Source organism: Phoenix dactylifera, chromosome 8 (genome assembly GCF_051530095.1).
Source record: "Phoenix dactylifera cultivar Ajwa chromosome 8, Ajwa_hap1_PhDact_Kaust_v1.1, whole genome shotgun sequence".
Taxonomy (NCBI): Eukaryota; Viridiplantae; Streptophyta; class Magnoliopsida; order Arecales; family Arecaceae; genus Phoenix; species Phoenix dactylifera.
The window spans coordinates 29,684,263-29,749,548 of record NC_143197.1 but is presented as its reverse complement, the minus strand read 5'-3'; the positions used below and the strand labels follow the sequence as shown (position 1 = coordinate 29,749,548).

General features: G+C 42.2%; 6 protein-coding genes and 1 long non-coding RNA gene across 8 annotated transcripts in view; 3 read left to right on the top strand and 4 right to left on the bottom strand.

Annotated features, from left to right (window-relative positions):
- The window catches only part of POP4 (ribonuclease P family protein), a 9,905-nt gene extending 7,795 nt beyond the window's left edge, over positions 1-2,110 (bottom strand). The window contains exons 1-4 of one of the 2 annotated variants that reach the window (XM_008812938.6): positions 1,011-2,110; positions 855-893; positions 696-769; positions 311-573 (exon numbers count right to left, since the gene is read on the bottom strand). In XM_008812938.6, coding sequence (XP_008811160.3) covers positions 311-573; positions 696-769; positions 855-893; positions 1,011-1,251 — 617 coding nt within the window. In that variant the 5' untranslated portion in view covers positions 1,252-2,110. The remainder of the gene's footprint in view (positions 1-310; positions 574-695; positions 770-854; positions 894-1,010) is intronic. The other variant, XM_088703477.2, reaches the window with a different exon arrangement.
- Positions 2,111-5,161: 3,051 nt separating this feature from the next.
- Positions 5,162-21,128, top strand: LOC103722407 (transcription initiation factor TFIID subunit 15b-like). Its single transcript, XM_088703466.2, has 6 exons — positions 5,162-5,537; positions 5,658-5,784; positions 5,876-6,644; positions 10,748-10,898; positions 10,980-11,061; positions 20,764-21,128. The coding sequence occupies exons 1-6, from the start codon at positions 5,426-5,428 to the stop codon at positions 20,879-20,881; spliced, it is 1,359 nt and encodes a 452-aa protein (XP_088559592.1). The 5' UTR covers positions 5,162-5,425; the 3' UTR covers positions 20,882-21,128.
- LOC149753076 (uncharacterized) lies at positions 20,885-21,834 on the top strand. Its single transcript, XM_089925086.1, has 3 exons — positions 20,885-20,967; positions 21,086-21,134; positions 21,445-21,834. Exons 1-3 carry the CDS (start codon positions 20,904-20,906, stop codon positions 21,632-21,634), a joined length of 303 nt encoding a protein of 100 aa, XP_089781212.1. The 5' UTR covers positions 20,885-20,903; the 3' UTR covers positions 21,635-21,834.
- A 158-nt stretch (positions 21,835-21,992) lies between these two features.
- On the bottom strand, positions 21,993-28,172 carry LOC149753075 (uncharacterized). The gene is made up of 2 exons (XR_016396293.1): positions 28,036-28,172; positions 21,993-22,404 (listed from the first exon to the last, which is right to left on the bottom strand). It is a non-coding gene; the product is annotated as an uncharacterized LOC149753075 (long non-coding RNA).
- An 8,529-nt stretch (positions 28,173-36,701) lies between these two features.
- Positions 36,702-40,585, bottom strand: LOC103714360 (protein FLC EXPRESSOR-like). The gene is made up of 4 exons (XM_008801571.6): positions 39,930-40,585; positions 37,644-37,816; positions 37,385-37,467; positions 36,702-37,049 (listed from the first exon to the last, which is right to left on the bottom strand). Exons 1-4 carry the CDS (start codon positions 40,535-40,537, stop codon positions 36,957-36,959), a joined length of 957 nt encoding a protein of 318 aa, XP_008799793.3. The 5' UTR covers positions 40,538-40,585; the 3' UTR covers positions 36,702-36,956.
- Positions 40,586-42,710: 2,125 nt separating this feature from the next.
- On the bottom strand, positions 42,711-55,677 carry LOC149753074 (uncharacterized). Its single transcript, XM_089924974.1, has 3 exons — positions 53,705-55,677; positions 53,120-53,623; positions 42,711-42,782 (listed from the first exon to the last, which is right to left on the bottom strand). Exons 1-3 carry the CDS (start codon positions 54,296-54,298, stop codon positions 42,711-42,713), a joined length of 1,170 nt encoding a protein of 389 aa, XP_089781100.1. The 5' UTR covers positions 54,299-55,677.
- Positions 55,678-63,746: 8,069 nt separating this feature from the next.
- Positions 63,747-64,957, top strand: LOC103714361 (LOB domain-containing protein 12-like). The gene is made up of 2 exons (XM_008801572.5): positions 63,747-64,035; positions 64,508-64,957. The coding sequence occupies exons 1-2, from the start codon at positions 63,880-63,882 to the stop codon at positions 64,865-64,867; spliced, it is 516 nt and encodes a 171-aa protein (XP_008799794.3). The 5' UTR covers positions 63,747-63,879; the 3' UTR covers positions 64,868-64,957.
- Positions 64,958-65,286: the final 329 nt, after the last annotated feature.

Below are 65,286 nucleotides of genomic sequence, written 5' to 3'. Positions count from 1 at the left end.
GCCCTTTTTAACACTATTTTCATATTGCATGAATTTCAGATCATCTTGGCCATATTTCAAATTTTGAAATCAAGATTTTTTTTTTTTTACAATTTCTATGTTTTGCTTGCAATGTCAATACAAGTATGTAAAATTAAACATGGTATTATGATCCTTTAAATATGCAAGATGTGATGCACCAAAAAAAGTGAGTAGTATTTGATAGAACAGGTTACATCCATATGTATATGCAAAACTCGTATTTCTCGGCAGCCAAAACAAAACTAGGGCAAAAGAGTGCCTCAGCAATATCCTTACAACCAGGACTTACTTATGGAACTCCTTGGGCAGATCGAATGTTCCACACTTTCTATGTTGCCTCATGGACATGTGCTTCCTTGACCGTTTCGAGTGGCTCTGTAAAGCTTTTGCCCGCGCTTCCACTCTTTCATTACTCTTTGACACAAGGTTATCAAGAAGAATCCAATTGTCAAATTTTAGGCTTCTGATTCCTTTTGCAAACTTACTGCCCTCGTCACCTTTCCGAATAATATCATTGACGACTTTATTGAAAGTGTCCCCTCCACTCGTAGTCTTCAATAAGAGAGAAAAATGAACTAAATATCAAAATCTGAATAAAAAAGACTATGACAATGATAAACTTTAATAAATAACAAAAAAATCCAATCTTTATACACCAAAACAACTGCAGGCACCTTGGAAACACCTTGTAGCAAACTCTCGTGAACCATCTCAGAAAGCTCCGAGTACACAGGGTGTACTTCTTCATCTAAACAGCATTAAAAAGTTTTACCTTTTGTTCCGTAGATTGCAAAGAAAATTTAGGAAGGAAAAAGGATTCCAGACTTATCTACCAGTCTCCCGCCGAGGAGTTCGACCAGTGACGAGATTCCCTGAGAATAACTCAAAACTAATACCTTAAGGTTTATATCCAAACACGCGAAGGGACAATCTTGAACTCAAAATCGAAATCACTGATTAGAATATCGAAAAAAGAAACCTAATCGGACCTTGCTTGGAGGAGGAGGGATCTGGGGCCGCGGCGGAGACGAGGGAGGCATTGTCTTTTCCTTTCCGCTGCTCGGATTCCCTTTCTCCCTCGGGGGCTCGCTTCCTCTTCTTACTCTCGTGACGCTGTTCTCGTTCTTGGACAAGCTCGGCTTCGATGCTAAACCTTCGATCCAGTGCCGCAAGCGCGCGCTTCTTCCCCTCCGACATGGGAGCCGGGGACGTCGTCGTTCGGGAGGCCATCGGAGCCGTGGGAGAGGTCTCCGGTGTTCCGCGGGAGATATACACTGATACAGTGATTAACCTATGGCACGGACGCGTAGGGAGAAATTCTTCCCTAGACCCGTCAGCTCAGCTGTACACCGAGCCTACAGCATCCCGCCACGTGGACAAGGCCTTCCACCTCAGCTTTAAAACTAATTAAACGGAGACCCGGCCTGCGCGGGTACGGAAGGACCGGCGGCCTCCTGGAGGCAGTCGAACGTGTAGCCGGGGACGACGTCGGAAGCGAGGAAGAGGGAGCACCGGGCGAGTCCGGCGAGGAAGGAGGAGGAGCCGTAGGTGAGGTTGAAGCCGCAGGTGGCAGTTCCGGCAGGGTAGGTGGGGTCGGGACCTGCGAGCACGTCGGAGCGCCGCCCGGGACGGAGCGGTAGGTAGTGGAGCGAGAGGTATCAAAGGGCGGGGCGGAGGAGGAGGAGGGGCAGCCAGAGCAACCGGAGCAGGTGAGCCACGCGATGGGGATGAAGGAGCGGCGGGCGGTGGCGAGGGAGGCCAGGTAGAGGAGGCGGGAGTCGTCGCGGGAGAGGCCCGGATGGACGGGGACAGCGGAGGCCTTGAGGTGGAAGATGACGGCCTCGACGAGCAGGGAGAAGGAGAGGAAGCGGTTGCGGACGGCCGAGGTAGAGGGGGTGGTAGCGGCGAGGGTGGAGAGGCGGCAGAGGTGGAGGGAGTGGTGGCGGCACGGGTGGAGAGGCGGCGGAGGCCGGCGGCGTTGGCGGGGTTGAGGGGCGGGGAGAAGGAGCGGAGGCTGCGCTCGGGATGCTTAGAAGAGGACGCGGTCTAGGGTTTCTTTGTTTTTTTTTTTTTGGTTTTTTTATTTAGTAACCGTATCTAGGGAATAACCGGAATAATTATCCATCGTATGGGTGTAAACGAGCCGATGTCAAGCGTAGCCTGTTCTAGCTCGACTTGCCTTATAATTGAATCGAGTTCGAGCTAGCTTATTTAAATTATATACTGAACTAGGGTTAATTTACGTATTAAAAAACTTGAAATTTTTATAGAAAAACATTTATTTGAATTTATAATTATATTTTAATTTGAGGCCAAGTTTGGCGTGAGAAAGAGGCTAATATGCCCCCCATCTTACTCTTAAAATACTTTTTGATTATTGCATGATCATCATGTGGCAGAATTTCTTACCAACAGCTTGATAGAAAGAATCATCACATTGCAGAGAAATGTAACTTTTGGAATGTAGTTAAAATGGAACACAAGCAAAGTCAAGATAGCTACAAGATAATTTTCACTAATTTATAATGAATAACTATAAAAATATTTTATCTTAATAATAATTATATACAATATAATATAAATTTTATGGTCACATTTCATGCTAAAATTAACCAAACTTAAGTGGCCTAGCTCCATTTTCTTAGTAAATGAGCAAGTTAAACTTAACCAATTTTTGAGTTGGATGTGACATGACTACAAAACGGCTTGCTCTGCCGACTTTAGTCCATTGAGATTGGCTGCAAATCGGTCACTAACAACTTGATCTAGCACCAGAACCATATAGAGTGTCTTGCTCGCTAGATAAAATTGGTCCGACAAGACTAAAAGATCCAACTAGTTAGAAGTGGTTCCTTTGGCAGCTAATTGCAACTACATTGCACTCAATTGTTTTTTTTTTCTTTTTTTTTCTCGAGGGAGTGCATAGGGTAAGAGGAAGAAAGGAGACTAGTCTGGTTTGTACAGTCTGAAGCTGGGCTGTGCCAAGATTACAAGCTCCATTAGCGAATAGGTCAACAACTTGTTTACGCTTCCTAAAACATTAGTAGTCTTGTTGAAGGAAACAACAGTTGAAGCAAACAATAATTGAAGCAGCTCTATCGTTGCAAAGAAGATAAGGATGCCAAATCCTTGATTCACTCGCAATACAAAAGAGAAAAATATATGAGTCACCCTGCAGCCAAATGGAACTACCTTCCAAACTGTGGATAGCATGCATGATACCAGCCCATACCCCAACTAGCTCAACAAATAAAATATAATTCGTGGAAGGAATAATGATGATAGTTGTGAGTAATTCGTCCTAAATGATCACAAAATGTAAATCTAGCCTTGGAGGAGGAAGCTTGGATAGGCCCATCAAAATTCATTTTCAATTGCTCTGGACAAGGAGATCCACATTAAAAAAATAAAATAAAATAAAATAACTAGGGGAAGAAGAGGTATCTTGGGTTACTTGCAAGAGATCCCACATACTGCAACAAATCATACACAAATTTGGTGGTTAGAAAATGGTTTCATGGAACTTCTTTGTCTCTGCCATGGTTTGTAATAGAGGATAGAGACTTGAGCATCTCGCTATTTCGATACTTCTGAACTAGCCTAAAATACAGCGCATCTCAATTTTGGTTCTAATAATAGTTTTGATGGTTCATGTAGCCGAAAGAATTTTCATAGCTCTCTGCCAACTAAAATTTTGATTTGGCCAACCTTGGTGTTTGCATATGGTCCAAATGCCTATGGGCATCCTTGAGTGCTTCTTTAGCAAGCTATTAGAATTGATTCTCACCAAAACTATTATTATCCATTATAGTTACAATCATAATTATACAGTAGTAAATCTTTGGTGCGTCCCGTGCGACTTAATATTATTCAATAATTATATTCATAATTACCTAGCCTTTTCCTAACAAGTACTATTTAATAATATCAAAATAATAACTACACTACCAAATATCAAGATGCTATGATAGCATTATAATAAAAAAACATATATGATAACAATGAAAAAACGACAATGCTATTTTGCAATATGATGTATCTGAATAAAAATTGAGATTGTACAAATTTTTATTGAAGATAAAACTTTAAAATTTATATTTTAAAAATTTAAGAAAATAATTTGATATTAAAACACCTAAAGGCAAAGATAGCAAAACATCACTTCTCACAGAGGAAGAGTGAATCTGACTCAATCCATCGATAAACCTAGGAACATTTTCTTTTGTCAAACAAGTAACTTAAGCAAATTATTTAAAATTTACCTTAGATCATCCAAGCAAAAACTGAAAAATTGATTGTATGAAAAAGGAAATGAAGAATAATGATCTTTACTTAACTTGAAGGATGATGGATAGGATACGATACTAAAAATTCAAAGATTGCAGTTAATTTTTCTCTTGAATAGCTATTCATTATTAGATTTTACTAAGTGTTGCCTCCTAATTTATTCATTTCTCAGCTCGCATAACCAATCTCTTGCGATAATCCAAGGCATGTAGGTATACGAGGGTCATGTGGGTGATAGCCAGGCTTTGTGTACCAATTCATTAATATTATAGTTTGAGGGAGGATGTTAGCTGTGTATAAGCTATATTGTTAGCTATATATGAGTTATATATATATATATATATATATGAGCTGTATATAGTCAGAAAAGATGAGCTATGACATTTTTGACTTCTGATATTGAGGTGTATATATATATATATATTGCTGAAAAAAAGAAAAGAGGGGATAAGGAGAACCTCACCCGCGTAGCAACCTTCACTGAGCTCCTTTTTCATTGGAGAATGTTCGATACGAGTAGACAAATTTTACTCATACCCTCTCCATCCGTGGAAATCCTATGTGTGAGTACGTCACACTAGCACCACCTAAGCAACTGGCAGACCAGATAGCGACTCCATCGGATAAATTAGACGGGAGGCATCCGGTCTCCACATTTAATCAACGCGCGCGTTTCAAATCTGGATCACTATGGTGAAATCAAAGTCTCCTTCCTACAGTGCTACCACCTCAGTGGTTGGGGTATATTTTTATCTCCATGCAAAATAACTGATTATAACAACTGCCACGCTTTTACATGTTGCTGTCCTCACAAAAATGAATGCAATTATGTCTGGTACTTTGAATGATGGTCAGCAGCGATCGCTAATATCCGCAATGTCTCGCGGAATCGCGCTCCCTTATGGTAACATGACGCCAGGGTGCTGACGTAGACACGGCCGAGCGCAGGAGCAATATATATTCTCCACCGAGGCGAGGGCATTCGCACCCAACTCTCTCGGGCCGAAGGAGCGTGCCCTAAAAGCCGAGACACCTCGTCTCGTCGTCCTTCTCTCGAGCTCTCTCTCTCCCCCTTCCCTTCCTTGATCTCGCTTCTCAAGAAAAGGGCGGCCAAACCATGTCGGGATCGTACGGCTCCGGTGGAGTGAACGACTCTGGCCCGCCGGCCCGCGGCGGCGGATACAGCAGAGGAGGCGGTGGGGGATACGGTGGAAATCCGTCGAATCGAGGTTCGTGGCTCCTCTTTTCTGCCCTTTCCTTGTTAATCTTGTTTCTTGGAGCGTTAATTTCGGTTTGGGTGAATCTAGGGTTAATTTGGCTTTACCGGGTTTTTTTTTTTAATAATTTAGGCGGAGGCGGTGGTGGCGGCGGATATCAAGGCGGCGACCGCGGCAACCGGGGAGGCGGCGGGTACCGTGGTGGGGGTCGTGGCGGCGGCAGTGGCCGAGAAGGGGATTGGCTTTGCCCGGCCCCTAGGTATGCCTGTTCCCCTTTCTATTCTTGCTTTCCCTCTCCAGGATTTCCTTTTTGGGAATTGTTCCTTACTAACGCTGAGATCTTGATCCAGTTGTGGGAATCTGAACTTTGCGCGAAGATCCGAGTGCAATAAATGTGGTGCTACAAGACCTGGCGGCGGCGGCACTGGTGGCGGCAGTAGAGCTGGTGGTTATAACAGGGGAGGAGGGGGAGGAGGTGGTCGTGGCGGTTATAATCGAAGTGGTGCAGATTACAGCAGAGGAGGTGGTGGTGGCGGTGGTCGTGGTGGTTATAGCGGAGGTGGCGGAGGTTATGATGGGAGCCGTGGTGGTAGGAGTGATAATTATGGTGGAAGAGGTGGTTCTTACAGTAGTAGTCAAAGTAGAGATGGAGATGATTCTGCTTATGCTCATGTTTCCCAACCAGCTCCGGCTTCGTATGGTGGTGGCCCTATGGGAAGTTACCCACTTCCTACAAACTCCTACGGAGGGAATGATGCTTATGATGCGGAGCCTGTTCCACCACCCATGAGCTATGGTGGGCCCCCTTCTTACCCCCCTTCATATGGTGCACCACCTCCCAATCCCTATGGAGGTGATGCTCCCTTTGCTCGCGGGGTTCCACCAGTTGATTATGATGGCGGGCATGCTGATCGTCCAATCCCTGGTCGTGATGGTGGCGCTCCTCCACGCTATGGGGATGGTGGTTATGGTGCTGCTGCTGTTGAGCCCCCTCTTCCGCTCAAGCAGTGTGATGAAAATTGTGGCGAATTTTGTGACAATTCAAGGATTTACATCTCAAATTTACCTCCTGATGTGACTACAGAGGAGCTTAGGGAGCTTTTTGGAGGAATTGGGCAGGTACGTATATGTTTGCTTTTCTTTTAATACTGATCTTCTTGTTCACTTATGCAATCCTTTTACACCATAATTGGTAGCATCTAAGCTAAAGCATGTGTGAGGATGAAATGTATGCGATAAATTAATATGAATTATGATAAGTTAAAGCTGAAAAGATGTAACAAGGGCTTCCTTGAGATGGGTGGTCGTTATTGTTGATAATGTCTACAGAGCTTGGTTGAGGCAGATGCTTTTTCCTCATGGCATCTTATAGTAAACAACAAACAGTAGTTACCAGGCCTTGCTTTTTTATGCAAGAACATGCACGGACCATTTTGGTCAGGTATCTGCTTTGCTGTCAATAGGTCCAACTTTTGCACTTTTCTAATGGTTCTGCTGTACTCATTAATTGTATGATCAGCATCTTTATTACTGTATTATGTGATTTGCCCTTTGTATCACCAAGAATTATGAGCCTTGAAACATTTTCAGCTTTATCGTTGAGTCACTGCCCTCTTATTGTAGGGATTGCGTAACAACCTAGAAGTACCAGCTCACTTAATAAAGAAGGCAATTGAAAGTAAAGAATCTCAAATCATCTCCTGTTAAATATACTCAAGATATGCAAGTATCAAAGAGTTGAATCTTATAGCCTTTCATATATGGTCTTCATATTTTGCCCCTTTTTGGATATTATAAGTCTTGCTAGATGCGTCCAAAGTGAGGATAACAAGATACTGGTAAAAGATGATGAATTAAAGAAAGATGGAGATTTTTTTTTTTTTGAAATTTGTTAGATGAACATTTTATTAGAGAAACTTTAATGGAAGAGATAGAAGTAGGGAGTTGTGAAGGTTCTCTTTTCTACAACTTATAGAATCGAGGTGGAAGTAGCTTTGAGAAGGACATGAAAGGGTAAGGCATTGGAAAGTCATGAAGGATATCGGGCTGATTTCGTGTACTAATTTATTTAATGGTATTTTGAAGATCAAACAAATCACACTATTGAAGGAGAAGTATTATGGTACCTATTTATAAGAATAAAGGTGATGTACAACAATTTCATATAATCAATTTAGATTTATGCTTGCGATCTTCTTAGTTGGCAATTGATAGGACATTATAAAGAGAGGGTAAAAATTCTAGATTTTTTTAATTTAATCCATCAGAAATTTATATAACGCTAAGAACGGTAATTTGGTGAACTTTAAGAAGAAAAATGCTAATGTATGTTAGACAAAAGTATTAAAAAATATATGTTAGAGCAAGTTTTACTGTCTTGATATCGAACTCCATACCGGTGCCATACTAGCACTGTGTCGGTATGGTACGATATGAAATTTTTTTGATGCACCGAGTGTCGGTACGCCACCCATACTGGATGCCGGTACTGAATCGGTGCGGTACGGTACGTCCCGTACCGTCCAGTTTAGGCTGGTACGGCGAATCATGTGCTAGAGCTTTGCAAGCGTATCAAGGATTTGCACCAAATCTATGTCTTTTTACACTAATTGTAGATTAATTTACAACTAATATTGAGGAAGATAGAGTGTGGTGCATGCTATTTGCAAACGATATAGTGTTGCTTGATAAGAATAGAAGAAGATTAGCTACTAAATATAATTTATGGAAAAAAGCTTTAGGGGGTAAAGGCTTAAAGATCAACAAAATAAAGATTGTATATTGAAGATCTTTTTTGTGAAAATAGAATGAATACGAAGTCCCAAATGAGATTTGACCGACAAGAGATACCACCAAGTGATGGGTTTCGTTATTTGGGATCTATTATACAAAATAATGGAAAGGTAGATGAATATATGTGTAATATGATTATAGTTAGTTGGATGAATTGAAGAGGTGCTTAGTAGTATTATTTGATGAATTCATACCTTTGTGATTTAAAGGAAAATTTTACATAATAGTAGTAAGGCTTGTAGTATTGTATGACTTAGAATGTTGGGCAATTAAAAGTAGTTAGGAGACAAATTGAGTGTGGCAGAAATGAGAATAAATCTAATAAAGCTGAAAAGGATATGTTGAAAAATGAGTAAATTAGAGGAGTTGCTGGAGTTACACAGGGATAAAGTGATGGGTAATTGATTTAGATGATATGGGCATATACAATGAATATTTGAGAAGGCTCTGGTAAGATGAGGTACTTTGATTTGTCTTACATTTGTAGGATGGAAAGACATAAAGCACCATGGATGAAAGCTGCGAAGAAAAAGATATGGAAAAGCTTGAAATAACACCAAGCTTGAAATAACACCATAGGTGGCCCTAAGTAGAAATTTTTGCTGAATTAGGATCCACGAAGCCAACCTTAGATGGCTATGATAGGCTTGATGGTTGTTATGTATATGTATATATGTATATATGTACTATTTATATATAACATAAACTCAATTCTTGTTACTATCTTGTAGGTCCTTTTGGAGCACCACCAATTTTTATGAAAACACGATCAAATGTTTACTCCTTTTATCTCATTCTTATTCTAATGTTTTTCATCATTAAACATTTTAATGATTGTTGAAGGAGAATACATGGGTACTTCTGATTGTTGTTTTGGACTTGGTACTTCACTAGCTGTTTATGAATGATGATGATCATCACTAAGTTAGCCCTTGACATAGTTCTGCTGCTAGGAAATTTATTTAAACAAGCCCAGTCATGCCTAGACCATCCATTAGTAATTGTAGATCTGTCTTCCTTTCAGGGAGTCTTCTTTTGAGCATAAGATTGAGTGCTACAAATCTAACCTTAGTTTTATATTTTAAGTAACATTGCCACTATCTGGTCCTTACAAGAGACTAGCTAGCGTGGGGTGAACTAGCTTTAATTTGAAGTATAGTTGGTACTGCATGTTCACTTCATCTATATCTATTTAAGGTTAGGAGTATAAATTTCTTGAGGACCGCTTGCTCGGTGAAATATAAATTTTCTGAAGAAGCTGAGACATAGAATCTAATTTTTGATGGTTGAAGCAGAGCTTTCATCCATGAGCAAGGAATTGTAGGACCTTAGAAAAAATTGCATTGTTATAATTTTACATCTAAACTCGTGTCATTCATTTCAAGACATACAAAAAAAAAAAAGCTAGTCATCACACAAAAGTTAGCTTCCCACTTCAAAAGTTCAAATGTCCACCTATCAAAGCAAGAATCTCATGATTAGGCATCGAATAAACTGATAAAGGGTCTTGGGGGACTACTAAGGTACTAGATCTGTGTAAAGGCTTAGCAACATCTAAGATGTTAGGAACTATCCATTTATGAACTTTAGAACTTGTTTCCACACTTTTGCTTCCACATCCACTTGCTTAAGGTCACATTCATCTTCCACCTCATAACTACTTTCTCTCCTAGATCCGCACTCTCCCCGTGAATATTCTCTTATTCTCGACTTTCTCCCCTTTCCACAAAATTCTCCTCTTATTACGACATTTAAATGGAATTCTTAATGTAATTTTTGATTATGTAAAGCCAAAGTAGAAATGTTTGGGGATTACGAGAATTTGATGCATTTAGAGTTACATAGATGCCTTTTTTTGTTGTTTTTAATTTAGTCGGCGCAATAATATAACTTGGAAATTGCGTTGGAATAGAATTTACATTTACATTAGCAAAGTTTTCATCTTCGAACATTCCCTGCGTATAGACTTTACATAATAGATGATCTATGGATGTCTTTATGAAATTTTTGAGTACATAAAGCCAAAGTAGAAATGTTTGTGGATTACAAGATTCTTATACATTTAGAGTTACGGATGTGTCTGTTTACCTTTTTTTTTCTAAAATTGGTCATCCCAATAATATAAGTTGAAATTACAATTGGATAATATTTTGCATTTACATTAGCAAAGTTCCCATCTTCGAACATTCCCTGCATATATATATATATATATATATATATATATATATATATGTTCATTATTTACTTACTAGATGATTTATCGATGAGGATTTATTAGCTTTTGCTTCTGTAAACATAATACACAATGTATCAATGCAAAATATATATTTATCTAGTATTATTATCCATTTCATCTTTTTTTGGAATTTCATTGAACTATTTTATGTATCAAGCTGGATCTTGAATGTTCAGATGCTTTCATTTTTTAGGTTGGAAGGATCAAACAAAAGCGAGGCTACAAGGACCAGTGGCCATGGAATATTAAAATATATACTGATGAATCTGGGAACAACAAAGGAGATGCTGTGCTATCTTATGAAGATCCTTCTGCTGCACATTCTGCAGGAGGATTCTATAACAGTAAGTTTTAGCAAGTAATGTGTTTCTACTGAATTTCGATTTCTTTTAATTTAATTTTTGACTCTATAAAAAAACTGTCAGACTATGATATGAGAGGCTACAAGATTAATGTCACAATGGCTCAGAAGACTGCACCTAAAGCTCCTCCTGCATACGGGCATGGGTATCCAGTTCCCCTCTCTTCCTGCTCTCTCTACCAATTAGTGTTTTTAGCTAGATGATATGTCTTGCATAGTCATTTAAATGGTAGGAGCATGCATAAGTAGTAATTTTTCTTGCAATAGATTTCATGATCTCTTTTTTTTGTTCTGAAAATGTATAGATGTTATATGTTCATTTGCTTTTAATATCGTATATACTTATGGCTATAAAGGCAAATTTTAATTTATCGGTATGTTGCAATGTTTACAGTGTTTTGCTGGTTATACAATGCAATCTCTCTCTCTCTCTCTCTCTCTCTCTCTCTCTCTCGTGCGTGCGCCTGCTCATGCCATTTAACTAGGCCTCCATAATGTTGTTGCATAAGCATGAATGTGGGTTTCGGGCTCATGCATGATTAGTTTCCTGGGCCACTAAGAGCATAAAAGGGATTTGGGGCAAACTAGGTAGTGTATTTTGCTAATGTATTGTTATAATGGCTTGTCAGAGTTTAAGATATGATGATGTATGGCAAGATTTTGCCCAAGTAGGAACTATAAATCTTGTGTATGCCTTGGAAGTGAGAACATGAGGATTTGGTCAAGTAATTGTATGCAAATAATCTACTCAAGAAATTAGAGATGGATTTTTATATTGAAAAAAAGAAAACATGTTAGTCTGAAGTTGTCATGATTTGAAACATATAGTAGCTCGTGTACTTCAAGCTAACTTTTGTAGAGGGGCATGAAGTTCTGTTTCCATTTCCTAATCCTATCCCAACACCATATAAAAGTGCTTTTGTTTCCCAGCTGTTTTCAATCCCAGATGACCCCTATACTTTGAATAAGCTCCTACAACTGATCGGATTTTTCTAAAACCTACTCATATTCTAAGCCCATAAAATCTTCAATCTTTTGAAAGCTACAAAAGTAGTTGTTTTGGAGTTCAGACTGATCTCTATCACAAAACCAACTCACTAAGGGGTTGTTTGGTTGCCTGCAGTTGTGAGCATGCAGTTGCAGTTGGCAGCAATTGAGTTGCAGGAGCCCAAAACAAGTGTTTGGCTGCCTGCAATTCCAACTGCAGGCTGCAATTCAACTACAAAAAAAGCCCTAACTTGTAATTGGAACTGTAGCCAACATCGCAGTTCCAACCACAAAAACCCTGTAATTGAGAAAACTCTTTGGAAGGGGTCTCCTCACTACTCCAACCGTGCCCCTACTTCTCCACAATGTCCTTGTAATTGAAATATAATTATATCATTATAATATCATTATTAAATTAATATTATACTTTATAATAATATTGTTGTAAATATAATATTGCATAATATTATCATATATTACGTATTAGTATTATATTATTAGAATAATAATAGTAATATCATATTATTTTATTATAATATCATTTATTCTAATTATTATATTATATTATTACACTTTTATATTATTATAATATTAAAATGTATTATATTAATGTTATTACAAGATTATAATAATTTTATACTGTTGTAATATTGTAATATATATGGTACTATAATTATGATTATAATTGCATGTAGCAAATAATATGTAATAATCATTAGTTATTATAAATGCATATGATAATTAATATGTCTATTTATTATAATATCAAATTATTTTATACTCATATAATTACTACTCTTATGCTAATCCAATGATAATTTAATAGCAATATTATTTTCTTTTATAATTCAAAAATAATATATAAATATTATACAATGCAGAAAATGTGAGGAGTTCACTACTTCGTGGGGCCTACCTTTACCACCTCAATTACAAGGTAATCATATCTCTTTCGACATCAAACAACCAAACAACTATATCTATATTTTCAGTTCTCAATTTTAAACATTGAAAAAAGACCCTTCTCTACAACTTCACTTCCAATTGCTAGCAATTAAATTGCAGCTTCTAATTGAATTGCATCCAATAGAATTGCAGGCAACCAAACAGCCTCTAAAGGCCTAAATCCCACGGTCTTCAAGCTGGGCTGATGCTTTCTTCCAGCCTCCATGCACAGAGGAATTTTGCTTCACTTAGGCCTAGTTTATTGGCATGTTTTGTCCATATTTCCATCTCTCACTATTTATTCTTCTCCAAGAGTGGCGAGTGTTAGGGTGTTGATTGTCCACATCCAATCATCTTCCATCTGTGGTACCAACAAGAGCACCAAGGCCGCAACCCTTTGATCCAAGTCTGATTCTCTCTTATTTCCTTTGTTGGAGTTACTTGGTTCTTTGTCCCACCAATTCCCCTTCATTTTCTCTCTGTCATACGTATGTTCTTGAAGCAAGTCATCAAATTAATTAGCTCTAGAACTGCTAAATATATCAAATCCTCCATTTGAAGTTTGACAGAATGTTTTGTTGTAGAAAGTAGTCATACTCCATTCATATTGTATTGCTTTTTCATACAAAGCCAATATCTGTCTTTTAAGCTAAGGCTAGATTTGTAAATCTAGAGCATTGCAGATATAGAGCCTGGGAGAAATTTCATTTTGTAATTTCATAATACAGCATTCACTTTGCCAATTCGCGTATTCAACTGGAAGTAAGTGATTTAATGTTAAGGGTAATTTGATGATTCAATTATCTCAATTTGGCTTTTCTTGAAACTAACCACATACCCAAGCTAAGTTATAAACAATCTGTTGCCTCACTTTATCAGCACTTTTCACATCATTGCTCAAGCTTATGTTATATAAAGAAGAAAAATGTATAAATTAAGGCTTTTGTTATGTTTTAGAAAATCAGTTTTAGTTTGTTTTCTCAGTTGAGATTCTAGGGATGCATGTGTGTATATATGTAGGTGGTTTGTATAAATGTTTGCATGCAATTGTATTGTCCCTTTCCAATGTAGTAGTTGTAAACCAAGTAACCAACTATATAGTGGGATATTACGGGATGAAAAGTTATCAATAGATAAGCAGATGGTCTTTACATGTATTAGGGAAAATGGACTGAGCACTTACACAAAAATATTTATGCATGCTTCATATATCTGGTCTAATAGCCAAAAATTCTGAGACTTGTGGTTTTAGTTTGGGTCCCAAGCCATGGTCTTATTTGGTGATTAGGTTAAGGTGGCATTGGTGGGGCAGACCTAAACAGATCCAAACAAATATAATTTAGAATGTCGTAGTTGAACAATTCAAAAAATGACTCCTTAGTGTGGTGCCAAGATACTTGAACAGTATCACTGCTTGTTTATTACACTTAATTGATAGCAATATTAAAACAATGCCATTTATTTGCTTATGATAACTATCATTGATTGGATCTAGTGGTTTAACATGCTTGTGCATGTGCGTCATAACTAGTTCATTAAAGGTATCAATCTCACTTTTTTTGAGAAGTATTAATAAAAAAATTGTTCATTATTTTTAGGCAAGCCCGATCCCAACTATCTGATGTGAACATTATTACTTTCTTTAGGTCCTGTTTGGATGTTGGAGGATCTTATAGGTCTGACGTGATCTTCTGGTAGTGGGTTATTGTTTCATTGATACACTTGAACTCAAGTGCCAAGAGATCTTCTGACAAGATCTTCTGGTAGTGGGTTATCGTTTCATTGATCGGATCTAGTGGTTTAACATGCATGTGCATGTGCACCATAACTGGTTCATTAAAGGTATCATTCTCACTCTTTCTGAGAAGTATTAATAAAAAAATTCTTTGCTTGTTTTCAGGCAAGCCTGATCCCAACTATCTGATTTGAACATTATTACTTTCTTTAGGTTTTGTTTAGATGTTGGAAGATCTAATAGGTCTGACGAGATCTTCTGTAGTGGGTTATTTATTGTTTCATTGATACACTTGAACTCGAGTGGTCTAGAGAGATTGGAGAAACTAGAACATAACTAATCCCTGATTTCTTGGAGATAAGTCGAATCAGCTTCAAAAAGGGATTAACTGTCTCTAAGAATCAGGATGTGCCTGTTGCTGGCGGTCCTGAACTCCATGGACCACCTCTATTTTTATGTGGTTTTAACACCGAAGGCCCCTGCGGATAAGATCTGTCAGCATTCAAACGGCCTTTAGTGTCCTTTTATCCTTGCGAAGGCCTACATCTGCTGCTAGTACTAGCTTTCTCAAATCATTTCTCAAAACTTGCCTCCATGTTATTTGTTCTTCCTTATCTTTATCCATCTTTCTTTATCAGCCCAAGCTCGCAGTCTTAGATGGTTTTCACCACATTGTTGTCATTGGGCAAATCTCATGTGCTTCATCTAGTGCCCTAAATTTTCACCTTATTTTTCTTGGGTTTATAAGACAGGACATTCTCATCTTTGTCAAATTTGTTATATTTGCTTGAACCCTTATTTTCCACATAGAGTCTGTCTCTCTTTCTCGTGTAAGTTCTTTCTCAACTATTAAGACATATCTTTAGTTATATTCTTATTTCTGACCTATACTTTCAAAATATGTTAGGCAAATGAAATAATTTTTTAAAAATTGCAGTAGTTATGATCATATGACAGTCTTCCTATTACGCTCTGACCCATAGGCACAAATCAGAGCGACAAACGACCACACATCTGATAGGGTTTGGTCCTATAAGAATTTCTTATTTTCAAGACTAGTTTTTTCCCCAAGTAACAATGAATAGGCATAGGTAAATTTTGGAGCTTTAATGAAATTCTAATATAGAATTCCAAAGTTAAATATTCCAAAATCGAAAAATCAGACATAGACTCTAATGCTCAGCCATAACTCCATCTGGGCTACTTAGCAGATGAAAAAAATGACAAGGGAGAATAGTGAGCTAATAGGCCAGTAAGTTACCTTTACATCTCTTGTTAGATCAAGCATATAATATAAAAAAATGTTTATGTAATACAGGTACCGTTGTCAATTGTAATGAAAGTAAATTTTGCAAAGTCAGGAAGGAGCTTCAGAAATGGCATTAAGAAGTTTACCAACATAATTGATTCACCTTTTAGAATGACACAATGAAAAAAATGCATCTTGTGGAGAAAACCCTTTTTATAAAATTTTCAATAATTGCAATTACGATTCTACCCTCTCTTAGTCTTCATGATTACGGTCACAATTAGCCCCGTGAGAAAGCTCGAAAGAGACTAGCTCCCAAGTCCATCCGATCAACCCTATTGGCTAGGCTCAAAAGGAACTAACTCTGAACATATTTTTGTTAGTGATTAGCCTCATTGGCCAGGCCCAAAAGAAACTAGTTTCTGAACATGTATTACCAACGATCAGCCCTGCTGGCTGGGCCTGAATCATAGTTAGATTAAAGAATGAACATTAAATTCATTCTAAAACCATTTGATTATAGATCTTTCTAATACCAATGAACTTTCAACAATATTTAATAACTCATTTCATATGTTTCCATCATGCAAAATCAACCAACATTCTTTTGATACATGAAAGTTCAGCAACATGCTTATGCTTGATCCATATTTCAGAATCATTTTTTGTACAGGGCAAACATAATATTTAATTTTAATCATGGAATATCTATAAATGAATTTTATAAATTCAATTTCAAGTGCTTTAGCTATTTTTCCAAACACATCTAAAAACCAAGTAAAATAAATTTCTAATCCGATCATATGACATGCACAGTAAAAATGTTTTGGGGGTAGACTTACATATCTAGATTGGCAAGATGCCAAAATTCTTCCTAACAAGGCTATGCACGGCCTGGAAAAAAAGGAGAGAGAGGGATGGGGGAGAAATAAGTTGACCCAAAATAAATGAAAATTGTTACTCTTTTATTGTCTAACATTCTTGTCGATACATTATCTTCATTCTATTTTAGATTGTAATATCTAATGAAAAGTATAGCTTCATGAGCAAAGGCTCCTATCATGATGAACCCTGCAATGTATTGTAATGAGTATATAACTCAACTTGAGTAGTAAAGTCTTATGCATGAATGCATAACCAGGTAAATAGTATGTATTGAGGTAATATGGAAGTTTTAACCTCTGTAGAGGCTAGAGCAGGACCTAATTGAGAATGGATCGAATTATCAATTGTGTTGTAAAGATGCTTATGCCCATGTCCTAATTGACCCCGGGGTGGGGGTTGATGAGGACCAAAAAGTGGCTATTTCATAGTGGAGAGTTAGTGATTACCTCGGATGTTGGCCTTGGCCCCTATGCTGGATGCTCCTTAGAGGTGTAAGGGTCCTAATTAGAGAGAGATTGCTAGCCTTAAATCTAGAGGTGTCATGGAGATAGAGAGAGAAGAAGACTTGGGCGAGGGGGTTTTCAAGTGAGAGAGTGAGAGAGAAGACTCGGAGGATGGTTCAGCTAGAGAGAAGAATCAGGGAAACGGGCTCAACTGAGAGATAGATGGAATCCATGATTTTTTTTTTTGGGAGGGGCTGGTGGTGGGGTGAATTATTGGTCAACATGGCAGCATCAATCAACGAGGCGATGAGCGTCTGCGGCCTCGGCAAAACAAGGCAGCAGCTATAGCGAAATGGGGAACTATGGAGAGAAGATGGAGAAGGGCGGTCAGCTTCGATGTTGGCAAACGACGGTGATCGGAGACAAATCTAGCATAGGCGCAAAGTAGGGTAGGCTGGCGCCAAAGAGCAAGAGTGAGAGAGATTAACAATTAGGGGAGGTGGAGCGGAAAAAGAGAGGAGGCTCTAGTGCCGGTGGTAGGCAAGTGAGGATTGACTGTGATCAGTGGAGGAAATGGAGGATAGGCGAGAGCAGGGCCAGCTCAACCCTTAGGCAACTAAGGTGGTCGCCTAAGGCTTCGGCCTAAAGAAGGCTCCATTGTGCCCTTGAGAGTATTCTCGACTTCGTAAAGCAGCAAGGCTAGTTTAGAAAAAAGATCAGAAACACAAAGAAGTAGATAAAAAAAGCGAGGGTTAGGGATGGAAGAGTGAATGTTGTAGCAAAGGAGATGAACTCGAGGCGGGAGAAGCCTAGGAAGATGCCGGAGAAGCGATTGTATGACGGCGATATGGTTGAGGTCGACAACGGCAGAGCAACGACCGTTGCCGCCGCGCTTGGCTATCTCCATCATCGGCCATTTCTTGAACCCATGCTTCTTCTTGGACTCTAAGAGAGAGAGAGAGAGAGAGCCAACTGAGAAAAAATTTCGGTGGGTCCGCCTTTTTGTAAGGTGTAGACGGCCTCTGTGCGTAGAATATATGTGTGAGGATCTGCTGTCCGAGTTATTTTCGTGGACCCATTGTATCCGTTGCTGCATGGCGTCATACGAAACCAAGGTGATGCCAATACTTGATGCTACAGTGGACGACTTAGACCTGTCATGGCTTCGCGTGTCCAGGTGATTTGACTTCATCCATTTCAAAATGGATAGCTCGAGGCAAATGGGACAAATGAATATGATAAGGAAGGCCCATTGGCCGAAAAACTCTGGCTGACCAATCTTTGGATTCCAGAAAAATCCATCTTTCCTTTGAGTCCTCCTGTGTTAATATATAACTAGCTAGATCCAGAATTTTGAGCTAAAATTCATCATCTCTAACTGGGTGAATTTGGGTTTCATAAAAACTAGTGTTACAGGATATTTATGGTCAAGGTCGTGGTCTTAGTTGAGATGCACGCTCGACCGATAAGTCTAAACTTTAGACATAAATCAAGCTCGGGTTGAGCCTTTGAATCTTAGTCCATTTGTCAATGGCAACCAGTCAAGCTATCATTTAATAGCTCGGTTCAAAGTGTATTTTGATTTGATGAAATCAAGTTTTATAAGATAAATGATCGAAGTTAGGATTTTAGTTGAGATGCACACTCAGACTGATAGGTCTGTAAACTTTGTAGACACATCAAGGCCAGGTCGACTCTTTACATGTAAATTTCATATACGCATCCAAGAGATCTTCGGATCTAGTATCAAAGAAATTTGTTAAATGGCACCCCCCACCCCTTGGAGTCCTTAATTTTGATGGGACTGTTAGAGGAGAAAAGGCAGCAAAAGGCTTTATAATCTGAGATCATAATGCCCAGCTATTGTGGGCAGCTGGTAGGCCTCTTTCTTGTTGTTCTGTTTTTCAAGCTGAGTTAGTGATAGCATAGGAAACAATTAAATGTGCTGTCAGGACCGGCTCAACCCTTAGGCGACTGAGGCGGTCGCCTAAGGCCCCGGCCTAAAGAAGCCCCCCTTAGTGAATTCGCCTTAGGACCCCAAATGCATTGAGTCGCCCCTGAGCGAGAGTGCTGTGACAGTGTCCAACAGTGGGGAACTAGTATTGGTCTCTTCGCTGGAAGAGGGAGAATGACTCGTTGAAATAGGGGAGAGGATTGGAGAAAGGCAAGGAGGTGGCAATTCCACTCTTGCCTTTGCCCATGCCAGCTTGCTTAAGTGGTGTATCCACCGATGGACTTGCATGCGGCAAGCAGGGAAAGCTACCTGTCTCAGGTAGAAAAGAGGGAAAGTCAGCCTCTCCTGGCTGGTTGGCTTGAAATGGAAGGTCTCTGGTGATCATTGGGGTGACTGTGGGCTAGTCTGAAGCAGGAGGTGATGATCATGGCGATGCTAGCCTCTTTGAGGCTAGGTTGGCCCAAGATGGAAGGAGGTGGCGATCATGGTGATGCCAGTCCCTCAGGATGGTCGATCATGCATTGTGTACATAAAATCCATCTAAATGCCACTTAGCTATACTTCCTTCCAATTTCTATGTGGGTGCATAAGGATATGGATGCAGGTAGGTAGCATTTACAAGTTTTTCGCTATGCATGACTTTATATTGTGCACTCATATGTTTTTTTTGTATATTGGTTCCTAAGTGAAATCTTTTATTTGCAATCCCTTTTATCTTTATATTTGCACATTAATCCCAACAATCCTGTAACTCTTTGCATACAAGCCTCTTGAGTTTACTTAACAAGACCTAAATGGAGTATTTCTGGTTTATTCGTCTAATACTGTCAGTTTTACTAGTCGTTCCATTTTATTGACTATTTTGTGCTGAAAAAGATGGCAGAGAGAGGGAAAGGTGGGTGGGGGGAGAGCAAGGATGAGAGATGGTAGGACAGACTGAGGTGAGAGTAGGAACAGAGGAGACTTAGATAACCGATCTTTTTCCAAGGTTATTTAGTCTCATTCCAACTCTAGTAATTCTTAACCACGATTTGGTTAAAGTAACACTAGCAGGAGGACTAATAGACGTAACAGAGCAGATTGCAGATTGGAGGGATTAACATGCAAATATGAAAGATTATAGATGTAAAAACCAGCAAAAAAAGCCAATGTAGTTTCTGTCTCTTCATGCTAAAGAGTAGGTTATGGCATTGTGGGTTTTGAGCTAAGAGGGACTTCTGTTTTCCTAACGTGATAAGGATTAGCACATATTGAAATCAAGTATAGAAACTTTTTGTAAGAACAATATCGCGGCATAATATCACGTACAAAAGAGAGAAGCAAGAGAGAGGAAAGATAGCAAACAGGATTATTTTTGGCAGAGTTGCATTTTTTTGTATTACCCCTCAAAATGGGGGTTTGTGTTTGCGCATTAGGTGTGTAAAAATATTCACCCCAAAATTGTGCCCACTCTTGTGATAATTATCCTTATTGAATTTTTTTTCTTTTGCGTACGTGCGCGCGTGTGCATGTGGCGTGTGGTGGAGGTCCCCGGCCCCCCCCCCCCCCCCTCCTCTTTTCTGCTGGCGATCCTTATTATTTTAAGCTGCATATTTTCTGAAATTGCCTATTATGATGAGCTAAGAACAACGTTTTACTTTCTTGGAGCAGAGGTCGGAGAGGTGGATATGCTGGTGGTGGAGATAGGCGTCGAGACAATTACCGTGATGGTGGGGGTCCTGGACCTGATAGGTACCATCATGGAGGCCAGCGCACCCGTCCATACTGAATTGACATTTTATGTACTGAAAATGTCATCTCAAAGCTGTTTCTATTCATATTCACATGAGTTGTACTCAAAAGGAGGAGCTGAAGGTAGGTAGTTCAAATTATCATAGCAAACCTAGTTTTTCTATTGTCAAAGATGTTGGATGGGACTTTGAACTGATGGATTTTGACATGGAACTTGAACTGTGTTGTGTGGATCTTTTAGAGGCCAGTGGAAATAATCTCCAAATTGCTGTTATGTTTGAAAATTACAGGTGAGTTCTGCTCTTCTCGCTTGCTCGTCATCATTTGTCTGCCTCATATGGTCATATACTGATGCGTTGTATGTTTGTGTGAACTGAAATGCACCCGTCTGGCGATACTGTACGAGCCAAGTAGCCGGGCATGTGAAACATAAGGCTTCTGCTTTTATTCATGCCAAGGGCGCTTGTCCGTGCACCAAGTCTGAAAGGCAATGTTTGTTGGCTGAATGCTGAGCTATCCTCATTGCATCAGGATTTTTTTCCCCTCTAATTTTCTATGGTTGTATTCTTGTTTTCTTTTTTTTTTTCTTTTATTTTTTAGCCTATCACCAGACATCATCAGAAATCGTGCTTATGGCGAGAGTGGTTTTCATGGCCATGCAGTTATCATCTATCAGCTTTGGTTGAGCTTGGCCAAAATTGCTTTTGGTTTATGTGCTTATTGGCCTGTCCAACCATGGAATTGCTCTGCCCGTTTACGGGAACAACTGGTTTTCCATCGGTTAACGTAGTTGCAATTGCTACTTGTTTGGAGACACCTTGTACTTGCTGAATTGACACATTTCGGTGGTGATTTTTGATTCTTCATCATCGATCCAGTACCATTAATGGCTTGACAGGTTAAACACGAGTGTTGTGCAACTTCTTTTCTTTTTCTTTGTGGCGATTGAAATATTGTAATGATATTGCTCCAGCTTTGGCCTTGGCCGTCTGATTTGTGTCGTCGCTCTTCATTTCTTTTTGGTAAAATTTTACGGTCCCACGTATCTTAATAATTTCTCCCTAATTTGCCCCCGTGGGTCTCTGATCTGTTAGATGTGGAACGCTAAAAATGAGTTATGGATGACCTATGATGGATTGGATATCATATTTTGAGCATCATACCAGTCGTTAGATTGAAAGTTAAAAAACTCATACATGAACCATGGCACTTTTACCAACCTACTGATTTTCAGGAGAATGTTGAAGGTACCAAATCCCCCTCCCACCACCATTAGATCGGTATCTTATTATTACAGCCGACTCTTTTGCTTAACCTCAGAAATCATAAAGTTCTCAGGTCAGACACTCTATTAGAACTTTGTTGAACACCGTGCAAGTTCTCAGGTCAGACACTCCATTAGAACTTTGTTGAACACCGTGCACCATACGCCCTCCGAGCTTCCACCATTTCCATATGCCCCTGAACCTGCTTATGAAGACTTGGTCATATAAATTTTCTGATATCCTTCCCTAACAAGGCCAAGAAGAAACAATTGGATCCTTGGGCATCTGCATGGTCCTGTAGATAACATGTTACTATATGGAAGCGGCAATTTGCAAGTGAATGTCGATGTGTTACAGAAACAGATAAGAGGCAAAGGCTGGTGGGTAAATTGACATTAGTCCATCAAAATAAGTGATTACAAGGCTATTATTGACAGAAAGGTTAACATACATTTTGTAATGCAATCTAGCAATCTAGAATGTTTGCCTTCTGCTAATAATAGAATCTACATTAACAAAGCGATATTCTATAGTAGTTGAACTTAGAATTCACTTCAGAGTCTTAACAGCTGGATACAGTAGAGCATATTTCAGTGAGAAAGGTTAAGATACAAACTGTTAGGCACCATAATGACATAACGACATCCATATAATACTCGGAAAAAGGCGAGAAAAACCATATATTTGAGAGATGGACAAGAAGTCGCATTGATGCAAGCAAATTGAGCTGTAGGAAAGCAGTATTTGTAGGATGTAATCTAAGATGCATTATTCATCTGATAGAATTGATTAACTTGAATTAATCCCTAACTGTTGTTTGTAGGATCATGCAATTCATGTCTCCGGAGCTGCAATAATCTACCATAGTCTATGACATCAAAGCTAACATAACATTCAAGGTTGGTCCAAATAGGCATGCTTCGACCACTGCTGGTCTGCTGGTTTGACAAATTTGGCTTAACAGCAGTTTGTCTGTTTCGAAAAACCTTGAAACAGATTTTCGAATTAAAGATTATCCCTATTAATTATAAATAAATAAATACCTTTTAAAAACTATGGCATAGACTTAGAGAAAAGAAACAATTTACATGGCAGGTCTGCTTTTTGCTTAACCATGATGCCATGCCAATCTAGCACTTAAGGGCCCTTTCAGTTCAGAAATTTTAAGGGTGCATTTGGGTGCACAAGCAAATTGCAATTTTCATGATTCTCGACTTCCGAATTTACAAGGTTCCATTACCTAATAATAGGTGTTTAGGTGTACAATGCCATAGCCTTAGAGTCCTAAAATTACATTATCAAAAACTCCGAGCATTCTCAAGTTTCATTTTGTTTTCTCTTTATCATTATCAAAACCTCTACTTTGAGCAGAATTTTCTAGTTTCATTGTTTCCCTCTTTATCATCTAACACTTTTCCCCATTTTTAGACCCCTTTTAACTAACCAAAACATTCTAAAAAAACTTAAGCTTCAAAATCCACAAATTTTAAATTCCAGAAGAGCATGAAATCATGATTTTGAAATTGAGAACCTCAAAACAAATCTGAAGATCAGTCATCATTAAAATTTCCAAAAAAGAAATTATCCGGTCAATTTGTTAAACGAAAAATGATTTGTTTTTAAAATGTTTATTAGAAATTTACTTGGCCAAATGAATTTCCTTCAGAATTACATTAAAAATTATGAACCAAATCACATTTACTTCTGATCAATCTTAGTGCTTCCATTCAAAAATAGTCAAAAATAGTCCCTTCACCAACATGCAATTGCAAAAACGTTTTCAGTAATGGTACCAAACACCGTCCCTTATCAATACGAATCAATACAACATGTTTTTGTACTCAGGGGAAGCAATTTATGACCCAACCCACGAACTTGACCCGCAACTAACCCGATTTAAGCAGGTTTAGGTTTGGCGTAAATGGGCTTAGGTCACAAATGGATCAACCCAACCTAATCCGTTCATTAAAGAGGTTCAATTCAAGTTCAAGTCCTGAACGTTTAACCCGTTTAATATAAGGATTAGGTCATGACCCATATAACCTATTTAACCAGCTTAAAACTTGTGTAATCTATATAACCTGATTCGACCTATTTTTTATGCGAGTCGGGTTAAGTTACCTATTTAATAAAATGGTTGGACTTGGTTTTGGATTTTTGATTCTTTTAGTAAACAAGTTAGGTTTGAATTGACAAATATATGACTAGACCTGCATCCGACCCGACTCATATCTGGCCTGACTCAACTCAATTGCCACCTCCACTTGTACCGGCACATGGTACATTGTTGGGTTAACACAGAACCCTTACCGTGCATCCTCAAGAGTGTAGTATTGGTAATACTGTGTACCAAGTTGGAAAGATATTATGCCTTAGACTAAGAACGAGTTGATACTTAAAACCTAGCTGTAAATAGTGTTATGAAGCCATCGAACTGTCTCAAACCGCTCTCCAAGCAAGACCACAAGTCAGTGGTTCAATCATGGGCTATCATCTTTGGAAAGGGAAAAACAAGTAATCAAATATCTCTCCTTAATCCATAGTACCCCATTCTCTTCAGAACCCTACCCACATTATCCATTTCATTGTCTTGCAATCCATGGGCAATGGCTGGTAATGATGTCCAATCTTTCTGATGAAGATCACTGTCAAGAGATGAAAGAGAACCACACTAACCAATCATAAGACTTGCTTGTTAGTAATAGAGAAAGGGGAGTGGCCCTACAAAGTCCTGCTAACATCAATGCAGGATGCTAGCTCTCTTTACCACCAAATCCAAGTGTGACCACTCTATCACTCTAATGAGCCTCTAGATCATTGTTGCTCTAATTAGCCTCTTGCCTCAATATCACAAGCCCTTTTTTCTCTATCTGGCAGATCCAGGTATGTCACCTATCTAATATGGTCAATTTGGATTGTTGAATCACTCTGACCAATTATTCATTTGGCTTAATTTCCCTCCATCGCCCAAAAAAAAGCCTTTTTTTTGTTAAAGATAAACCCCCACTAGCCCCAATATCCAATATAGCTTTGGTTATTTTATGGCTGGCATCCTTCTTTTTCCCAAATCCAGTGCGTTTTTTTCATAATGGCTACATCTTTTTTTATTACTCATAACCCACAGCTTTTAGAATGTGCTATTTCTTTCAAAAAATCAAAACCGCCAATCGTTCTTCCTGTTATTACCCACCTGTTTTTTTTTTTGCATTTTCTTTGCGACAAAATCAGACACAACTTATATTCATTATTTTTTATATGCATCCACTTAGTTTATGGCACTTGAAAAGAGTTATGCAGTAATTCTAGCAGCCTAAAAAAAGCTACATTTTAATTACAATAAAGGAAATATTCTTCACTTTCGTTTCAATCACATCCTTGTTACCAGGCCTTGACAAACAACTAATCTTTAAGTGAAGTGTCTCATCCAATTTTTCAAAATTATTGTGAAATATTTAATAACAAGTGGTCAGCATCAAGCACCATCACCAAATCATGAAGGGATCCCAAACAACCAAATATATGATTCTTTTACATGGTTCATTAGAAAAAACACCAGAGCCAATTGCTTTTAGACCTACATTCCCATTAGCGAATCAATGAAAAGGATCTTCCCCAAGATGTCAAGCAGACATATGAGATGCTCCTCATCCACCATACTATGAAAAGTTGCACAAATCCTTCAAACTGGCCTAAGAATCCTTTTGTCAATATGCAGCAAGAATAGAAGCAACAACAGAGGACCCTATCACAGATTTGCATCATGATTAACCTTATTTTAGGATCTAATTTGCACATGTCAAAAAGATTCATTTGAGATTTAAACCTGCAACTTCTATTTTTTAGGTTTATAAACTTAGCCAGCCAAATTTATCACTGCAATGGTACTTTTAGAGTATGTGTTTCAGTAATCTCCACAGCCATATAACTATTTTTTTTGTTAAAACCTAAATAGAACGTCTACAAGGTAGGTAGAGGTTTGATTTATGAATAAAGGCGAGACCATCCCTTGTCAAGAGTACTAGAAAAGCCACGGACTAGAATTCCTTATGAAAAGATCTCCTATAGTCATATTGTTTATTAAAGTAGTTTTTGAAGCAAATATGATAATAACATACCTCATCTATGAATTTTCAGACCAGGTTGCTTTGAACAAAAATTAACAACACATAATTGAAGATGTGAATTATGCTAATAAAAGGCCAAACTTGCAGAAGCAGAATAGTTTGATGATTGAGGAGATCTAAGCACTTCAAATTGACAAATATATTCAAGTATCGCTGTCACACGGTATTTAAATTGGACTATTTGTCTTATAATTAGTTATCCTAAATGAACATAGTTTCTTAAATGAAAATTTGCCATCTTCTCTTTTCATGGCCCCTCTTTAGTAAGGAATTTTAGACAAGTTGCTCACTAGTTATATGAGCTTAAATTGCAACTGCTATAGTAGGTCTCCCCATTAACTACTCTTCTATAATTCTTAGCTGGACCCTCTCTTATCTATGGTCACCTTGCTCAGTTGAACCAACTCTTAGAGAATTGACATCAGCCTGACATCTTACTGTAGTAATCTGTTCAATCCTTCCATAGAGCATTTTGGACTTGGAGCTGTGTGCTCATAAATCAGAATGCGATTCTAAAGGCAATGAGATGCCTTTATATCAAGATACCATTGGCCATAAGGAGACTGAACTTGAAGATAAAAAAATTGCTAACAAGATCAATGTCATTTAGGAGACAAGTGTGTACCCAGAGGTCAAGACTGTCCATGTGATATCATTTTGGCATTGATCTAAATGAAACAAATTAAAGGAGAGAAAGGAGTATGATACAAAGATTACCTTCAAGAGATGGAAAGAAAAGAATGTTTTAAAAGAACATATGATTTCTAATACAGAAGGTAAAAGTTTTAAGAAATAAATAAGGATGTTTGTTTTAAGCTAAAAACTAATAGATAGTGTTTTGAAATTTATGAAGAACAATGACAAATTTCTATATGTAGAACTCTGAAGAACAGCGAAACTAATAGATAGTTTTAAGCACATAAACACTAAAAGATAATGTTTTGAAACTGGAGAAGGAGCCACAGTGAGAGGCAAGATACAGCCAGCAGTCACAAAGAAAACCATGAAGGATGTTGGTGTATTAAACTAATAAACTAAATTATTACTTTCTTCTAAATGGAAGAGGATGATATAAATATTCCTCCAAAGCATAGCTTTGCATTCGTAGACATGTTTTAGATGTATATGGAACTCCTACATAAGATCAACATAACATCCAATTTTTTCAATTATTAATGCTGATTTAACTATCAGGTCTTTAAGTCTATATATCAGATCATCTCTTTCTGTTTATTATCATCCATATTGCACTAGTCCACAAAAGAAGTATTGCAAATGAAGACTTCGACAAAGTTTACTACTGCATCTAGTATTAGTGACTTCTAGATCTAAAAGAGATGCTATAGATTACTAAGAGTTAGAGCGTTTAAGAATTATAATAGAAACACAAGGCACATCTAGGTCATGACAAATAAAATTTTCTTTGACAGTTCATGAAATCAATCTCAAGTCCTATGCTAGACTCTGTAAAAATTAATGACAAGTTTGACCACGAACATGAGAGTATGGCAGCAATAAAAATATAGAACTTGAAAAAAAAAACAAATTCAAAAATTATTGCTGGAAAGACAACTAATAAAATTTAATTGTTAAGCAAATGAGTGTTGCAACTGGAATGTAAGTAGCCATTATATTCTTCTTGCCAATTTTATCTATTAATACAAGTTTGATCATACCAAATCTGAAATACACCATTTATATATGGACACATAGTAAATGCTCACAAAATAAATATATCCCCCACATAATGTGGCAAATTTAAATTCTACCATGCAGTAAAATTGGAAAAGGAGGCAACTTACATGAAGGATACACTCAGATGCGGTGAAGTACAAGCTGGGAGTTGTGACAAATTGTATAATCATACTCAGACTGCACAATAGATTGTCGCATAACAAGAAAGTGATGTATTTTAAAAATGTAGTGAGGATAAAAAACAATATGAGAAGAAAGTTTCTCCAGATTATATGCATCCTCTGAATTAAGAAGCAGCTTATAGTATGGCATGATGAAAATTGAAGATCTTTTTATGAGTGGGAAGAATATTTAAGCCTGTGCAGAGGGGTTTTTTTATTTTTTAATAGTGGCTAGGATAATTTTTATCTGAATATTCATAAATCAGTATAGTCTCATCATTATTCACCACATATGATTTGGAGAGATATAAATACCACAAGGTATGTCCAACTGTAATTTAATAAGGTTATGGGGCTGCACTCTCTATGATGTTTGTACAACAAAAGCATTGAAATCACTTTTCATGTTCTATGTAATATATCTATGGAACTGGTGCACAGTACACTTAAGGTGGTATCTGAGTTTCTTAGTAGCATTCCTAAAAGGTGATATTCTTATAGTAACAATCAATTTCAATTTAATTTAGCTGAGTCAGTTTAATAAATACTTTGTTGCCATTAATACTACTAAACCTTAATATAACTGTAATTAAATTCTTCCTTGAACTTTCATGTATTATTAAGACGTCCCCCCCCAAGCCCAAATTCTCACCATTTCAAAAATCAACCACCTCTGATTGCTTGTATTATTGTTCCATAGGCCTACATCATCAAAACTTGTTTTCATCACATTATAATCTATTACTTTGTGAAACTCTCAAGCTTCGGCAAAGGCCCCACTCCTCTCCATAAGGTACTTCTTACATCTCTTCCTCAACACTGTCATCATTCCTTTTTCATAAATTATGCTGGCAGCCTCTTTATTTGCTTACATGCCAATCCATGACTTATTGTTGCCAAGTATAATTTAATCTTTCACCAGCTTGCAATAACTCTGACTTGGGCAACTGAAACTCCACAAGCCCCATGGCGTCCATGCCCCAGGCTATCTCAAATAGGTCCACAGATCAGACCTTAAAGAAAACCCAATCATGATGATACATTCTCGACAGAAACAGAGGGAAAAGAAAGGACCACTGACACACTCCATGGGTCTTGTCCCCACTGTGACGCAACACAAATAAGCGTGCCCCTTGTATCCTTCACATTGGACCTATAAGCCCTCCTATCGTGCTGCTTCAGGTAACCCGCAGATTCCGAACCACCTGCTCATGTGATACAGATGGCTGTGATTAAAGCAGGCCTCGCCCTCTCTCTCACTCCTTTATTTTGTTTGAACAAACCACACCTTGCCTTAGGAGATGAGAATGAGAGTACATGAGAACTGTGATTGAGAGAGAAATGGAGAGAGAGGGAGCAGCGATGAGAATGAGAGTACATATCCTCTTAGGGAGGTGGCGGTGCAGAAGCAGTAGCTTTCTTAGCGAGGAGCCCATTACCTATCTGCAAAATAAAATATCCCCAAGACAGACACACAGACATACACCCACAGACACACACACACACACATTCACTCCCATATCCCATGTCCAGGTAACACTGCTCAGTTTGAGTAATCACAGATGTACCATATACCATATAATCCTTCCCTAGTTCTTACATTAAAATAATAAAATGTCTCAGAACCAATGAAATCAACCAAATCTACTTCAACAAACTTGAAATCAATTTAACACTAACTTTTCGGGTTTTTTGCATGGATACGCTTCTAAATATCGGATTTTGTATGAATATCCTTCCAAAATTGATATTTGCATGTATACCCTCATAAAACTCTGTTATTGTACAAATGCCCATAATATAACGGTTGTTCTAACGGTGTGAAAAAAATCATATTTATATTAATTAAAAATAAAATAAAATTTTAAAATTACGCTATTGTCCCTATCTTCTTTTCTGTTATCGGGAACACGATCTATTTGCATGTCTACCCATTAAGGGTATTTTTGTCATTTTAATTTGAAACCGTTAATTTTTTAACGTCGTTAGATAGCATGGGTACATATGCAAAAATAAAAATAAAAAAAGTACAGAATGGCAAAACAAGTGTTTAACGAGGGTATACATGCAAATATCAATTTTGAAAGGGTATTTATGCAAAATCCGATTTTTGGAGGGTTTTCATGCAAAAAAACCCCTAACTTTTCCATAGGAGATGTCTTGTCAAAGGACAGGTTGCTAGAAAAGCTATCTTATAATCTAGTATGGCTGAGTTCACAATCTATGATAATCTATATATACATTGTTGAGCTCAACAAGTAGGTGCCAAATAAAATGTACTTAAGTGCATAACATGCATTCATACGTATGTCTGTTTGTTTTAAATATTACATTGTAATAGGTAAGAGATAGGCTAAAGGAATTGTAATAAAGATGCCTGTATACTATTGCTGCAGATAAATGTAGTAGGCACAACTTGATAAATGCAAATGTTGAGGGCCCGAGGCATAAATACAAGATGTCAAAACAGCAAAGGTATGAAAAATCATCCAAAAAATGATTGTATATTGGTTTTGACTTAGTGAAAATAACTATTGGAAAAATACCCATAACAATAAGAGATGGCCTGTTGCACTAAGTATCATGAAATACACACAAACAACACTGAAGTTATTTAAGAGGAATATCGAATAACTATGAGAAACAGAAGCAGTCTTTAACAACCAATAACATTATATCAGGATCTGTGGCAAATGTCTTTGACAGCTAATGGAGAGATTTCGAAAGGAATATAAGCACCTATCAATTTACTTAGAGAAAGCAATAACCTACATTAACAGGTAGTTGATGTAAGCAAAGGGAATGTTAATATTATATATCAGTTAAAGGAGATGTAAGTAGTAAGAAGCATTAAAAGTTACAGTAAGTGGCTTTTCAACATGTATTGCTTCTGCAAAAACTTTGTCTTTATGTCATTCTCTCTTTAGACTTTCCAATAGATGGATTTGTTGCTGATGCTTAGGACCATGGTGTATGTTGCTCATAGATAATAGGAGTCAGTTGATGAAATGAGATTATTGTTTAATTTTGAACTGAAGATATAAGGATAAATCTCTAAAAGATGGAGGACTATAAATCAACAACAACTGATAGAAACTAACATTATCTGGTTATATCATTTGAAAAGAGTAGGTGGGACACAATTTCAAAGAGAACAAAACTCAATTTGTGGATATTTGATGTCGATGGCCAAGAGATACCCCTGTATTATTTTGCCTGTCATCTTGTTCAATTGTATAAAAGTATGAGGGAATGCATGATCACATGAACAGTTGATGGAATCGCCAAATATCTTTAGGGTGTCATGATTTTGAAAACAATCATAAGTTCATAACACTCAAGACCAAGGGAGAGAATTTGTTGACAACAATAGTAAGACATGCCATGTCATATGCATAAATAAAATGATCTGTAAAATTAACCCAAAGAAAAAGTTGGCTGTGGAGACGAATAAAGAAGAGGATGCAATCAGAAATAAATAAATCAAAGGAATAAAGGATTTCACCAAACTAAGATATATGATCAGGCTAACTATAATTTAAGGGGAGCATATAAATGAATGAGAAAGCGCTCAAATTTGTATCGAATAATTTGGAAAGAGCACGGAAGACCTATGTGATTCTAGATGGAAATCACAAAAGACTTAGAAGGTAGCATACCAACAGGACTTGGGTCCATTGTTTGGCACTCCTCTCCTCGGTTATGTGCTGGGTAGAGGTTATATGTTTGAACACCAGAAAGGTGGCATTCCCACCATATTTTTAATACACACACATGCATGTATTTATATGCATAAATACCTAAATACATGCATGCGCAAATACATATATATATAGATATATTGGTGATGAAAGGTTGACTAGTTTGGGATTGGGGAAGGGAAGTCCCCACAATGCAAGGCTGGTGGTATCAATTGAGTGAATCGGTCAAGCTAAGACTAGAAAATAAAGGTTCCTCAACCAAAAACAGATACTGGAGATACAAGATTAAACCATGTTAGTCATAAAGAAATCCAATCTAGCCAAGACCAGATGCCATCGACCTTAGATTAGGCATGCGATTCTAGCACTAGCCTTAGATTTATGTGCACGCCTTATATCACATAAAAAGCAAACCACCTTGTCTTGCGAGTGTCCTTTCACGGATGCCTTTTGTTTCATTGCCTTCCTACTGCTCTCTTAACACACTTCTCGCTTCTATATTTGCTGCACTCTTTCACTTGAAATAGAGGTTCTGAACCCAAATCCATGAGAGCTTTCATTACCTACTTTTATAGATGATTTGAGTGTGATGATCAACGCCACTTTACCCTACCACAGGCTCTCATTGTTCACACTTGAATTCGGACTTGGTCTCGCTAGATGCATCATTTTCTTTTTCTTTATCTTCATATTAAGAGTTTTAGAAGAGTTCTTGAGATTTCAAAACTCAAACCCCAACCTAGGAAAGGATGCTACAATGCTCGAAATTCTCAACTTAACACGGCCCCTTCAAGCTGGTCCTACTTTCAGAATTGGAAGAAGCAGTGGGAGGTTCACCATCTGAGTGGCATGGGACAACCTACTCTCTTAAAGCATTCTTCGAAGAAGTTTTTCGCTTCACTTGGCTCAACGGCTTTAGTTTTGTAAATGCTTTCACATGAAGCTTGAGTCAAGTCTAGTCTCATGCAGTGAAGATCGTCAAGCGATCATTGCTCGTTGGATGAGAAAGGGGTGAGTCTCAAGCCCAAAGAGTTCTCTTTGAACGCTACTCTGCATCCTTATGAATACAAGAGTGGTTTTTTTTTGGGTATAGCATGAGTTGAACTTGCGACCATTAGGTTAAAAGCCCAATGCTCTACAAACCGAGCTATACACCCGATTTTACAATCAGGGTTGGTGTGGAAAAGAAAAGAGGGTGCAACCTCTTGGACATCTTGACCATAAGCAAGGGAACACTAGCCCATGATTGCTACTAATTAGAGATGTCAACAGGGATGGATACCCAAATATTTTACTCGTCCACAAACCGAGTGGGGCGGTTTAAACCAAAATTAAATAAGGATGGTTTCGGTGATGGTTTTAAAAACTAAAAACTGTTTGGTTTCGGTTTTGGTGAATGCCCCAATTTGAACTGGTATCAAACCCGAAAGTGAACATACCCGATAGTTAATACCCTTTGTATTTAGCGTAAATTCAAAGTAGGCACTCCATAAGATAATCTGGACTATCCCCTATCCCACTCATTTACTCAATTTGGATCACACATTCCCCAAACCTAGAACGAAGAGGGGTAGACTTTTTTCCTCTCTTTGGTTCTTCTTTGCATTAAGTCCACCAAAATTCACTTGTATTAGAAAATTTATCATTATGTTTTCTTTGATGTAGTTGGACTTGTTTTTAACTTGGATTATTGTGTTTGTTGGATGGTTGTATTTTTATTTTTGAAGTATTGAGTCTGTTGGATGGTTGTTTTATTAATATTGGATATATTTATTAGATGAGTTGGTATAAATTATATTATGGAAATTAAGGATGATATCTTTAATTTGGTCATTTATATGTGAAAATCGCTCAAACATGATTGCAGGGATCCTAGCAACGCCATACGTTCAATACAAAATAGCCTGCGGGAAGCTACAGGGATGACAAAAAGAGGGTGCTTCCTATGTTGCACTGAAAAAAGGACCTAAGAGTCTCGATTTCGCAATTTTTTCTAGCAGCGGTAATGGTTTTTTATTTCAAAAACTGTTTGATTTCGGTTTCAGTTTCAATTTTAGGGAGCAATCATGGATTTCAGGTTCGATTTCTGTTTTTTAACTAACTGCATCGAATTCGCCCTATTGACATCTTTATTACCAACTTAGTTGTCTAACCAAGAACTAGTTCAAATTGTGGTGATCCAAGGTATGCTTGGATGAATTTATAGAGGCTTATATACATACAAAATGATAGCTGGCTCGATGGATAGGTAAGAGAGCTCCAAATCAAATAATTTTTGTTTGAAAGTATTTTATACATCTTAGATTATGATCAATGGTATTGATTTTCATTTGGAATGCACAACGCACTTTCTTGATTTCCATTGGGAAGCATTTGGAGCCAAATTCACTCAGAAGCATTCTAACCTAACTTTGAAGAATTTTAGCCAACTTGTATATCGGTATGCATATACATATATATATATGTGTGTGTGTGTGTATGTATGCATATGTACTTATTTATGTGTGTATATGTCTATAATGTATGTATGTTCATTTGTGTATGCACGTACATATGTATGTATATATATGTCTGTGCATGTGTATATGTTGTGTGTATGTATGTATGTTTGTATGTGTTTTTAAGAGTTACCCTTTATAGGAATGAAATGAGGCAAAGGGGGCTCGCATAAAGAGATTGGTGCAATGAGCTTGGATCATCATAAGTGATCAACAATAGAGAAGACATGACCGCTAACATTGATTAGAAACATTGGAAGCATGTTTCATCTACTTTGCTCTGATTCCGTAGAAAATGATGACATTTAGTTACTCATCTTTATTTACTAGATCCCAGATATTGAATTTATTGCTGTACTTTATCTTTTATCATTTTGATTGAAGCATTATTCAAAATACATTTAAAGAAAATAGCATCAGATATTTTCAATACAACTCTTGGGTTTCCTTATTATTTCATTTTGGTGATAGATGTTTTACTGGTGGCGTGTTTTCCAGCTAGGTTTCATTTTGTGGATACTGGTGGGTTTCCTTTCCTTGTATTTAGGTGTTTTCTAAAAGTTATAGTCTGTACCTTACAGATTCTCTCTCAGAGAAAAAATGGGGTCCTGGATAGATGATTGCAAGTTCCTATATCAACTCTTGTCCTCTTCATTTGGACTCTTTCCACATGTAGGGAGTTTTAGAAGGTTGATACATGATTGGACGAGTTTAAATGTGACAAATAAGACAAACTTACCTGCTTAAAAATTGGCCTTCTAGGTTTCACGAAATATACATCTCCACAAAATTTGCCTTAGCTTGGAATTTCACACCAAGTCTTAGAGTGTTGACAGCTAGTTGATAATTAATCACCACTTGGTCCTTCTGTGGGACTTTCTTAGCCTAGAGTTCTGCCCCATATCAATTCCACTACCAAGCCCAAATGAAGAAGCAACCTAGAAATTTCTACTGCATAGGTTCTTTTTATTTGAGAACAAAAAACAAAAGCAGCACCTTCCCAAGAGCTTTTTAAACCACTCACAAGCTTAACACTCCTTTGATGTTGCTCCAAAAACCACAAAGATTAAATGATACTAAGAGAGCAATTACCAAATTAATTACCAAACCAAAACCATGAAACAGATAGTGGTGCCATTCTCAACCTTTTAATTAGCCCCTTTATTTTTGAGAAACTACCCAAATACCCTTGCAGATTCCTATTTAAAGACGTTGAAGACCCTCTGAACCAAACCTTACATTGCTGCTTACCCAAATGAGCCAAGTAAAACTCCCTCAAGTTCATTAGAATCACACTACTCTAAGCAACCAAATTAGACTTCCCCATATTGACTGAAAGAAAGCCTTGCATGAGCCTCTTCAAACAATTCGTAATTGGCACAAGAATCTCCAAAAGTGTAAATAATTTGATGAGAATAAAAACAAGATCAAATAAAAGCCAATGAAATATTATCTACTCCATTCTTGCCAACATAAGGCTGCAATTACCCTTATGGAGTTCACTATTGTTGAAGTAACAATCCATGATGGATGCCACTAGGTTTAGTCACCTTACACCAATTCAAGTGTCTAATTGAGTAAGCGGTTTCCAAAACCTGGATAGGTAATTTTCAATATGTAACCAGTCATCCAGTAGTAACACCCCCACCCCCCACCCCCTTTTTTTTCATGCTTTCACTCCCATTCTCATTCCAATGTTTTACAAGAAAAACAATTTATTAAAAATAGCATGTTTATCAAATTCAAAACACTTCTAGCTTTTAGTAGTCTGATAATACAACAAATGAACTTGCACTACCCTGGTCTTATTATAAATAAAATCAGAAACCATTTTCTTTGTGAACCTACAACATGTGAGGATACAGCAACAATTGATTTGTTTCAGAGCAGAAGCTTGAAATGCTAGTAAATGTAAACAACAATTCCTAAAACATGTTCAAAGACTTCTCATTCATGACCAATTAACATGTTTTAGTACATGATTGGCTTACAGAAAGCGACCAGGCACATGTCAGAACAGTCCACAAAGTTAGAGACGACAAAACAATGAGAAAGGTTATATTAACTCCAAAATATGCAAATTGAGGGTTGATATATGAAGTCACATCATCCATCTGGAATTTAAAGAAGAAAAGAAGTAGAACCATTCTGGAAGAGGAAAATGGCTAGATCAATAATTAGTATAGTGTTTTTTTTTCGTGTAGAAGCGAGATGACTCCAAAACTAACTTCTAAAGAAAGAGAGAAACATGGTCTGCATCACAGATGTAAACAAGTTGACTATAGCGGTTAATCAAATATAACCAAAATTATTAGATAACAAGGTCTATGCATACAGGGCAAGCATTCAGAATTTACAATAAGTCAGAAGTAATAACACAAAATCAAGCAAGACAATATGAACTTTAAACATCTGAAACGGAAATGACTGCAATCAAATATAAATATTACCATTTGTTCAAATTATACAAAAACCTTTATGAGACTATACACAGAATAAAAGAAGGCCTGCCAACATCAAAATAGCCAGTAACATTCTTCCAAATTTGTAACACCTCAAACAAGATCTAGGGGTTTCATGAAATGGTGAAATATTTAGATCCAAATCCCAAACATGAAGGTGTGACCTTAAGTACTGTTTAAGGAAAAAAAATCCTTAGAGTCGGCATTTATCTGTGGGCATGAGTTTGCTGGATGTCATATGAACCATGAGAAACAGCTACTGATCCATATTGAGAACCACTGTCAAGACCTCTCTGAACCTGAAAAAGAAAGAATTGAATGCATGGGTAAGTTTTCAAAACATGCAGTATGAGAAAAGCTAAATCCAGTTGGTAATAAAACAAAAGATTAAAGTTGAGGTTTAAATGTCAATCACCAGAACTTTTAGATGTCATCGGTCATTAAAATTGACACACAAAAATCAAATATCAGTTTCATGATACTATTAGAATGCCACAGAAAGTCTCTTTCTAAATGACTCCTAAACACTGAATAATTACTGATTCTCTTCGTTTCACACACTATATATGATATGGAAGGGTATTGTGGTCATACACTATAATAAAAACAAGCATCTAGATTGAACATTATGCACCTGGTGCATGCTATAATTGTCAGCATAAGCAGTTCCTCCATATGCCATCTCGGAATTTCCACAAGCTCCAGTATATCCTGGACCTGAAATGATACAAAGAACCCAAAGATGATAAAATGGAGCAAGACCAGTCAGGAATTTTGGGGGATTATTTGTTAATAAAAGTGAACATTACAAAATACCCTATAGCTTATCCTAAGATCCGTTTGACAACATAAGAAAAAAGAAAATAATAATAATTATATGGAAAATAAAATACCAGGGTTAGCAGCCACAGCAGCTGCAGCAGCTGCTCGTGCTCTCTTCTCTGCATTGGCAAGTTCATCACGTAGTTTTTCAACCTCCCAAGCCATTGAAATCATATTTTTCTCCATCGCCTGACTTTGTCCAAGGTTATCAGCAAGTATCTTTTTCTCATACTCAACTGCAGCCCTATTTACAATAAATAGTAGGGGGGAGGGGCATCAGCAGTTTTTTTGACAAGTCCCTACAACCCTCGAGTCAACAATGATTGGTGTTTATACATATATATGCATGTATATATGTATGCACATATGTACGTATGTAAGTAAGTAAGTAAGTATGTATGTATGTATGTGAGGTCATTACTAGATCACAACAAACTAGAGAGAAAAAAGGATATTGCAAAAGGATGAAACTGATCAAAAATTGACTGCAAGAAGGAGAGAAATGCTCATAATGATTATATGCATAATTGGCTCCACAAATGCCAATTAATTAAATGCGCAAGGAACTTAATGATAAAATAGTACATGATATCTAACTACAGATAAAACATCAGCTACAAGTCTTATTGCACTTTAAATCAGAATTACATATCCTATTTCACCATTAGTCCCTATTTTAGAACTAGAAATCTAAAAAGGAAATTATTTTCCCTTCTAAGACCATTATCTGAAGTTGCATAATCAAATGCGGATGAACTAATGATGACAGAATTAAAGCACGATCTCTATACAGCAGCTTAGTATATGTGTTTAGCATTTTATGTATGTACGTATGTCTGTGTATGTGGGTATGTCAAGCAATCTCCTTGGGCATGCAACCTAATGTACATTATACTTTATCTTATATCTTGTTTCCACCCTATCTGTAACAAGGTAATCAGATAACCTTCTACATCTTTGCTTCTCATTTCCACCACTATAACAGCTTCAATCTCTGAAAAATATGCCCCACCAGTTCAGTTCCCTATTTAAATGAGAGGAAAAGATAAATGCACTAGCCAGAAATTGGGGGGGAATTTATAACATGCAGATGGCTGACATAGGCTTCAATAGGCTTCAATACAAACTGTCAAATATGAGATACAGGAAAAAAAACATGAAGTGCCAGTGCCAGAAGTAAAGGTGACATAGTTTAGCAACACCTTGTTAATATCTATAGAATCATATGGAAAATTTAATCTAAAGAAATGGGAACAAATGCAGGGAAAGGGAAAAATCATGTGGTGCCAGATAATTTAAATTACAAGTTTGTGCTAGGTAAAGTTGCTATACAAGAGAATGCACCTAATATACAAAAAACATCCACACAAACCCTATCAGAAAAGAGTCCAAAGTATTAGCCTTTTCCCAACAGAAACAGAGTAAATATCATATACTAATATAATTAGTACCTTAATTATTAGGATAACAAATCTAGATGACACAGCACTACTATACTCATGAGAAGTATCAGATACAAGAATATCCTTCCATGATTATCTCACCCACAAAAGTTTCAACTGCAAATGTTGAATCAACCTTGAGACATTGCTCCTAATCCACAAGGACAAGGGTTTCCAAGCAACCTATAATCAAAGTTTGAGTTTCAACGGACTTTGCATAAATTGCCACTAGCAGCATGCATAAAATTGTGACCAAAATCCAATTAGCAACAGTGCATTCTCAAACTTGGTGGATATGGGAATTGTGGATGAGTATCAATTGACATTCTTGGAGGCTCTAATTATTATTTTAAAAAATTAACCTCACAATCTAGAAAGTTCATCCTCAGGTCACTCTTTCCTTGTTTTCCGGATCCTCAAATATAGCTACTGTACTTATAATCCAAATGATTAATTCCGACATATTTTTCTGTCAACCCACTCAATATACATGTTGCATCAATAGGAGATACATAATATCCCCACAAAATAATTGCAATAGATATTTGAACTTAGAAGGAATACTGCTTGCTTTCTTGAGATTGTATTTTCCAGGAAAAATCGGAAAAAAAACCAAAAAGCATTTTCTAATCATCACATAATACAGATGCAACGTCAATTTCTGTCAGACGTCAATATCAAACAAACTCACCCGACGAATTAACAAAGCATGCAAGGTTCAATAAGTTACCACATCCTATAAGAATTACCAGGGGATCCAAATTCCCAACCAGATTCTTTAACAAACAATAAAAAGAAAATAAAGTATACAGATCGACGAGTTCAATAACCCAAATATCCCACATATCAATCTAAAATTAAATTCTTTAAAGAATAAGCGTACGAATTGGAGCAAGAGGAGATGAAATCGCGGACCTTCCCTTCTGGATTTCCTTGTGCATGAACTCTATCTCGGCCCGGACCGCCGCGGCCTGGCCGAACTCTGCGTTGGCTCTCGCGAGCTCTCCATTGAGCCCCTGCAGCCGCTCGACGAGCTCGTCCCTCTCCGAGCCCAGATTCTGGACCTCGGTTCGCACCTGCGCGAGCTCGGCCCGCATCCCATCGATCGCCCGGACCTCCGCCTCCGCCTTGAGTGACCGGTCGTAGACCTCCCGGAGCTGGGCGTCCTTCTCGGCCTTGATCTTGGCCGTGGCCGCGTCGGCGCGGCGGTGCTCGTTCTGGCAGGTGGTTAGCTCCTGCTTGAGAGCGACGTGGGTGGCGGCGAGGCGCTGGTTGTCGAGAAGGAGCGCCTGGATCTCCCGATGTTGGGCGGCGAGGTGGTCCTCGAGGGCAAGGACGCGGGGCGGGGGGTTGACAACAGGGAGGGGGAGGCGGCGGAAATGGAGATCGTCGATCAAAGCGGCGGGGTGATGGGGCGGGAGAGAGGCCGCCGCCGGAGGCGGCGGAGGCGCCCGGCCGAGGAGCGGCGGTGGCTGGTCCCGCAGCTGGAGGACGTGGGGGCGGTTGCGGCTCCTTCCGGCCATCACAACTCACAAGGGACGCGGGCGCGGTTTCTTGATTTATTTATCTTTGTTCTTTTAACTTTTCTGTCATTAGGGTTTTAATAACAAGGTAAGATAAAAGGAGATGCAGTGCTCCGCGCCGTGTTGTAGTTTAAGGTGTCCTGCTAAAAGGCCCGTTTTTTTTTCAGGTTTTTTTTTAACAACTTTGTTGAGGGTGGAGGGTTCTCCCATTCCAACCACGTTTCAAATTCCATTCCCGTTTAAAAGAAGGATGAGAATGCTCTAAACATCTGAAACTCAATCCCAATATTCTGAGAATTATTCTTCAGTATTTAAATTCTATCTCGATTTTAATTTTAATTTCGATCACCAACTAAATATCTCGAAAGGTATGATCATTTTAATTTTCATTCCAATCTATTTCGATTCTAATTATGAATAAAATACTTTCTTAATATATTTTAAATGGTTTTACCAAAAAAACATCTTCTAAATGGTGACACGGAACATGTTATTATTTGTAGTTTTTATTTATAAAATTTATGTATCACAAATTATTTTGTGTTTGGAAATAAATATATCATAGTATGCCAGTTTTAATTATGTTGAACTCACGTGCTTCGCCGGCCCCTAATACTAATTTTTGAAATGTTAGAATTTACACCAGTTGCTTCACTAGTTGCTTCCTAAACTTAAATATTATAAAAAAATGCTAAGAAAGGGATATATTATTGATATTTTATTTCTTATATATCTTCTGTACAAAGCCAAAATTACTTACAGGTCCTTGAATGGATCTAGCTAATTAAACCACCTGCATTAAGTAATAACAATGTTATTCTATCAAGGGCTGGCTGGGCTGCAATCGTAACATGGAAATAAAAAAGATGAAACTGAATATAATTAAGAGACTACGGAGTATTGAGGAACCTATTTCGAATTTTTCTTTTCTTTTCTTTTCTTTTTTTAACTTGCAAAGAGGACTAACCTAGAGTAAGTTTGTGGGAAAGCTTGGAAGCTACGCCTAAGGATTGAAATCAAGGTTTGAACTATAGAGATCATACTATTTCGAAGTTTTGATATAAAATGTGAAGATTCGTGCGAGCGTGTGTTTAGTCCCACATCGGTTATTCGCTGGGTAGATCTTGGGTACTTATACAGGATCAAGCAACCCAAATAATACCTTCCGGCTAGCCATTTTGGGTGAGGTCCTGGGTTGTTACAAATAGTATCAGAGCGGACTCGGCCCATAACCTACGTGCACTAGGGGACATTGCAGCACGGATCCATTGGGGTTGACCATGGGCTAATCATGGTGTTTGTGATTAGATTTGAATAGATTTGAACCCTTAACCTGATGAGTACGTCAGGACTTAAATGGGGGGAGTATGTGAAGATCCGTGCGGGCGTGTGTTTAGTCCCACACCGGTTATTCGCTGGGTAGATCTTGGGTAATTATACAGGATCAAGGAACCCAAATAATACCTTCCGTCTAGCCATTTTGGATGAGGTCCTAGGTTGTTACATAAAATCACTTAAAATCTTATCGTGGACTCTAGAGACTTCATTGCTACATCAAGATCTGCAATTCTTTTTTCCTTTCAGCTTAAAGCTTTTTCTTTCTCATAATTTGTAGGGTTTCGGAAGTGCGCTTTTGTATATTAAGCCTTACAATAATGTAGATCCAGAAATTGCCATTTTCTCTATAGAGGTATAGACTGTTAACAAGATCAAAAGCTGAGAGACATGACCACAGTGAGCTTTAGGTATGTATTGCTATTGGGCTAAAATTGGAATAGATTCACTCACAGTAGGATGTTATTCATGCATTATAACTGCTAAAACTCCATGCACAACATAACACTACTTTGAGAGCTTCGAGGTATTTTCTAAATTATAGATATTTAGTCATGCCATAGGGAAAATATGCTGCTGACTTCAATTTGACATTGGAATTTCATGTATATATAACATTCACCCCTAGCTTTAAGAGAATCAAGACATATGGGAGCAACCAACTTGACGATTGACGAAATGCATTAATATTAAGTACATGATAGGGGAATCTATATTGGTATCACTGTGTAATTGAATTTATTGATTGATGGTTGTAACTTAAGACATCTGAAAGCAGATTTTAAGCTTGGGAAAATAGTCTTGGATGCTGTTGGTCTCATGGCATGGTAGTAGCTACTCAATAGGCCTCCTTGCCCATCTGTCTTGGGTCTGGCCTCAAATGTACACTGGACTTGGGTTGAGGCTGAGCCTGTAATCAGAAAGGATGAACTTGGCTTAGGCAAATTAGGCCTCTTGGATCTGTGATAGACTGGACCTAGTGTTTGGTGGAAGAAGCTGAATTGTTGGTGTTACGGGGGAACTTAGCCACCATGCCCCACGTGACCGGCACGCGCGCCCAGGAAGACTACGGCAGCCCCTTGATCCAGCGATCCGACCCCGAGTCGGACATCTTCGTCTCCGCAGCCCGACCCCGAGTCGGCTGCCCCTTGATCCAGCAATCCGACCCCGAGTCGGACATCTTCGTCTCCACAGCCCGACCCCGAGTCGGCTGCCCCTTGATCCAGCAATCCGACCCCGAGTCGGACATCTTCGGCTCCGCAGCCCGACCCCGAGTCGGCAGCCCCTTAATCCAGCGATCCGACCCCGAGTCGGATATCTTCGTCTCCGCAGCCCGACCCCGAGTCGGACATCTCTCGATAACGACAGGCTATTCCCCAGAGGCACGCCGCAGCCTCCTGCTCCACTACTCCCTGCAACGGTTGTATCTGGCGCTGCTCCACGATCCCCTGTAACAGCCGTACAAGGCGGAGCTCCACTACGCCCTGTCATGGCCGTACCCAGCGCTGCCCCACGACGCCCTGTAACGGCCGTGTCAGTGGCAGCTCCATCGTGCCCCACGATGACGAACCCCCCTGAAAGACCCCCCAGCCTGGTATATATGCGGCTGGGGGAGGAGGGGGGGTAAGCAAGAACTTCCAGTGCATTCTCTTACTTGCTACTATTATCTCTCCTTCTCCTCCAATCTCCTCTGACTTGATCGTCGGAGGGCCCCCACTACCCCAGTGGTGGTGCGAGGCTTGCTTGCAGGTTTCCCGGTGGAAGGTGGAGCGCAATCAACACCAACCAAGGCAACTCAAACGGAACCCCGTTCACACCGCTGTGCCAATCGTTCTCGGTTTGGACCACCAGCAACAGTTGGCGCTAGAGGAAGGGACCGAATCTCAGAGCGATCGTAATGGCACGGCGAGGTGGTCGTGGAGCTTCCAATGCCTCCGGTCGCGGGGCCTCTCGCGCCTCCGGCCGGGAGGCCGCTGCGTCTCCAACACATTCTCAGCAACACTCCACCGTTCCACCCCCCATTCAGATGGTCGAAGCCGCTCAGTTTGACCAGTTAGCCCAGCAGGTTCGCACCCTCGCGGAGGCAGTGCAGAACCTGCAGGGTGTGATGTCTCGGGCGCCGCAGCGGGCCCAGGAGCCGCTGCTCCCTGAGCGCTCCCCTGTCCTCCTCAACCCGCGCTCCTTCCTCTCCCATGGGGAGGAGCGCCGGCGCGAGGAAGATTCTCGAGCACGGTCCATTCTGCCGGGACCTTCCCATCGGAGCTGCGCGGGGTACGAGAGGCGGGCCCGGGCGCGTTCCCAGACCCCCCAGTCCTCAAGGAACCCGCGCTCCAGTCGGTCCCCCTCTCGGTGCTCCTTGTCTCCCACCCATCGGTCGCGCTCCCTGGACCGGCGGGTGGACGATCTCCACCGACAACTCCAGGTCTAGAAGGGCCACTCCAAAGATCCCTTCGCCGACTTGGAGATCTCCTCCCAGCCGGCGCTTGCCTCGAGGATCCTGCGGACCCCGAATCCGCCGGGGTTTAAAATGCCGGCGATCGAGCCCTATGACGGGGCGGCGGACCCGCGGGATCACGTCGAGAGTTTCAGGACCCTTATGCTCCTCCACGGAGCATCAGATCCTCTCCTCTGCAAGGCCTTCCCGGCGACCCTTCGTGGCCCGGCAAGGGCGTGGTTCGCCGGCTTGGAGGCTAACTCAATCCAGTCCTTCGACCAGTTTACTCGCCTCTTCATCACCCATTTCGCCGTCAGTAGCCGGCGGCGACTGGTCTCCGACTCCCTCTTTGATGTCCGGCAAAACGAGGGAGAAAGCTTGCGGGATTATCTTACCCGCTTCAACAAGGCTACGCTGGAAGTCCGGAACCTGAGCCAGGAGGTGGCTCTTTCAGCCCTGAAGCGTGGCTTCCGAAAGGGCAGACTCACCTTCTCCCTGGACAAACGCCTGCCGCGGAGCTTTCCGGAGCTGTTGTCCCGGGCGAACCAGTATGCGGATGCCGAGGAGGCGGACGCCCACCGGAGCAAGGAGGCCGCCGAGATCCCTCCAAAGCTCGGGAAGAAAAGGCGAAAAGAGGCACGCCAGAGGAGGAGCCCGACGCCTCAACGTCGGCGCAGAAGCCTGTCGCCGGCGAGGAACCACGGCGCCCTACGCCCTCGTTCTCCGTCCCGACGCTTCAACCGGTACACTCCTCTCCTGACTCCCCGGGCCCAGATCCTCATGGAAATCAAGGGGCGGGAGGACCTCCCGATCCCGAGACAGATGAAGAAGATTCCTGGGAGGAGGCCCTCTCGGGCGTACTGTGAGTACCACCGGGACCACGGCCACGACACCGAAGACTGCTTCCAGCTTCGGGACGAGATCGAGGCTCTCATCCGCCGAGGGCGTCTCGGTCGATATGTGAACGACCGACGTCCCCCCGCAGACCCGCGTCCGGCCGACCCGGCCCCTCAGGAGCCTCGGGAGCAGAATCGACCCGTCGCAGGCGTGATCCACACTATCACTGGGGGCTGCCCCCGGCCCGAGAGGAACGCAGGGGGCTCGACTGAAGCGTCAGGGGCAGCCGTCGCAAAGAGGCAGAGGGTCGGTAATGTAATCACTTTTTGTGATGAAGATGTAAAGGGGGTTCAGACCCCCCACGATGACGCCATGGTGATCTCCCTCTCTATGGCAAACTATGATGTAAGGCGTGTTCTTGTGGATAGTGGAAGCTCAGCTGATATTTTGTTTTACGAGGCCTTCCAAAAGATGAGCTTGTCCAGACAATTGTTGCACAAAACATCCACCCCCCTCATAGGATTCACTGGTGACGCTATCTCGGCCGAAGGTGTCGTTGAGCTGCCTGTGACTGCGGGCGTTGCACCCGCAGAAGCCACGGTGCGGCTCGGGTTCTTGGTCGTCCGTGTTCCCTCGGCCTACAACGCTATCCTCGGACGACCCGGACTGAACGCCCTTCGCGCGGTGGTCTCTACGTACCACTTGCTCATGCGGTTCCCCACGGCGGCCGGGATTGGAGAGGTCCGAGGTGACCAACCGACCGCAAGGCAATGTTTCCTAGCAACTCTCAAAGGGAAGAAGCCCGTAGAAGCCTTAAGCGTCGAGTCCCTCGACGCCAGAGACGAGGTGGCCTTGCGGCACGGGGAGCCGGCCGAGGGTGTGATCGAAGTTCCCCTCGAGGAAGGTCGCCCGGACAGGACGATCCGGGTCGGCGCCAATCTCGACCTGGGAGCTCGGGCCCGGTTGGTGGAATTCCTCCGAGCCACTGTCGATGTGTTTGCCTGGTCGGCGGCCGATGTACCTGGGATCGACCCGGAGGTCATTTCTCACGCCCTCAACGTCGACCCGACCCACCGACCGGTAAAACAGAAGAAGAGACACTGTGCCCCGGATCGGATCCGAGTGGTCGACCAGGAGGTAGACAAGCTCTTGGAGGCAGGATTCATAAGGGAGGTCAGCTACCCCGAATGGCTGGCAAATGTCGTACTTGTCCGAAAGGCGAGCGGAAAGTGGAGGATGTGCGTCGACTACACCGACCTGAACAAGGCATGCCCCAAGGATAGCTTTCCGCTTCCGCGGATAGACCAACTGGTCGACGCGACTTCCGGATATCAGCTGCTGTCTTTCATGGACGCCTTCTCCGGCTACAACCAGATAATGATGGCTCCACAGGACGAGGAGAAAACTGCCTTTATAACAGACCGGGGGCTGTACTGTTACAAGGTAATGCCCTTCGGTCTGAAGAATGCTGGCGCCACTTACCAGCGCCTCGTCAACAAAATCTTCAAAGAACAAATCGGCCGGAACATGGAGGTGTACGTGGACGATATGCTGGTGAACAGCCGCCATGCAGACCAGCACATCGCGGATCTGGAGGAGACTTTCGCCACCTTGCGGAAGTTTCACATGAAGCTGAACCCAGCGAAGTGCGCCTTTGGCGCTTCGGCCGGGAGGTTCCTCGGTTTCATTGTCAAGCAGCGGGGGATCGAAGCCAATCCGGACAAAATCAAGGCCATCCAAGATATGTCCCCTCCGACCAAAGTGAAGGAGGTTCAGGAGCTCGCTGGGAGGGTCGCCGCGCTCGGACGATTTGTGGCAAAATCGGCCGAACGCTGCCAACCTTTCTTCAAGGTGTTGAAACGCCCGAAAGACTTCCTCTGGACGGCCGAATGTCAAGCAGCATTCGACCAGCTCAAGGAATACTTGGCGTCTCCTCCCCTGCTGTCCAAGCCGCAAGAAGGGGAGATGCTCTACCTCTATCTGGCGGTCTCCCCAACCGCAGTCAGTGCGGTACTGGTTCAGGAAGAGGCAAAGCTCCAGAAGCCTGTGTACTACATCAGCCGGGTCTTACGGAATGCTGAGACGCGGTATACGAAGGCTGAAAAGATCGCCTTCGCGCTGCTGACCGCGACCAGGAGGCTTCGCCCCTATTTCCAGGCCCATTCTGTCACCCTCTTGACCGATCAACCGCTGCGGCAGATCCTCAGCAATCCTGAGAATGCGGGACGGCTGGTGAAGTGGGCAGTAGAACTTGGTGAGTTCGACATCCGCTACCAGCCCCGACCCGCCATCAAGGCCCAGGCGCTCGCGGATTTCCTCGCTGAGTGCACGGTGCAGGAGGCGGAACCTAGGTCGCCGGAAACACCCAGCCTCGACCTCCCGATTTGGACGCTTCACATCGATGGGTCGTCGAACCCCGAAGGTGGAGGGGCCGGGCTGGTCCTTACCAGTCCTGATGGAGTGATAGCCGAGTATGCCTTGAGGTTTGGATTTCCAGTGACCAACAACGAGGCGGAGTACGAGGCCCTAGTCACGGGACTCAAACTCACCAAGGAGCTCGGCATCCGGCGCCTGAAGGTCTTCACCGACTCCCAGCTGGTGGTCGGGCAGGTCCGTGGGGAGTTCGAAGCCCGGAACCCGACCATGCAGAATTACGTCCGGAAGGTGCAAGCACTCATTCCCGACCTCGGCAGTGTCGACATCCAGCAGGTCCCAAGAAGTGAAAATGCCAGGGCCGACAGGTTGTCCCGCTTAGTGGGCGCAGACGCGCACAACTTGTCGAGGGCGATCTACCTGGAGACCCTGGATGCCCCGAGCATCGGCAAGGCTGGAGCGGTGATGGCGATTGATCCGGAGCCGTCTTGGATGGACCCGCTTGTCACCTACCTCGTCGAAGGGATCCTCCCTGAAGACGAAGATCAAGCTCGGCGACTTGTTATGAAGTCCGCCCACTACGTACTCTATGAAGGGAGGCTGTATCGGACCTCGTTCACCGCCCCTCTCTTAAAGTGCCTCCGCCCCTCGGAAGCGGCCTACGTCCTCGGCGAAGTCCACGAAGGCGTTTGCGGATCACACCTGGGGGCTAGGTCCTTGGCGCACAAGATCATGAGGCAAGGCTATTATTGGCCTACCTTGTTGGAGGACTCAAAGGATCATGTACGGAAATGCGACGCCTGCCAGCGCCACGCCAACGTCCAGAGAGTCCCTTCTGTCCCCTTGGCACCAATCACTGCACCCTGGCCCTTCGCCCAGTGGGGAATGGATATCCTCGGACCATTTCCCGTCGCTTCAGCTCAGCGAAAATTTTTGATTGTTGCAATCGACTACTTCACCAAGTGGGTGGAGGCAGAGCCGCTGGCCACTATCACGGAGGCGCAAGTCCGGAAGTTCGTGAAGAAGAACATCATTGTCCGATTTGGGGTACCTCGGGTCCTCATCTCGGATAATGGCCGACAGTTCGACAACAAGCATTTCCGTGACTTCTGCGAGGAGTTCGGGATCGAGCATCGGTTCACATCTGTGTCGCATCCCCAAACCAACGGCGAGGCCGAGGTCACAAATCGGACATTCCTCCAAGGAATCAAAGCGCGAATCGGTCGGACGGGGCAAGCTTGGGTCGAAGAACTCGAGAATGTCCTTTGGGCGTATCGGACCACGCAACGGACCCCTACCGGGGAGACGCCTTTCAGCCTAACCTATGGCACGGAAGCCGTTGTCCCCGTGGAGCTCGGACTCCCCTCACCTCGGGTGGCCGCGCACCGACCCGAGGCCAATTCGGAGCAACTCCGAGGGAACCTGGATCTCTTGGAAGAAGCGAGGGAAATGGCGCAGGTTCGGATGGCGATGTATCAGCGGAGGGTGGCCCGATATTACAACTCCAAGGTCCGACCGAAGCTTTTCAGAATCGGAGATCTGGTGCTAAGACGAGCTAAAGCATCTCAATCTGCGGAAGGTGGGAAGCTAGCGCCAAATTGGGAAGGCCCGTATAGGGTTCGCTGGGTAAACCGACCTGGCTCCTACCAGTTGGAGGCCCTAGATGGTCGAGAAATTCCAAGGAGCTGGAATTCCGCTAACCTGCGGATGTATTACCAGTAGAACGACAATGCCAGAAAGACAGTTCAAAAATGTATAACACTTTTCATTTCAATAATTTCTGGTTACAACGGCGTGCTCGTGTGATTACAAGGAATTCCCAGAGGGAAATTAGGGTGTAAAGAAAGTAAAGAAGAGGTGGAGATTCCGAGGAGCTGGAGATCTGGGATCCCGAAACCTCCATCCGAAGCGGCTGCAATCCCACCGGAAGTGGGTGCTTCCAACCGGAGGCGCCATCGACGTCTCACGAAAAAGACGAAGAGCCAGCGCGGATGAAGAAGAAGTGGACGAAGGAGAAGTCCACACTGCTCCTACCCAGAGGCGCCATCCACGCCTCACGAAAAAGACGAGGAGCCGCCGCAGACGAAGCTCCCGCTGCCTCCAGGGGAACGCCACCTCCAAGGGATATTCCGGTCCTCCCCAGTGTTAGGGGAGAGAAGGAATACAAGGGAGAAGAGCATATGGAGGCGCGGTCCCGGATCAAGCGCCTGGTGCGGAGCTCAATCGGGAGGCCGAACTTCAAGGAGGGGAGACGTGATCCCGGATGAAACGCCTAGAGCGGAGTTCCGCCGGGGAGAACCTCCTTGTTGATCCCAGATGAAACGGCTAGTTGGCGGAAGTCGCGAAGGGCGCGCCTCCCGTTCCTTCGGTAGGGGTCTTTCAACCATGCGCCGGAGAGGAGGCCCACGATCCATGGCAACCTGAATAGCTCCGGCTTGGCAGGCTCCATCGCACCTGCACCTATATTTATAGCCAAACTGCGGCCCCCCGGTCGTTCCGATGCGGGTGGCTCCAATAAATGCGGGCGCATTGAATCCGGAGCCGATCCGGCTCTCGAGGCGTATCTTCCCGCGATTTCCTAAGCGTTATTCTCCTTAATCGCATTCTTTGTGCAGGACACTCCGGGTGGCCTGTACCCCTAGGTCCACATATCTCCGCTCGCGCCCAGGCCGCATTCGCCTCGAAGAACGCGCGTATCGCGGCCGCTTAACTGACACTCCTCGCAAGCAGCAACTGGCGATCCGATTTCCCAGGTAACTCCTCAATTAGCATTTAATGCCCATCTGGTGTTCCCCAGGCGACGCTTGGAGAGGAGGAGAAACACGATCGCAGCTGGCCACGGAGAAATCCCGTCGGGCGGCAAGCGACAGGCGCACTACCAGCGAGCAGAATTTCCCGAGGCTCGGCCCTCGGATGCCAGGCTAACCCGATGATCATCCCGGGAGCAGACTAGCCTGAAGCCCCGACCGGTCGCCTCGGCTTGCGCCAGCCTTGGCCGACCAACGAGCGGAATTTCCCGAGGCTCGGCCCTCGGATGCCAGGCTAACCCGATGATCATCCCGGGAGCAGACTAGCCTGAAGCCCCGACCGGTCGCCTCGGCTTGCGCCAGCCTTGGCCGACCAACGAGCGGAATTTCCCGAGGCTCGGCCCTCGGATGCCAGGCTAACCCGATGATCATCCCGGGAGCAGACTAGCCTGAAGCCCCGACCGGTCGCCTCGGCTTGCGCCAGCCTTGGCCGACCAACGAGCAGAATTTTCCGAGGCTCGGCCCTCGGATGCCAGGCTAACCCGATGATCATCCCGGGAGCAGACTAGCCTGAAGCCCCGACCGGTCGCCTCGGCTTGCGCCAGCCTTGGCCGACCAACGAGCGGAATTTCTCGAGGCTCGGCCCTCGGATGCCAGGCTGACCCGATGATCATCCCGGGAGCAGACTAGCCTGAAGCCCCGACCGGTCGCCTCGGCTTGCGCCAGCCTTGGCCGACCAACGAGCGGAATTTCCCGAGGCTCGGCCCTCGAATGCCAGGCTAACCCGATGATCATCCCGGGAGCAGACTAGCCTGAAGCCCCGACCGGTCGCCTCGGCTTGCGCCAGCCTTGGCCGACCAACGAGCGAAATTTCCCGAGGCTCGGCCCTCGAATGCCAGGCTAACCCGATGATCATCCCGGGAGCAGACTAGCCTGAAGCCCCGACCGGTCGCCTCGGCTTGCGCCAGCCTTGGCCGACCAATGAGCGGAATTTTCTGAGGCCTAACCCTCGGATGCCTGACTTAGCGCCGGAAGAATTTCCTGAGGCCTAACCCTCGGATGCCCGGCTTAGCGCCGGAAGAAGTTCCTGAGGCCTAACCCTCGGATGCCTGGCCTAGTGCCGGAAGAATTTCCTGAGGCCTAACCCTCGGATGCCCGGCTTAGCGCCGGAAGAAGTTCCTGAGGCCTAACCCTCGGATGCCTGGCCTAGTGCCGGAAAAATTTCCTGAGGCCTAACCCTCGGATGCCTGGCCTAGTGCCGGAAGAATTTCCTGAGGCCTAACTCTCGGATGCCCGGCTTAGCGCCGGAAGAAGTTCCTGAGGCCTAATCCTCGGATGCCTGGCCTAGTGCCGGAAGAATTTCCTGAGGCCTAGCCCTCGGATGCCTGGCCTAGTGCCGGAAGAATTTCCTGAGGCCTAACCCTCGGATGCCTGGCCTAGTGCCGGAAGAATTTCCTGAGGCCTAACCCTCGGATGCCTGGCCTAGTGCCGGAAGAATTTCCTGAGGCCTAACCCTCGGATGCCCGGCTTAGCGCCGGAAGAATTTCCTGAGGCCTAACCCTCGGATGCCTGGCCTAGTGCCGGAAGAATTTCCTGAGGCCTAACCCTCGGATGCCTGGCCTAGTGCCGGAAGAATTTTCTGAGGCCTAACTCTCGGATGCCCGGCTTAGCGCCGGAAGAAGTTCCTGAGGCCTAACCCTCGGATGCCTGGCCTAGTGCCGGAAGAATTTCCTGAGGCCTAGCCCTCGAATGCCTGGCCTAGTGCCGGAAGAATTTCCTGAGGCCTAACCCTCGGATGCCTGGCCTAGTGCCGGAAGAATTTCCTGAGGCCTAACCCTCGGATGCCCGGCTTAGCGCCGGAAGAATTTCCTGAGGCCTAACCCTCGGATGCCCGGCTTAGCGCCGGAAGAAGTTCCTGAGGCCTAACCCTCGGATGCCTGGCATAGTGCCGAAAGAATTTCCTGAGGCCTAGCCCTCGGATGCCTGGCCTAGTGCCAGAAAAATTTTCTGAGGCCTAGCCCTCGGATGCCTGGCCTAGTACCGGAAGAATTTCCTGAGGCCTAACCCTCGGATGCCTGGCCTAGTGCCGGAAGAATTTCCTGAGGCCTAACCCTCGGATGCCCGGCTTAGCGCCGAAAGAATTTCCTGAGGCCTATCCCTCGGATGCCCGGCTTAGCGCCGGAAGAAGTTCCTGAGGCCTAACCCTCGGATGCCTGGCTTAGCGCCGGAAGAATTTCCTGAGGCCTAACCCTCAGATACCTGGCCTAGCGCCCGAAGAATTTCAAGAGTCGGGAGTCAGCGAGATGCTACCAAGAGTTAAAAAGAAGAAGGACGAAAGTGAAATGAAGAAACTCTATTTGCATTAACTTTCATTGTTTCAGGGCCGAGACCCATACAACTTGGCAAAACGCCAACACACAAAGAAAAGAACAAAAATACAGAAGGTCAGCTTGGAGGAACCTCCGGGTCGGGAACGCCGGGCACGTCCGCAGGGGGTAGGGAGACGGTTGGAGAATCAGCAGGCAATGGCGCCGGAGGGGAGTCGAGAAGGGAGATCCCACTCAGGTCAATTTCGGGGTACTTAGCCGACACCCTTGCCAGGCCTTCCTCGAAGCCTAAGACAAAGGAGTCGGACCCCGCGTCCGACATGTCACGGACGAACTCGTCAGACTGACGATAGGCCTGTACCGCCTCCGACATATCACGGGTGAACTCGGTGGACTGACGATAAGCCTGTACCGCCTGACGCCCGATCTCCGCACTCTTCTCGGCCAGCGCCGCCTCTGCCCGCTCCATAATCTGAGCCTTCGCCTCCAAGACCTTCGCCACAATTCGGTCATCCGCCTCGGAGGAGACCCTCAGCAGATCAGCCTGAGCCTCCTTGTGCTTCGCCTCGGCAGCAATGCGAGCAGCCTCAGCCTCCTCCAGGCGCAAATGAAGCTCCTGGTCGCTCGCGCGGAACTTCTCCAAGGCCGACTCCAATTCGCCCAGCTTGGCTTCAAGAGACCGGGTTCGGTTGCGGGCATTGTCGGTTGACCGCTGGGCCTTCTCCCACCTCTCCCGGTAGTCGGCAGCCTTCCGGGACTGCTTCTCGGCCCGCTCCTCCGCCTTCTTGATCTCGCCCTCGAGACTCGAGGCAACCTTGAGTTGCTCCTGAGCCTCCAACAGTTGCTTCTCGAGGGTGACGAAGCCGAGTGCCCGCTCTTCGGCCACCTGGAGCCTCGTCTCGAGGTCCCTGGTCGTCCTCCCCGCCGCAGCCTGACCTCCCTCCTCTACTGCCTTCAGTTGGCTCTCGGCCCTCGCCAGAAGCCTCGCCTGTTCCTCGTAGCACTCCTCCAGGCGGATCATGTACTGGGCGAGCTAAGAGATAAGAAAAACGAGGGCGTCAGGCGGGGATCAACAGAGCCTATGAATGATGAAAGCGACCAAAAGAACACTCACCGACATGAGACAGACGCAGCTGGCAGCCCCAACGTCAGGGACCCTCATCTCCCGGACCCGCCTGCGGTCCTTCTCCAGCAGCACCGTCTCGATGAGGTTTCGGGCGCCGGCGTAAGTGAAGGCCGACCCCGACTTCTTCCCGGAGTCGGACGGTGGTTCTGCAGCCTTACCCTTACCCATCGCTTGGGGAAGAGTCATGCTGACCATGCTCGGGGCGGGGACCGCCCCTGGAATTGACAGGGTCCCGCTCGGCCGGGGCCTCGGCGCGTCCCTCCTCGTATCATCCGGAGCCGACCGAGTCGAAGGCTGGGCTGGTGACCGATCACGTCCGACCCGTCCATCTCGGGCGCGCCCGGGTGATGCCTCCGGAGAAACGGTAGTCTCGGCATCGGAGGGCTGATACAGCGTCAACTGCCGGTCCGCACCCGCGGCGTCCCCCTGATCGGTGGGTCCGGACCCGTCTGTCGGCGTCGGAGTCACCTGCTGGCGGGACTTCTTCGCCGGTGGGGCCCCGCTCGGAGGAGCTCGTTTCTTCCTCCGGACTGCTTCCAGTAGGGACGTCCTACCAACAGCCGTTGCCTTGTCCGACCGCATGACGTCGTCGATCTCTGCAAAAAGGACGAGGTGGTCGGAGGTTGAGAAACTGAAGGAATGAACGAGACGAAAGAGGAGAAAAGAGCTAAAAAAGAAATGGTGGCGGGCTCACGGTCAGCGGGGACCAAGCTCAGACCGACGTTCACCAAGATATCCTCGGAAATAAGGCGAGCCACCGGGGGGAGCCGGCCCTCGGCAACCAACCCCTTCAAGATGGCGACGCCATCGGATTCCTCCCTCGACAACCTCGATAGGCCAATCGGGGACTTCATCGGCGTCTCCCAGGTTGCCCTGATTCCCCAAGAGGAATCTACGTCAATGAAAAAGAAACGCTCCTTCCAGCCGTGAATGGAGGAAGGAGCCTCCTTGACGAGGCCGCACCCTCGCCGCGCCGCAAAGCACCACCACCCTCTGTCCTGGGGGTGGCCGTTCAGGCCGTAGCATTCCCAAAAGACATTCAGGGTGGCGGGAACCTCGTGCATGCGGCAGAGAACCTGGAAGGCCGTCAGGGCGCGCCATGAGTTCGGCACCAGTTGCGTCGGCGCCACTCTTAAACCCCGAAGCACCTGCACAACTAAGTCCGAGGGGGGAAAGCGGAACCCGGCCTGAAGAATGCCCTCATTGATGGCAACCTTCCCTGGAGGAGGATGGGACATCCTCTCCTCAGGCCCCGGGAGCGTAACATTGCAGGCCTCGGGAAGGTGGTATCGAGCCACGAACCTATCTAGGTCTTCGGCGACCAGCTCCGACTTAATGCGGTCTGCTCTCACTTCGCCCATCCCTAATGGCCAGTGAATCTACGGTCAGGACGGGGTCAAGAAGGGGGAATGGACCGGAACGACTGGAGTACACTAATACAGAAGGAGAAAGTATGGAGAGCCTTAAATTGAAGAATGGGGCAACTCACCGGAAAAGAAGGAAGAACGGCTCCGAGAGCGTCAAAGGAGGAGCAAGCGAACAGTCCGACGGCAATGACGGCAGCGCAAAGGAGAAACTCGAAGATGTCTGTAAAGAGAAAGGCGGACGGAGGAGAGCCCCCGGTTAAATAGGCGGAAAGGTGGGCGACGCCTCGGTGACGCCAGAGGACGCCTGGCTGCCGAAGGGTCGCTCGCGCCCCAAAGGCAAATCGACGCCATTAAGGAAGGATGTCCGCCGAAATCCTCAGACTGCCAGGTCAGCAACAACCGCCATACGCCATAAAGAAGGCGGGGAGCTCGAAGCGCGCGCGCCTCTCCGAGGGATGGCGGCAATCTCGAAGCATCACTCCCTTCACCCGTTCCTCTTCTGGTTCCGGGCTCGGAAGTGGGGGGCTACTGTTACGGGGGAACTTAGCCACCATGCCCCACGTGACCGGCACGCGCGCCTAGGAAGATTACGGCAGCCCCTTGATCCAGCGATCCGACCCCGAGTCGGACATCTTCGTCTCCACAGCCCGACCCCGAGTCGGCTGCCCCTTGATCCAGCAATCCGACCCCGAGTCGGACATCTTCGTCTCCGCAGCCCGACCCCGAGTCGGCTGCCCCTTGATCCAGCAATCCGACCCCGAGTCGGACATCTTCGGCTCCGCAGCCCGACCCCGAGTCGGCAGCCCCTTGATCCAGCGATCCGACCCCGAGTCGAATATCTTCGTCTCCGCAGCCCGACCCCGAGTCGGACATCTCTCGATAACGACAGGCTATTCCCCAGAGGCACGCCGCAGCCTCCTGCTCCACTACTCCCTGCAACGGTTGTATCTGGCGCTGCTCCACGATCCCCTGTAACAGCCGTACAAGGCGGAGCTCCACTACGCCCTGTCATGGCCGTACCCAGCGCTGCCCCACGACGCCCTGTAACGGCCGTGTCAGTGGCAGCTCCATCGTGCCCCACGATGACGAACCCCCCTGAAAGACCCCCCAGCCTGGTATATATGCGGCTGGGGGAGGAGGGGGGTAAGCAAGAACTTCCAGTGCATTCTCTTACTTGCTACTATTATCTCTCCTTCTCCTCCAATCTCCTCTGACTTGATCGTCGGAGGGCCCCCACTACCCCAGTGGTGGTGCGAGGCTTGCTTGCAGGTTTCCCGGTGGAAGGTGGAGCGCAATCAACACCAACCAAGGCAACTCAAACGGAACCCCGTTCACACCGCTGTGCCAATCGTTCTCGGTTTGGACCACCAGCAACAGTTGGTATTATGCACCTATGATCAGTCACATATTCTGACAGTCAAGGAGAAAAAAAAAAATTTAATGTTTCAAAATGTTGGAAAAATTATACTAACCTAGAGATCAGCTGGAACCCTGAGGGCTAGCTACTAGGTTAAGAAACATATGCTTAAAATTTTCTAAAAGCATAAAATGAATGTAAGAAAGAGAATATGCCGGAACTAGATGAAAATTTTATGAGGGATGGAAGCATTTAGAGCCAATGATGTACTCAAACTGGTTGGATTCAACAAGCTTTAGATAAAATTGTAAAAACCTAATGAAAAAGAATTAAAATGATAGCAGGCTTGATTCATGCCAGCCGATATGCCAACATGATTACCATTTCTGATACATTTCAAATTTGAATTCAAGCTTGCTATCATAAAACATGATCCCACATAGGGAAGAGGTTTATAGGGAAGAAGATATTTTCAGTTGCTGATTTGTATACAATAGGCAAATATGACCTGCAATTAGATATCTAGGTTCATCTATTGTTCGTTAACCGCCTACCACCCTAGATTTAGCCAATGGTGATGGAAGGGGACATGAAATGGATCGGGAAGCTGGATCGATTTTGATCAAACTATTGAGCCTTGTCCTTTGTGTTAATAGAAATAACAAACAAGATATAATAGGTGCAAGTTTTGGGCGAAAGAAAAATCTTATCTTGATAGATTTCCTCATGAGGAATGAACAGAAAGAATCCATATTTTCTCAGTCTGAACAGTTGCAATAAAACATTTCAGTTACAGCATCTATTCATAAAGATCTTCTTGTATGTGACGCACTTGATCGACACTAATGGCAGTAGTTGGACCTTGATGTTATCAAATACCATCTTAATATGAACACATTTGCTACAGCATTTGTTGTATGGAGCCATTCAAAGCTGACATTTTTTAGGGCAAAGTTACATTAACAAAAAAATATCTTCTAGGAGGGGAAGGATGCTCGAGTTGACATAAGCCATGCCTAATGTGCTTTGGCTCGGGACTGGATTTTTTTTTTCACATAACAGACTTTTTATAAGGATAAGCTGGATTTTGGTCCAGTTAAATTCCAAGAAACTCGTACTGGAGCTTGCATGTCATGAAACTAGAACTAGTTGAAACCTGGAAATATATCATTCATCATCTGACCTTAGAAGCTGGTAATCAATGAGTTTATTGATGAGTCTTCTCAGTATGCCATGTTCTTTTTTCAAGTGGTCCATGCATCAATCGACTAAATCCTGCCCCAAATCACATTAATTTAGTGGTTCAAACTGGTTCGTTATGTGCATGAATGAGCATAACTAAATTAGATTTTGAATGACATTCTGGAATTTGTGGTGCTCTTTCGCTAATGTAGAAGCGAACGGCGACTGTTTACTGTTTACCCTTTCCTTGTGCCATGATAGTTGGAAGTTGTATGGTTTGGACTGATGAAGGTCGCAGCTGCTGTTAGATCGAGCTTGTTAGATTGGAAGCTCATGGTCGTATTTTCAATTGATTAGTGTAACCCAGCTGCCAAACATCCCTTTTTCTACCCCAGGAGGGGAAAAGGCACTAATAATAGTTGGCAAAATTATTTTTACCATCTTCACAAAATTCCAAAGTAAGACATTTGGAAATTGTTTAGTCAACATTAAAATTGCACTCAACCATGTCGCGTGTTGGTGTCGGCAATGTCAATGCAGCTGATTCGAATAAATAGAGGGCGGTTCGACCATTGGATTCGATAAATCGGAATTCATTGATTGTAGACCTAGGATCCTCTATGGTCTGCTGTTTGCATTGTAGGGTTCGGTGCAATGCTCAATGGCTGACATCAGAAGATGAGTAGCCGTCTAATAAAGTGCATCGTGTGTACCGAGTGCTGCACCGGACTCGACGGTGCAAACTACGCACTGTATAGTATCTATGCTCGGAGAAGTATGCTGCAATTCTAGGTCACCAAATAGATTGGGTAGACTTGGACCTTGCATGGCCCAATCAAATGAATTAAACTAGCCTCCATCAAAGGGGAATCCTGTCACCTCGAGGCATCAGTGTTTGCATCACGCCAAGGTAGGAAAAGATGTCTGTTTCCATCGTTTACTTTATTCAAACTCAAATGGTTTTCTTCCCACCCTACTTCTTAGGGTTGGAAGAAGGCGCTTATGAAGGCCAACTATTAACATGGTTTCGAAATTAAATAGTTTTTTAGTTTAATTCCCTTGGAAGGCAAGAGAAGATTAATGTGTGGACTGTGGAGTCATGTGAGAACATTAAATGCAAGGATGGTTGTTATATGGCTTGGGTAATAGAAACTAGTGGCTTCAACTTTCAATTCATCATCTCCCCAGAAATGGGTTGCAGTTTATAATCTCTAGGCCTTAATTAAGTGTCAGATCTCATTAAGAGTTCCACAATCTTGTAATGCTTGCTGCATAATTAATCAAGCACTAGGTAGGCTTATCTTGGATGTTTTCTTATAATAATTTTATCCATATAGAGCACCACCACATTGAAGCGTCAGTTGGGGAATATCCATTAGCATGGTGCAATTTCAGTAGCTTCACTCCAATTGATTGTTGATTTTGAGCTTGTAGATCTCAAAGTTCATGTAAGTTCTAATTTGATATTCATTAAGAAGGGAAATAGTTTGCTAATTCATTGAGATCTATGAAACGATACCACGGGCAATAAGGAGAGAATAATAGAAGCAACAAAGGACCAGTTTACAATATTGTGAATGCAAGGGGGATGTATGTAGTAGGGGGATAAAGAATGCCATCGAAAGGTACAGTTTTATAATCAGTCAAAAATCGCATTTGTTTAAGTCTAATCGGTAGTAGAAATTTTGAAATTTCTGTACGCTCTTGGAACCTCAATCAAAAGGTAGAAAAATATATAGCTTAATTGAGGTAAAGTTAGGTTTATCAAGTTTTCTAAAGCAGGCTGAGTTTTTCAACCTTTGCAACTTAATAAAGGTTAATTATTCAAGTTGGCACGGAAGAACTGCACGATGCTCGCCAAGTTTAGTGAGATAAAAAAAAGACTACCTGCTCTCATACATAAAAATGTACTATGTTGTTCATGTTTCGCTTTCAGGTTTTTTTTTTTTTTAAAAAAAGGACAAAACCAAGAGAATTGATCCAACTTTTTTTGATGTACAAAAACAAAAACAATTATGCTCAAAATAATATTAAGTATGCTTCTAGTCCATTTCAAAATGTGGATCGGAGGATGTCAAAAGAAAAGATCGGTTTGGCGGTGATTTATATTTTGATTATTAGCCGGAAAGGACAAACTGAAGATTAACCCAGTGGTTGGTACTTGCTTCATTTCGAGGTCAAGAAACTTTCGGTTCTCAAGATGGAACTTCTATGGTAGAATAAACTGCAGCTTAAGTTTTTGTAACCCATTACATTATACTTATGAACGTACTGAAGCTCTCATACTGAAAGTTTTTTACAAAATTTATTATCTCGGTACAGAACTCTGTACCTGTATTATATTAATACAATATCAATATGGTGCGATACAAAAAATTTTTGGCGTATTGAGTAACGATACCAAATCGGTATAGTACAGTATGTTCTGTACCGTCCGGTTCAGATCGATATGATATATTTTGGTCTTTTGTGTCAGAAGTGTTAGAGATGGTTTTGTTCTTTGGTGGCCAAAAGCCCTGTTGCTGAACTTTAGAATAAAACCCAATAAATTGTTGTGAGTAGTAAACTTTGTCTGGAGTTAGATGGACATTTAGTACCAAAGTTTTTTTTGTGTGCACCTTTTCTCATAATTTGCTTATGTTGACATAAACTTCAGATGCTATTGGTTGCACTATGCCTCATGTAAGCTGTACCATACCATGATTTTTAATGAGGTTCGTTTTTGGACTCTCCTATTTAGTGTCCCCGTTGATGTGCTGTCCCTCATTATTACATTAAAAAAAAAACAATTCTCTTGTAAACCCAGGGCTTGCCCCTTAGGATAACGCAGGAGGATCCTTCTCTCTTTCTCCCAAAAAAAATAAAATTCTCTAATATATCCCTAGTAAAGCCCACCTTAACATTAATACTCTTTTCTAATCACGATGCATAGCTTGTAAGCTTTGGAGACTCTTTGTCACACTTGTTGTTTATTTGATTTCTCAACAAAATGTGGGGTAGCTAGATATTAATTTCACCCTTTTCTTTTAATTATTAAAACAAAGAAGCTAAAGCAGAGGAGACATGGAAGGTCCACTATCCATCATCCATTTTGTCCTGTGTATTATTATATTCGATTATTTTCTTCAGTTCTGAGGTGAGTTTGGTGCAACGGTAAGTGCTCGTCATGAAGGCAAAATTACGCATATCTAACAGAGGCCTCACGTTGGAGTCTCGTGTACTAAGCTATATTTCAATATTGTGGTTTGCCACTTTGTTATTGGTGTTTCACTGAATCAATGTTGATGTGGGCCTAATCCCATACAGCTAATAGTTGGTCTTTTTAATACGTAGAGAGTGTAGACTAACATTTTGTCACCTTTTTTTTAAGCAATGACACCATGTCCTTTCATTTAGATGTGTACGTTTTATTCTTTTTCTTTTAGAGAGAGAGAGGAGGTCGACGTGAATGTTTGTTGTTAGATGGCCACGTAGTCACGTCACTCACTCCTCTTGGAGCTCCACCGCCCCGGTTGGTACCTCAGAACCTAAGACACAGTTATTATACTTTGCTTAGTCAATTAATACAATAACAAAAACATCGATCGGCTTAGAGCACTAGAAAGAAAAAAAGAGGTTATGAAACCATGGTTTCCTTTCGTGAAGTTAGTCTCAGCTCGCACATGATGTACATAAAGTTTTATTTCTTTAGACATGATATGATATCATAAAGTTAAAACAATATATAAAAAAATAATAGGTGTGCGGGTTTTGTGGTTAGTGTCTGTGTGGCCTTGTGGCTCAAATTGGTTGGATGGGATCAGATGGAGAGATTAATTTAAAGGAATCAGCTAAGTCCGTTATACATAATTAAGTCTAAGATGCTGTTTCTATAGTATGTAATAAGATAAAATTTTATGATTAAAATATTACCTGCAGATGGAAATATGAATTTCAGTGGAATAGATTATTCGAACTTTTTTTAGAAGAAACATGAGACAAGACAAAACAGGTGAATGAGCATTTTGTTGGATGTGATTTTGGCATGACCTTGGCAACCGGTGCAGACGTATGTTTAGTTCTACATCAACTATATATTAGGTAGATCTTCGATACTTATACAGAACCAGAAAACCTAAATAATACTATCCAACCAGCCTTTTAGGTAAAATCTTGAATTGCGACGAATAGTATTAGAGTAGAGCTGGTCCATGGACTATAAGGATTATAGGACACTGCAGTACGGGCTCATTAGGATTGGCCAAAGGTTAATCATAGTGTTTGATTGGATTTGGACCCTTAGCCTGGTGAGGACGACAAAGCTTAAATAAGAGAAGTATATGAAGATTCGTACAAGCATGTGTTTAGTTCCATGCTAGATATGTATTGGATATATCTTGGGTACTTATATAGGACCAAAAAATTTAAATAATACCTTTCGACTAGTTTTTTCAGGGAAGTCCTAGGTTGTAATAATATTGCCATCGATACAAACAAAATTAATAGGACTTGATGAAAATGCGGGGACTCGTGCGGATGTATGTTTAGTATTTTATTGATTATGCATTAGATAGGTCTTGGATACTTATATATAACCAAGAAACTCAAATAACACCTTCCAACTAGCTTTTTTAGATTAGTTCTTAAGTTACTACAAATAGTATTAGAGTGTATCCGATCTAAAATTTATGTGGATTAGGAAATACTGTAGCACAATTTCATTTGGGCCGACCATAAGCTAATTATGGTCTTTGTGATTAGATTTGTTATACTTATGATTTGGATTAGGTTTGGATTTTTAATCTGGCAACGACATCAGGGTTTAAATGGGGAGAGTATGTGAGAATTTATATAAGTATATATTTAGCTCATATAAGTTATGCACTGGATGATCTTAAGTACTTATGTACGGTCGAGAAATTCGAATAATACCTTTTGACCAATTTTTTTGGGATAAGTCCTAGGTTGTCTCAAAAAGTTTAAGTATAATTTTACCTCTCAAATATATACTTAGGGTTCGATTGGTTAGGGTATGTCAAATTACAAGATAATCTGATGATTCTTGAAAATTATTTATCTGAAAAAATGATTACGGAGAAAAATAAATTTTATCACGTTTGGTTAGTGAAAAAATTATTTTGAAAAATGGTATCGGAACAAGATTATTATATTTGATTAGAGGTAATCTTATATAGAAATATTACCAAATTTTTAACAATACTTTTGAATAAAAAAATCAAGTAATAACATTCTTTTCTCAGTCCATTCGTTAGTCATTTATGGTTCATTTATATAAACGCTATTAATATTAGCTATTTTGAATATTGAAATATATTTACATGATTAATAAATATTTTTAAATTAATCATACATATATTTAAAAATATATTTATTAATAATCAATAAATACTTGTTAATTACTCATTAATAATCAATATTATTAAAAATATACTAATATATTAAATATATTATTTATAAATATGATTACTAAATATTTTAATATAATTAATATTAATTATATATTATAATTAATATATTATTAAGATAATATAAATAAAAGTATTTTTGTCGATAAATGATATTTTTAGATTGCCTCGACTCGATAATCTAGCATGTCAAAATAAATACCATCCACCGAAAAATAGTCATACCTACTTTGAAAAACTTGCTCCTGGGCACTCAATGCTGCCCCCGATTATTTGTGTCCCAATTTAAATCCAACGTATATCTAGCAGTACTTTTATATTAATAAACATTTTTTTACGTGCGACCAGCACTTGACTATTTTTAAACTAAAATCCATTTTTGAGGCATTTTACTAGAACACTGAGGTAACTTCATTCTATGATGCAGAAGCTGTACATGACGTAGCATTAGGTATGCAAATTTATCACAAGAACGGACAAACCCTGGACCATTGTTTTAAATTTGATCAGGACGCCTGGATTTATAAGTTGAGGTGGAAGTTAGATTCGGAAAAAAAGACAATTTTATTCATAAGTAGAATATAAAACTAATGACACCTTAAATGACTGCTAGGCCAGCACTGTAATATTCAAATACAGACATGGTAATTTAGGTTCTTCTTGAAAATCTAAGCACATTTATTACTCAATTGGTCATTGGTTTATCCACCTACCTTGGTAGGCTCCTTTTATATACTCTCATCCATCTCCATGACTCCATCTGCCTTCAACTTCTCCCAGTTGAAGCAATTATAGCAAAGGCAACTCCATTTTCCTACTCTCTGCGTCCTCGTTATAGTTTTGATAGGAAAAATGGTCGCCGGTTCGCCTTGCGCTTCTTGCAAATGGTTACGGAGACGGTGTGCCAAGGACTGCATCTTTGCCCCCTACTTCCCTTCTGATGATCCCCACAAGTTTGCCATTGTTCACAAGGTCTTCGGTGCAAGCAATGTCAGCAAGATGTTGCAGGTCTCTCTCTCTCTCTAAATTGCGTTGTTTTTTACATCGAAAAAATTGCCTCTATTTAGCATATGGATGCAGAAGAGAATAAAATTCAATATTTGAAGTGGCATCTCTGTCCATGCATGATTGCAAATGTAGTTGATCATGCTAAGATGATGGTAGGATGATTAGCTCTCTCCAATGAATTACTTTCTTTTTATCTTTCTGAGGAAACTAGGCCTGAAAGCCTAACAAACTTTTATTGAGGGTATGAAAGTAGCCTTGGAAAATCCACCAAGGGTGGAGAAAAAGAATCTGAATTGTATTTATCAAAAGACTTCACAAACAAATCATGATCAGTTGTCTTTTGTTTCTCAGACTAAAATGAGTTGCTACTGATGCATTGTCCTTGCAGTGCTTAATGCTTCTGCTAATATAGTTTTTCAGATGCGGGGGCTTAATGCTTTTTTTTTTTTTCTCTTATTCTTTCCTGGTATAGGAGATTCCTGTTTATCAGAGAGCTGATGCTGTGAGTAGTCTAGTTTTTGAGGCAAATGCGAGGATGAGAGACCCGGTTTATGGCTGCGTGGGGGCGATATCATTCCTCCAAAACCAAGTGTCTCAGCTACAGACGCAGCTTGCAATGGCTCAGGCAGAGATTTTATGCATTCAGATGCAGCAAGAGTCTTCCATGGCTTATCAACAGATGCACGCTGATGGCAAGTCTTTCCTTTTGCACAATAGCATTAATTCCATACCCCAATTCATGAACTTTTCATCTGGAAGTGTAGTTCAAGAGCCTTTCAAGATAGAGTCTCTTAGACATAGACATGTTTCTCTACCCTTTTTTAATTTTTGAGAAGAACATGTTCTCTTCCTTCTGTTGTAATGGAGTGTTTTTTTTTTTCTGGTGTGTAATGGAGTATTAAGATAATGTTCAGTAAAGTAATTATTTTTCAGTGGACAATGCGTACAAGGAGGTTTTGTTTTGATAATTGTTTTGATTTTCGAGACAATTCTGGCATGCAAACATGGAGTTGTTTGGGGGTTAATGTTTGGTTTCTTAGACAAAGAAAACTCTGCTGTGTTTGTTCCTCTTAACAAAAAAGCTCGCTTATCATTTGGAGACAATGCCATTATTGAGGAATAGTCTCATATTGGAAGTGGTAGGGATCCTTCTAGTTTAAGTATTTATAGGCACATTACTCATCAATTTTAGTTTTGGATTCAAGTTTATCATGGTAGCAAGGCCCATGATTAATTATTCATGGATGGGGT

Bases quoted from the DNA above. Each gene is read 5' to 3' on its own strand.
- LOC103722407 (XM_088703466.2), top strand. From the start codon at position 5,426: ATGTCGGGATCGTACGGCTCCGGTGGAGTGAACGACTCTGGCCCGCCG. The intron at 5,538-5,657 runs GTTCGTGGCTCC...TTAATAATTTAG, and splicing joins TGGAAATCCGTCGAATCGAG to GCGGAGGCGGTGGTGGCGGC. The intron at 6,645-10,747 runs GTACGTATATGT...TTCATTTTTTAG, and splicing joins TTTTTGGAGGAATTGGGCAG to GTTGGAAGGATCAAACAAAA.
- LOC149753076 (XM_089925086.1), top strand. From the start codon at position 20,904: ATGTCATCTCAAAGCTGTTTCTATTCATATTCACATGAGTTGTACTCA. The intron at 20,968-21,085 runs GTAGGTAGTTCA...TGGATCTTTTAG, and splicing joins CTCAAAAGGAGGAGCTGAAG to AGGCCAGTGGAAATAATCTC. The intron at 21,135-21,444 runs GTGAGTTCTGCT...TTTATTTTTTAG, and splicing joins GTTATGTTTGAAAATTACAG to CCTATCACCAGACATCATCA.
- LOC103714360 (XM_008801571.6), bottom strand. From the start codon at position 40,537: ATGGCCGGAAGGAGCCGCAACCGCCCCCACGTCCTCCAGCTGCGGGAC. The intron at 37,817-39,929 runs GTCCGCGATTTC...TATTGTAAATAG, and splicing joins AAGGAAATCCAGAAGGGAAG to GGCTGCAGTTGAGTATGAGA. The intron at 37,050-37,384 runs GTGCATAATGTT...TTTCTTTTTCAG, and splicing joins ACAATTATAGCATGCACCAG to GTTCAGAGAGGTCTTGACAG.
- LOC149753074 (XM_089924974.1), bottom strand. From the start codon at position 54,298: ATGCGGTCGGACAAGGCAACGGCTGTTGGTAGGACGTCCCTACTGGAA. The intron at 53,624-53,704 runs GTGAGTGTTCTT...CTTATCTCTTAG, and splicing joins GCTGCGTCTGTCTCATGTCG to CTCGCCCAGTACATGATCCG. The intron at 42,783-53,119 runs GTCTCCTCCGAG...TTCTGATTACAG, and splicing joins CTCAGGCTGATCTGCTGAGG to GCTCAGCCTCAACCCAAGTC.
- LOC103714361 (XM_008801572.5), top strand. From the start codon at position 63,880: ATGGTCGCCGGTTCGCCTTGCGCTTCTTGCAAATGGTTACGGAGACGG. The intron at 64,036-64,507 runs GTCTCTCTCTCT...TTCCTGGTATAG, and splicing joins ATGTCAGCAAGATGTTGCAG to GAGATTCCTGTTTATCAGAG.